Here is a 72,089-nt window from a genome sequence, read left to right on the forward strand (position 1 = left end):
ACCTTGGCTATTTTCATTAACCGTCATATACGAAAATTTTCACTGAAAAAAATATCTGTTTTGAGAGGTACGACTTTTCACATGACTACAGCTTAGCTTTGTTTGTAATATAAATTTCATCCCATACATCGAAATGCATCGATGTGTACTGTACAGTACCAATTTATCAAAATCGAAAAAAACATCGATGTTTTGTTTCAAAGTGGACACCCCTAGATGATTCAAATGACACATGATGATTATGTAACTTTGTGAGGTGGTAACTAATTTTTTATTTTTTCCAACAGAGATAAAATGCTTGAAAAAATGAAATCACATTAAAACTGCTGATAGTTCTAATATTTGAACTCAAATTTGATAACAAATAGTTAAGTTACTGCGTAGGCACTGTGTTAAATATTAACTAACTTTCTTGAATGAACCCCCTTAGAATGTTGTTTCAATAGGCCACAATTGCTAGAGGTGAGGGTTATCGGTAAAAATAAAAGCGGTAGGTAAAATAAACTAACTTATTATTAAACTAGCTGTGCCCGCGACTTCGTCCACGTGGACTTAGATTTATCGGTCAGTTATTGTTTTGACTGCCTAGCAGCTTACAAAAGATACATGCCATCAAAATGTTCACTTCTTATTCATAGTTACCGAATGAAATACCTGTGAATGTGGACTTATGCAAATAGTTTATCTAGATGAGTGGCTTTTCTACGACTTTAAAAATAATTAAAAAGTTACTTTGTCTCAAGGAGTGAGCAAAATCGCATTTTGCTCACTGATTTTTAATAGTAAAACCTGCCTGTTTGAGCTGCTGAGGTGAAATAGTTATTTTCACACCTCTCCTTCAGAAAAGTAACTTTTCCTCCCTGACGAGAGGGAGCAAAGTGCAACTTTTCTGTTCAAGGCTTTTCTAAGTGTTTTATTGCAAATGCCATTTTTTGAAGTTGATAATTGTAAAGCCTCGCCATTTTCTATGCTGATTGTTCTTTAATAATAGTTAAAAAATATTTTTTTTTCAAGTTTCTTAATGCTCGGTGTGAAAAGTTGTATGGGCCACTCGGGAGCAAAATTATTTTCATCTTGGGCGTTAACACTTGAATCCCTCATTACGCTCAGGATTCTACTTTAGAATCCCTCGCTACGCTCAGGATTCTATTGCAGAATCCTTCTCTACATTCTGGATTCAATGTACGCCCTCGCCGTAAATACACCATTTTGCTCCCTTGTGACACAAATAACTATTGTGTCACAAGGGAGCAAAATGGTGTATTTACGGCGAGGGCGTACATTGAATCCAGAATGTAGCGAAGGATTCTACAATAGAATCGTGCGTGAACGTAGCGAGGGATTCTAAAGTAGAATTGAGCAACTTGAAAAAAATTGCATTTGCAATAAAACGCTTAGAAAAGCCTTGAACAGAAAAGTTACACTTTGCTCCCTCTCGTCAGGGAGGAAAAGTTACTTTTCTGAAGGAGAGGTGTGAAAAAGTCGTTTTATATCCAGTTACGAGCATGATAATTGAACCATTGAATTATTCAAAAATCTTTGAATGCAGAATTGTTTCTAAAATCAAAGTGAAGTCTCCTTTCAGTAAAATTGTCTATCTCCAATATTTAATTAAGATACCTACTTTCCCTCCATGTTAGCATGGTAGTAATATGTAGGTGTGAACAAATATTTCAATGACCTCTACCATTTTTTAAATTTTTTAGATAAGTAATAGATTTTAGGCAATAATAATAAAATAATATAAAATACCTTCAACTTTACTATTTAGTCAGAGGTCGATGACTTTTCTGCGCAGCAGACGTGCGATGTCACGGTCATTGAATTCGGTTAGGTATTTCTAATACCATTATACCTACATAGTTTCTAGCCACCGTAGTTTTAAGAGAGAAAGTGAACTGTTTAAGTAAAAGATAGTTTCATTCAAGCCCTTGCTGCTTAAAATTCTTTCCGTTTATGTAAAAGCGACAGTAATAAATATTCATCTTTCATCAGTCTTTATTTCAGGTTACTATCATAATGATCATAATATAATATAGGTACCTAGCTATATTTGCTCGAGCGGCGGATACCTTGCTCCGATGCACCAAGAACCGAGGTCCAAAAATAGAATAAATAGATCAACATCTAAATGCCATGCGCAAAGGGGAGGCTATCCAGGGGTGTATGCGAGCCTAACGATTCCAGACACCCCCGCATGTACGCCTACAACTATCTAGTACCTACCTACCCAGAGTCCAGACCACTTATTGATTGCTGTAAATTGCGGCCAGACTACAGACGTACTTTCCAAAAATGTATACCTAGAATACATATATGCCTGTAGAGCAATTCGTTTATATATGCCTTTCTCTTATAAGTGCTCTCAATTTTGTCCAACCAATCAATACTTTTTTCTTTCGATTTATTGAGATCATTGTAACAGGGTTGGTATTTTTACTACGAAACCCTTAATATAAGAATCTACTTTCTTAAAAATTGTCAACTAATTTATGGTATCAAGCCTAAAATGAATGCATTTGGAAAAGGATCAAAAGTTAAAATTTCATTTATTTGAAACTCAAGCCAGTTAGATGAAATAATCCAGAACTGTCAAGAAATTTTGTTTATTTGGGTATCATTACTTAAAACAAAAATAAATTATGTATTTGCATCTATTCAAGGTCCACAGAAATGATACAATTCTTTACTGGAGGCTACCTTTATTTCTATGAATTTACACTTCAGATGCTGTCATAACAAAATATCTCAGATATATGTATAACCTTATATAAATTATAAAATAATGTTACAGTATAAGCCTTGTAAAAAATATAGAAAAGGAATGAGTTTGTAGCCCTTCTTTCCTTCTGAACACCTTTCGGTGAATGAAGTATCGCAGTTGGATAAAAAATTGTGCCGTTAACAGCGCTAGCTACTTCTTGCCCTTGGTGGCCTTCTCGGCAGCTTTGGTGACCTTGCCGCCGCCGGCTTCCTTGAAGTTGACAGCCTTAATGACGCCCACGGCGACCGTCTGCCTCATGTCACGCACGGCGAAACGACCGAGAGGGGGGAACTCCTGGAAGGACTCCACGCACAGAGGCTTGGAGGGGACCAGGTTGACGATGGCGGCGTCTCCGGACTTGATGGATTTGGGGTTATCTTCAGTGGATTTGCCAGTACGACGGTCAACCTTCTCTTTGATTTCTGCGAACTTGCAGGCAATGTGAGCTGTGTGGCAATCGAGTACAGGCGTGTAACCGTTTGAAATCTGTCCAGGGTGGTTGAGCACGATGACTTGTGCGGTGAAGTCGGCGGCACCCTTGGGCGGGTTGTTCTTGGAGTCGCCAGCCACGTAGCCACGACGCAGCTCCTTAACGGACACGTTCTTGACGTTGAAACCGACGTTGTCGCCGGGTACGGCCTCCTGCAGGGCTTCGTGATGCATCTCCACGGACTTGACTTCAGTAGTGATGTTAGCGGGTGCGAATACAACAATAGTACCAGGCTTGAGAATACCAGTTTCGACACGGCCTACGGGCACCGTACCAATACCGCCGATTTTGTAGACGTCTTGCAGGGGAAGACGCAGGGCCTTGTCTGTGGGGCGGGCAGGGGGAAGGATGGCATCAAGAGCCTCGATGAGGCACTTGCCTTCAGCCTTGCCCTCTTTGCGCTCAACGTTCCATCCCTTGAACCAAGGCATTTTGGTGGAAGGCTCCAGCATGTTGTCTCCGTGCCAGCCAGAAATGGGAACGAAAGCGACGGCAGCTGGGTTGTAACCGATCTTCTTGATGTAAGAGGAAACTTCCTTCTTGATTTCCTCGAAACGGCCCTCATTGTAGGGGGGCTCGGTGGAGTCCATCTTGTTGACGCCCACGATGAGCTGCTTGACTCCGAGCGTGAAGGCGAGCAGCGCGTGCTCGCGGGTCTGGCCGTTCTTCGAGATACCAGCCTCGAACTCACCAGTACCGGCGGCGACGATCAGCACGGCGCAGTCGGCCTGCGACGTACCAGTGATCATGTTTTTAATGAAATCCCTGTGTCCGGGAGCATCGATGATGGTCACGTAGTACTTGGCAGTCTCGAACTTCCACAGCGCGATATCGATGGTGATACCACGCTCGCGCTCAGCCTTCAGTTTGTCCAACACCCAGGCGTACTTGAAGGAGCCCTTACCCATTTCCTGGGCCTCCTTCTCGAACTTCTCGATGGTACGTTTGTCGATACCACCGCATTTGTAGATCAAGTGGCCGGTGGTGGTGGACTTGCCGGAGTCGACGTGTCCGATCACGACAATGTTAATGTGAATCTTTTCCTTACCCATTTTTGGTTAGTCTAAAACAAACGAAAAGACAACGTTATAATAGTGCAATTATTTCAAAGACAACGAGAGGATGCACACCGGCAAGGTCGATAGTGCCTCATGTACTGATACGCGGCCGGCAATATGGCGGCCGCATGGCCGCCTCGCCCTATCTTGACATCTCACAATGGATGTCAGCCATTACAGTTTTGTATAAGTTATTGATTAAAAGAATTTAGCTGCTCATTACATTTTAAACAAATGATTACACTAAAATAGTATGGTATAAAAAGGGTTTACAGAAAACAAATCTTTTAAGTTTTAAACTACCACGTGGTGCAACGCATGCCGGGTGCGCAAGTGTGACGCGTAAGCAGATTTTAAATTAATAATATCAGATAATTAACGCGCAGAACTGATGAGAAACAATTGAATGTCTATAAAGATTAGAACTGGAAGCGAACAAAAGAACTGTAACTAGTTGAAGTGACAAATCGACAGGTTTTGAATTACACCATACTTGCGCTTTTAAAAGATAAGAAATTGAAGTGACTAGCGATAAAAGTGGGGCTACTACTGAGCAAATATCAAATACTAACACAATTTATCAACTACTGAGATTATTTTCACTTTTCACTGCACTTAACTATTTTCTTCTGACACTCACCACGGATTACTACGTGTAATATCCGAGAAAGACTCCAACAGAATGGCCGAGAAATGATTTTTCCTTCAGCTGGAAGGACGAGAGTCACTTCCGGCCCTCGGTAAAGTGTAGCCATGTGAGAATAAAAATTACCCATTTTCAATTCATTCATTCAAGGTCAAGCTTGGCACTTGGCTGTAGCATCCTATTAGTAACCTCGGAAAAAGAATGACAGGGTCGAAAACCAAAATAGTCCTAGTACTCACGGCAGTAAATAGTTTAGTTTAAGGTAGGGGGTTTTATTTGAAGCTTACGTTCAATATTTAATAGTAATAAGTAAATAATTAATGACAGGGCTTGAGCTGACGTTCCCGGCCCGGACCAAACATGAACTTATCACGGCTTTAAATCGCTTCGCAGATATTTCCCCGCCATGTTTATTATTATTATTATTATTTTCGTTGGATTTCACGGGATAACCGTAAAAGTAACAAATTTGGAGTTGAAATAAAAAAGACTCCCAAAAAAACGTTTTTTTTTCTCAAGGTAAGTATAAAAAGTCCGAATCTTTACGCTAATTGGGTCCGTGAATTTTCTAGAGCTGAAAAACTGCTCTCTAGCGCTTGATATAACATGAAAATTACCGAGGGGAGTCATTTTAGATATTGCAGCTCCCAATAAATTTCATGACAAAATAATAATTAAAAAAAGAAAACATATTTTCCGCATAATGGATAAACAATTTGATAAGTTGCAACACATAGCAAAAGTTTGACGTCACTACCGGCAATCCCAGGTAAAGTAAAATATTTCCGTCCGGAAATTTATAAGAATAGTTAAGATAATTCAATTCTGATCATTAATGACGAGTTTCCTACATAGGCAATATCTACGCATAAACGATAAGTTATTATTCATGAACAGTTTTTTATTTAATATAAGTTATTGTAACGTTCGCTTTACTGACTTCTTAAATTTATTTCACTTATTTCGACGGTTCGATAGGAAAATGGAGATATTTAACCATCATTTATTGAATATTGTAACAAATATTCAATTGAATTGCTGCAAATTATGTAGTTTCTGACAATTGAGCCTCTAAGATATTTTAGGAGTTAAATATTTTTAAGTGATTTCTGGACGAAACCCATCGAAGAAATGTCATCATCGGTCCCCCCCCCCCCCGTTTATCCACCCCACCTCACTCATCTTTCGTACAAAAAAAATCTAATACGAAAATCGTGAAACAAATGAAAAATAATATTTATTTATGAATGGAAACAAAACAAAGTTAACACACTCAATTCAATTAAAATGGCAAATTAGTTAGAATTGCCCTATGTTATTAGAACACGTGTAAAAACCATTAACCGACATGTTCAAAAGTCGGGGCGATATTGTTTATAAATGTACAGTGCGACTTTTAGAAGATACAGAGATATTAGAATGTGAATTTCACGTACGTATGACACAATTAATATAACAAGTTATCAAGGAATACGCTAGAGTCCATAAATTTAATCGAGGGTGTTTACATTGCAGCCTAGTTACAAGGGCAAGTATCTATTGGAACATGTGTGCCAACAACTGAACCTTACCGAAACTGACTATTTCGGGCTGCGTTATGTGGACGCCGGCGGCCAACGGGTGAGCAAACTTTACCCACTCTATGTATTCTAAGTAATATGCTTTGAAAAGTGTTCTTAGATTAATTATTTATTTATATTTTAGCATTGGCTGCATTTGGCGAAATTAATATTAAAGCAAGTTAAAGGTGAGCTATTTCATACTTATTTAGTAGGTTAAGTACAGTCACCAGCACCGATATCTGACACAACAAGCGTGCATAAATATCTGATACTAGAGTCTTATTTCTAGGGCCGGAAGGATGTGTCAGATATTGTTGCACGCTCAACTGTGGCAGATATTAATGCTGGTGACTGTACAGCAAGTTAAGTATAAGCAATCATGCAATCATTTACTCCGGAACTCCATACTATTATCGTCAAAATTATGAACCATTCAAAATCAGTTTTTTGATGTGAATATTTTCCAAACATGAACAATCAGTGTTCCTAACCAATTTGCATTAGATGTGGTCACATTTATAGTAAAGTAACAAAGTATGCAAGCCATTTTTTTGTCATAAGTTTTGCACATACCTACACATAGATCAATGGCTTGGGTTCAAAAGTAAGACCAAATAATTAAATTAAACCAATTAAATTTTGAATTAAGCAGACCATTTGGCAAGTTAGTGGATAGTGAATTTAATAAGATGTCATAAGCTTGTTACTCCAGTATACTCAATCTGTTACCTCAATTTATTGCTATTTATCACCCTATTTTAGTATTAGGCATTAGTTTTAGATACTTGTTAGTTTTTTGAGCATTAGACACTTTGACTTTGAAGGAAAGAAACATTTATGCTGGTTTACATTATCCTAAATTTGTTATTATTGAAGTCATTAATGTAACATCATATCATTATAGGCACCCTGGTTCATAGTAAAAGCCTGTAAATGTAAATGTTTATAAATCCATACTGAAAATAAATGAAAAACTAGTTGAATTTTTTTCAACTTATTCAATATAAAACTACTATGACATTGAGAAATGAAATAGGATCATGAATTTGTAGTTGAAGTACTCTCTAAGTGGTTGAAAAAAATCTGCTCTAGATCATCATGATTCTAAGTAATAAACATACTTTATAGCAGGACAGAAATTGAATTGAAATTGAAACCCTTTATTTAACATTTTTGTCCCATTTACAGATGCTTCGCCAATATTATTTAGTTTCCGCGTGAAGTTCTACCCACCAAATCCTCTGCTCCTCAAAGAGGATGTGACAAGGTTCCAGATATACTTACAGTTGAAGAGAGACCTGCTCCATGGAAGACTGTACTGTACTTCCAATGAGGCGGCAATGCTGGGTGCACTCATTATACAAAGTATGAATAGACTGCATCATTCAATAGGGCTTAAATCCTCAAAGTAATTTGTAGTGCTAACTTCCTGTAAATTGGTTGGACATTGTAAGCTTAGTGAACAAAATGTGTAGTCAGCAAAAAAAACTGGAAGCATTTTCTAGAAACAATTTGGGTTGTCTGAGTCATAATATAATGTTTTGCAATTATGCCTTATTGTGCTATACATCTGATTTCTTTTTTTTTCTTTATGAGCAATTCTTGTAATTATAATCAAAATCTCGGACATGGCTTCAACGATTTCAATGAAATTTGGTATGTGGGGCTTTTCATGGATGACAAATTGATTGAGCTTGGTTTTAATAATAATAATAATTTATTTATTTATCAGGCGAAAAGTCAAAAAGACAAATATACACTTTTATCTCTGAGAAAACGCTTATTATAGATTTTTAGCCCGAGCAAAGCTCTGTCGTCTAAGTACTATTATATCAATCTATAACTCTAATTTGTACATATTCAGTTTAAGTGCAAATTATTTCCATTGCCTATAATGAAAAAGATATGAAACATTTAATTTTTGTAATTTTCCAAAAAATACATTTCACGATTATAAGTCATAAACATACCAAATAGTTTCGAACTTTTTCCGTACCATCGTGAACGCACTCACCTTCGAAAAAGATCTTCCGAAAAGGTCGAAATTAGTCAGATCGTTTCTGACTTGTAATCGTGAGTTGAACCTTCTCATTTTTGAAGAAAAAATAAATAAAATGTATTTGACACAGGTATTTTTCGTAACAGCGTTGTAAACTTTTGTGTTCCAGTTGAGCTTGGTGATTACGACCCTAATATTCACGTCGGGAACTATGTTACGGAAATGAGACTTTTGTTAAGACAAACAGATGCTATTGAAGGACGAATACAGGTGAGACAAACTGAAACCTAACCTCACCCAATCAGCAAGGGTAGCCTTGGCAAATATCACGTATTTTTTGATTTCGCAGTAATAAATTAAAAAGTAAAGTAATACATTAATAATATAGTAACAATGCTTTTCCACTAAAATTTACACTAATACTCAATTACTTTTAAAAATATACGTTTTGTAAATTCGCACGTGAGGTTGGAAGTGGAGGAAGTCGAGCCGAGCAACATCTCACAACATCTCACCAAGATAACTAAAATTGCCTCTCTTAATTTTTGTCGACCGGATGGCCGAGTGGTTAGAGAACCTGACTACGAAGCTTAAGGTCCCGGGTTCGAATCCCGGCCGGGGCAGATATTTGTATGAATAATATGAATGTTTGTTCTCGGGTCTTGGATGTTTAATATGTATTTATGTATGTATTTATCTATATAAGTATGTTTATCCATTGCCTAGTGTCCATAGTACAAGCTTTGCTTAGTTTGGGACTAGGTCAATTGGTGTCAAGTGTCCCATGATATTTATTTTATTTATTTAATTAATGGATGCCTCCTACCATTTTTGTTTTATTTCAAAAAAATTGTCAGTTACGCGGATTGCACTATCCTCTACTGTCTGTTTCTTAGGAGTTGCACCGGGAGCCTGTGGAAGGCACGCCGGGTGGCAGCGGCGGCGTCAAAGGCATGTCCACGCAGGAAGCCGAGAGGACCTTCCTTAAGATAGCGTGCCAACTCGACACCTACGGGGTAGACCCGCATCCTGTTAAGGTAGATTTACTTATTAAAACTGCAACAAGCAACTTACATGGAGGTTGCCCCTTTGTACCATGAAATTGCGACATTGACATGAGATATCTAAAAAAAAAACCCGCCTTGCCTTCTCGCCTAACAAACAACGCATCTTTTAATGCTAAATCTCTACTATCAATTCTGTCAAGCTGTGTCACTATCAAGGGTGGATCCAGGGGGGGGGGGGTCGTAACCTTCCTGGGCCCTGGGCTAGGTCTAGGACAACATTAGATATTTTTCTAAACTCATTCATTTTGATAATAATACATATTATATCAGTATCGTATCAGCTGGAGGTAGATGATTATGATGACTTTATGTACTACCCAGGACCACCGCGGCAACCAGCTGTACCTGGGAATCAACCACAGCGGCATCCTGACCTTCCAGGGGAGCCGCAAGACGCACCACTTCAAGTGGAGCGAAGTCTCCAAGATCAACTTCGAGGGACGCATGTTCATCGTGCACCTGAACTATCCAGAGGTGACGTTTTGGTTTTTTATTTTCTCTTTTTTATTGGGTAAAGGGCACTATGGCCAGACCGTTGGATGGGCTACTCTTTTGTTTTCGCTGTGTAGCGACTCCTAGTGCTATCTAGTGAGCTCACATAGAAACTCCAGCGTCCTGCATCGTGCCATCGAAGTTGTTAAAACTATACCTAAACTTGGATTCTATAAACTATACCTAAACTCTGATTCTGTAGGTACCATCAGCCAAATAAGTGGTCTATAAATTTTTAAACAAGTTCCTATCAAATGAATATGTTGCTAAAGTTGAACTTTCAAGTTGACAGACACGTCTATTGGCATTATTGTTTTATGACATGCAAACGATTATTAACTTTAGGGTGGTAGACTACATATTTTGCTGATGGTACAAAACACTAAATCCTTAGAAAATTAATATTACTTGATTTTTTCGTAATGGCTACGGAAACCTATCTTGGGTTTTTCGCATTTGCATTTTTTTTTCTCTTTTTCATTTTAGCATGAACATGTTTGTACTTGTACTTGTTATTTATGCGAAATAAAGATTTCTTATTCTTATTATGAATGTGATGCCGTCTTTGTTTATTCGGACGTATTCAATTTATCAATGTCTTCAAAAATTCTTATTAGTCCGTCATATTCTTTTTTACAATTATAAAAATATATAAATGCGGAAGTGTGTGTTTGTATGTTTGTCCGTCTTTCATGTCGAAACGGAGCGACGGATCGACTTGATTTTTGGCATAGAGATAGTTTATGGGCCAGAGAGTGACATAAGCTACTTTTTATCCCGGAAAAACGCACAGTACCCGAGGGAACAGCGAGCGATAACCGAATTCCACGCGGACGAAGCCGCGGGCAAAAGCTAGTAATATATATATACGTATATATTACCCAGGAAACTAAATACCCAATTGATTGGTTCCAAATAGCCTCATTCCGTCTATTAAAAGGACTTCCGGATCTGTTACATTTAACAGACTCACTCAACACTGTTAATAAAGCATCTACTGTTATTGCAACACATTTTTAACTGACTTCAAAAAAGGAGGAGGTTACGTAGTCAATTGTGCAATACTTGTTAAAGTAGTAGTGAAATATTATGCATGTGTAGTGAGAATCGTGATTCATTCATTAATCTCATTCATTTCATTATCATTTATCCAAACATGTGATTCACATGTTTGGACAAATTGTTGATGTGTATCTATCTATCTATCTATCTATCTAATACCTTTAAACAAGCAATTCTTGTATATATATTTCGGAGATCTCGGAAACGGCTTCAACGATTTCGATGAAATTTGGTATGTAGGGGTTTTCGGGGATGAAAAATCGATCTAGCTTGGTCTTAACTCTGGGAAAAGCTTGGTACCCAGTTTTAGCCCGAGCGGAGCTCGGTCGCCCAGATATATTTGAAAATAAATCTACATTGCAATAGGTCAGTTTGTGTATATATCAAGGCAAGTCTATTGCGATCAGTTGACTTTTTTGACAAGCTTTTATTTAGTTACACCTCTCCCGTTGTCTGTCTGTCTGCACCTAATCAAATCTTGCAAGTTAAATTCGACCAACTTCCAGTAGTCGGATTGACTTGAAATTTGGCATACTTATGTAAATTGCGTGACAATACAATAATCTGGTAGTGACATCGGTAGGCCCGCCAGGATCGTCGCCGCAGTACAGAACTCTTCAACAGTTAATGGCATCGACTTGAAATTTGGTATGCGAATGTAGTTTGGGTGATAATACACTTAGCAAAAAAAGCTTGTATTAAAGATGAAATTTTTACTAAAAAGTTTTAACTCTTACAATAATTAATTACAATTACAATTGAATCGAATTGATGCTTCATTGCTTACCACTGGATATTTCTGGGAATTTGATGCTTGGCATTCACACAAGTGAATAGATAGCTCTAGCCCGCGAATTCGTTTTATAGAAATCAAAATAAAATGCTTAAACCATGTTGTCAAGAATGTTTCAGATCTCGGATAAAAAAAAAACAAACTCCACAGTACGGTTTAATAATACGAGTAGGTACTTCGGAACATACATTTTATTTTATTTTAAAAATATATTTTATCAATAATAATAATATAATTTGTAATATTACTCAGCATCTCAGTTAGCATGGTCTTAGGGTTTATTTTGACCACAGGCGCTTCCATGGTCTTATAGCGCGTTTTAGCTTTTTTAACTGTATTTATATTATTCATAGAAATTATTATGAAGTAGCTATTAAATTATTTTTGCCAGCTTTTTAATTTGTATTGAACCTTGCGTGACGGCATTTGAGCCGTTTTGTTTTATTTGAGTTGAGGCTAACAAACTTTTTTTTTTATAGAAAAAGCATACAGTGGGATTCAAATGTCCGTGCGGGGCGGCCTGCCGGCACGTGTGGTGTTGCGCTATAGAGCAAATGCTGTTCTTCACGTGAGTTGGTTCATATTTTGAAGATAACTATACTTGGTTTGGATAGGTATTTAACAAAATGTAAACAAACCTCAGCTGCCAGATTTGGTACATTCAAGGATTTTAAACATTTTACTTATCTATCACTGTAATACAAACTAGACTAGTGTATTTCAATTCAGAAATGTAAATGTTTAATAATTTCAATATTTAAGACACCAATTGACTGACGTTATGATAACGTTTACGATGCTGGATCCACCCTTGGACTGAGCTGAATACGAGTAATTCTAGATTCGACTTTTGAGTGTTACAGAAGCCTCGCGCTTTTATTTTGCATATATTATGATTGCATATAGAATCGATCGTCGCATTAACCATGCGGTGACCGCAACCGTGTAAAGAACGCGGTAGTGGGCCGCCTTTGGCGAACGACAAATGCGTGAATGACGAATACAATTATCCAATGGAATGATTAATATGATTATTGTTCTTAGAATAAATTATTAATGGAATAATTTATGATGTGTGTAGATCAAATATTATTCGTGTTGTATATTTGTATGAAATAACAAAATAAACCTACTTAAATAATTTTCGTGAATTTATTCGAATAAAATAACGAATAAATCTTTGGGTAGTGGCCAGGATGAATCCGCAGACAAATTATTCGCGAATGAAAAAATCGTGAAACAAGCGAACGCGGAGTATTGTGATTGCCGCATTATAGTTGTGTGTACGTACGTGTACTTCTGTGTACAGACTGGCGTCGTCGTCGGACGCGTGCGTGTACTCTGGCGGCGGGCTGTTCTCGTGGGGCACCAAGTTCAAGTACTGCGGCCGCACCGAGCGCGAGATACTGGAGCGGGACGGGCTGCTCGCGCCGCGGGACTCGCAGGTAACAGCCTAGCTACCGTGGCCCTGTACAGGGTGATTCGGGAGACTTGAACAGGACTTCATCATCATGAGACGGAAGACGTCAACTGCTGAATACAGAATCCCCCTTAGAATGCCACAATCAACGACAACTCGCCACTTGCATCCACCGGTCAGCGTCACCGGTCACGGAACAGGACTTAGGGCATGCTCACGTCTCCCGAATCACTCATACACATACATAAGCGAAGACCACAATGTGATTTTTGGAAATTTACATATGAACTTAGAAAAATTTGTTACATGATAATCGCTCAACGTATGTCATGTCTCCGGAAATCAATACTGGGGACTTCTCTTATTAGTCTAAATAAATTATGAAATCTCCGTGTAATTTAACACCACTCGAGCGGCGGCTCTCACTATATTGGTCTAAATAAATTAATGAAATATGGTGATAATTTAACAGGAGGACCACTCGAGCGGCGGCAAGCGGAAAGCGTCCAGCGTTCCCGCAACACCGTCGACACCTATGACGGGTGACTTTGGTAAGTGACAGTGATAGCTTGCAAGTCCTGCCAGTTACAAAATGGTCGGGATTTTTGTTACGAGGGAGTGACGTATTAACCCCTAGGTATCCCGTGGTACACACCAAATTTCATGGCTCTAAGCCCAGTGGTTGTTATTTCGAGATTTTATCCCTATCCCGTGGGAATATCGGGATAAAAATTATCCTGTTTTAATCCACGTTATAAACTAACTTTGCGCCAAATTTCATACAAACCCGTCCAGCCGTTTCAGCGTGAAGAAGTAATAAACATACTCACTCACTCACAAACTTTCACATTTATAATATTAGTAGGACTATGCCGACAAAATGGTACAATAAAAATATTCAAAAAAAAAATATTAGGGTACCTCCCATAGACGTAAAGTGGGGGTGATTATTTTTTCTCATCCAACCCTATAGTGTGGGGTATTGTTGGATAGGTCTTTTAAAACCATTAGGGGTTTGCTAAGACGATTTTTCGATTCAGTGATTTGTTTGAGAAATATTCAACTTTAAAGTGCAAATTTTCATGAACCACAGTGTTGCATAGTCCCCGTTTTGTTCGGAAAAAAGGGAGGACAAAGGTTTCCGAAAGACAAAACTGTCTCAAAACACAGATTTCAGATATTGCAAAATATTCACAAATTATTCTAGGAAAATAAACGCGTATCAAAAAAAACTTGGATTTGACATTTCGAAACCTTAGAAAAATATTACTTATTTTATCGTAATGGCTACGGAACCCTATTCTGGGCGTGTCCGACACGCTCTTGGCCGGTTTTTTTATATATGAGGGCGAAAACGAGCATGCGGGTCACCTGATGGGAAGCAATCACCGCCGCTCATAGACACCTGTCAACACGAGGAGTATCACAGGTGCGTTGCCGGCCCTTTGAGAGACTGATAGGCTCGTTGTCTAAAGATCCCTAAGTTGTTGTGTGTTGTTGTTGTGTTTGTCGTCCTCAACGGTTATCTGTTCTTCGAGCGATGTGAGGACTCTTCAACTTGCACATTTTGACAGCTGTATCAATGACTTTAGTTTTAGCACGATATGGTGTCGGTGTTGCAGGGTACAGCAGCCTGCCGCGCTCGACGCACAGCGCGCCGCTGGAGGAGAGCGGCGGGCTGGGCGGCGGAGAGCTGTGCAACGGCGGTTGCCTGCTGGCCGGGCCCGCCGTCGACATCGCGCTCGCGCCGCAGGACTCCCGCCCCGCCGACAAGCCTGGTACGTTCAGAGTATACGTCTCTATGTCCTTGTAGGGACTGGCAAGCCTGGTACCTATGTTCACAACAACAGCGCTATGTTCTTGTAGGGACAGTTCTAGGGTAGAGCGCGTGAAAGCTTTTGACACAACTTGTCACTTGGCGGTATTAGGTAGCAAGTGAAAGAAAGAAAGAAGACTAATGACAAAAAAAATAGAGAAAGAGATAAAAAAAGAAGATAAGTGGACAATTAAATCCCAAAATTTCAACCGCTTGGAATAGATTTGGGTTGCATGCTTGGGGTTTCAAAGAATAATTCGCAAAAATCGAATGTCTTAAGAATTACGCAATAAAAAAGTAATAAAAAATACCGACTTCAAAATTGCAATTTATTTCATTATTAAATAAAAAAGGGAGATATAAAAGCTTTATCTTAAAAAACCTCCACAGTAAACATTCCAATTTTTTTTGAGGTCATCACAGCTCCCCTCAGACTTTCTATATGTAGGTATGTGTTTGATCCAACGTAATCAAGTGACTGTTTAATTGTCCTGTTTAAAATCACAATTGCATTTAATAGAACATTTGCGTTGTCCTTATAGCGGTTACCACCACAATAACAATACAATACAGTTGGATTAAACAAGTTGACGAGGATCAACTGACCTCCGAGCCATGGCTTGAAGTCTCCAGACAGTCTTCTCTTCGCTGATGTTTTTATATTAACTGCGGTGGTAGTAGAAAAAGGGTAATGTGGACCCTTAATGTAAGTATGTATGTATGTTGGCTTTTATGTCCGTTTATCCACTTGTGAGTTATGGTAAATGAGGTGATTGTTGCCTTACTTTTAATTGGTTTCGTTGTGTAATTTACGTAACAACAAAATAAGATGGATTTTTATGTTAGTCGAGTAGGGCTTGGGTTAGTTAATTTTTCTAAAGACATGGGAACTATTTGCTTTACGGGATTCATAATCATAATATATATTTTTTTTACTTTAATTTGTAATTATGACTCATGTCATAATATTTGGTGTAGGAATAAAAAAAGTTAAATTAAAAAGGTATTTTCTTTCCCTTTTCCTGAGAGTGCTAAAAATGTACTTATACAAGTGTGACTTATACATGGTGAGCGAAAAGTTTTAGTATTTGTGTTGTTATTGTGGCGGTGTCCAAAATTATGTGATCCGTGTGTTAGACAAAGGTTTGTTTAGTACTGTGGTACTGTGGTGGTTTTGTTATGTTGGAATGATTTTATAGGAAAAGGTGGTGGGAACATTTTGCATAGTTTACTCTTTAATTATAATGAAATAGGGTTAGCATATGAATTAAAAAAAAAATGTTTTTTTTTGGCGGTAAAGCATACAGTGCTACTACGGTTTTCAAATATTATAATTGGACTTTTTATAAGGGATCATTTAATCCCTTTTCAGCTTAAGGGGTACTTTTGTAACGTGTATAAATCTATACCTTTAATTAAACGATATATAGTTAGAATCTTGGAAACGGCTCCAACGATTTCGATGAAATTTGGTATGTAGGTGTTTTCGGGGATGAAAAATCGATCTAGCTTGGTGTTATCTATGGGAAAACGCTGGTACCGAGTTTCAGCACGCCCAGGTACTTATTATTATTACATTATGGTTATGATGACAACTCAAGGTCCGCGTTAGTAAACACAGAACGCTATTCTAAACTGCTAATTTGTTCTCAACAGTATCGTGCGGGACAACAGAATACGTGGTGCGCGACTCGTGTTCCCCGTCGTCGTCGGAGTCCGGCGGGACGGCGGTGACCACCGCGCCGGGGGAGGAGTGGCGCGCGCCACCCGCCGTCCTTCAACCCGCCCCCCGCCCCTTTTCCCTGCTCCGCGCATTCGTACCTTCCTTCCTCTTCGTATGGCTCTCGTTAGCCCTTGCAGCCCTGGTCTTGTTCGAGACGGACTGGCCCCCCCTCCGCCCCCTCAAACGCAAGCCGGAACTGGTCTCCCTCCGCCACCATTACTACGCGCCGCTCAAAGAGTATCTCAAGAGGAAAGTAGTGGAGTTGTTTTGATTTTGGTACCTTTTTTGTGTCATAAGAGTTGAGCCTGAAGTTCGAGGCGGATCAGGATGGTCTTTGAAAGCAACGCGTGGCTCTTTCAACGAACGTGGCGAACTAACAGACTTATCTTATTAAGAGTTACGGCCCTCACGACTACGAGCGATCAGCGGCTCGGCGAGCGTTCTGTCTCTGTCCTATGCGTGTGGCATCAAGTAACTCGCCGTACCGACGGTAGCGCGTTGTCGTTACGGGCCGTTATAGCGTCCTACTGCTACGAGGTTTCTTTAACTCTATCTCAGTGAGATCTCTAGGTATGCCATTAATTTGGTGATCAAAGGTGATTGTGAAAATAGCACAAAATTATGTAGGAGCTACGTTACAATTATAAAGTTAACTAATTACGTATATCCTGAATTTAAATGATGAAGCTTATCCATAATCAAAAGAAAAAGTAATAAATAATCCATGACAACCATGCTCTCCAATATAACAATTTCTTCTTAAGATAACAATTGGATACTACATTAATCTAAAAGTTAAGCAGTTCAACGATGATTCTCAACCTGTTTATAGTGCGCGACAAGTAAATTGAGTGATAAATTATGTGTCAAAAAGATACGCTACAAGTAACCTGGCGGAACATCATCAAACTGCATTGCTAAAACCAGAGCTTGGAAAGGGTGAGCTATTTTTGTCATTACTGTCATGTGTAGATATTAAGATGGATAATACCCTGAAAATAAACATTAAAACGGAAAAAATACTCATTACGATTAAACTTAAATGTCAATACATTGTAAAACGAGTACTGATTAAGCTTTTAAACTTATTCTAAAGTTTATGTAATGAATGCCTCCGTTTTTTAAATATATTTGAATGCATTTCTTCTTGCGTTTAATAATCCATATAGAGATAGAGAAAGATTATAATGTCCATGTTATGCAAACTCTCAAAATATTTCACCCTTTCCGAGCTTCTTCGACTGTCACAATAAAATTTACATATTAAGCTCCTAATAGTAAATTGGTATGAATGCTTGGAAAGTTAAATGTTTCCTTTCGCGCACTATGTGCCTGTTGAGGCTTCAAGTCTGGTGTAAGGGACTACGATTCCACAGTGTCAAATTTTTCAGACACGTTTTGATAGTTTTCCTAGTACTTAAATAGGCATTAAAGAGACTAAGTTTGTTTCAAATCTTATAATAGACTCGCGAACTTTAGGTTAGGTCACCGCTATACGCTTTTTTACAGTACAACTAATTAATCTTAAACTTAGCACAATTATAACTCTAAGCACAATCTCATAGATGGCAATCTAAGCAGACCCTCAGAAAGATAATAATGCAGTAGTAAATTTTTGCCACATCCCCTATTTTATTGCATCTTCTTCTGTCTGTCGAAAGTTTGTAACGACATTTCTTTTATTTTATAAAATTTGAGACGCTACAGGCATTAGCATTAATTAATTTCAAAGAGTGATTTAGTTGCTGAATTAGTATCTCTAGAAAAGAGCACGTTCTTTTGTAAAATGTTAGAATAAGTGGCTGAAGATGGCTTCAGTCCTTGTCCGACCGAGAAGGAATTGTTAAGTGTGATGGATGAATGATTTTCATTTACGTATCTAATTAAGAGGTTTGTAGTGGCATACAACGCGAATAATGAATGGACAAATAGCGTTTGCTTCATAAGGATTACAATATTTTTGCGTTAAAGTTACTATTATTGTAGATACCGTGATTGTGATACCTACCCATTAGCCGTGATATTGAGTTATGTATTTCTTTTTGAAATGATTACTGAGTAAGTGGTTAAGTTGATTAATGAAAAAATATTTAAAAAATGAACAAAAGTAATGGTAATTTATTATGACAGTTAATGTACCTATATTATAAATTATTATTAACACAATAATAATGTATGGTTTATGAAGCAGAACTCTATCAAGTCTAACTTTCTTCTATGGCTGCGTCGTTCTCTCGGCGCAGTAAGAAGCTGGAGTGGTTACTTTACTTACTATCACGGTCATCTCAAATTATTTTTACACAAACGAATTATGAATCTCAAGTTTCTTTATTTTACATTCCACTTGGTAGGTAATAGTCTTCCAGGTTTATTTATCGAATATTATTTTAACTATAAATATTATTAATATGCAGAGCATTTATTTTATTTTCAGATTAACTATTATTTCGGGAACTAAGATGTCAATGTAAATGTGCCATAAGGAATTCACACCTAGTCATATATAGAATATATTTAAATTGAGCGTAGGTTTAGGTCTGATTTTAAATGTTCCTGATTATTTTTACTTGTTTACCTATTTTATTTACACTTAGCTTGTAAGCTTACTGTATAGGAATTAATCAAGCACAATTTTATGACATTAATTAATTTTACGCGTCTGATGTTCCAAATTAGGATTTGTAAACCTAGTTACTAATGTATCTTATTGTTTAATGTTAATTAGTTGTTTCAGCATTTACAGATTGTTTTAATTGAATCGGGGCATTTTCCAGGCAGCCTCCTCGAGTTGAAAAGTCACATCATTGGTTGGTCCTAGTCCTAACTTTTTTTAACAGATGTACTAAGACCTTGACCTGGGCCACCAGCTTTGTCTCTGTCTCAGCTTTGATTCTTAAAATTATTTACTAAAATATCAATGTGTGCTTTATATAGTACATTCGGGTGTTATTCTTAGGGCGCACGCCTGCGGGTGCTGGTACAGGTAAAATCCGTCGCGTGCAGTTAGCGTTGCTCATTCATACTGTTTTTCATTAGGCGTCCACCCGCTCCGTGCAAACCAGCACCGAACCAGACAGAAACCAGATCCGTGCAATCAGCTAGAGTAGGCCCTAAGTCTCAATTTGTTCTTTATATTCGTATTATACGCGAGGACTAATTAGGTATTAGGTTAAATCGATTGGACGAAAAGGTAACCAATGAAGTGATAGTTCGACCGTGGCCCGGGGTTGTTTTTTATTAAAGTTATCTTCGTTAACGGTAATAATGCCTTATTAGAGTGAGTGTGTTAGAATAAACGATAAGCTGGTCTGCCTTGTCACTCGGTCGTGATTTCTTTCCCGTACGTACAAGGTACTTTTTCCAATGAGATGTCTGTCTATACCTGTCTTGAAAAGACAGGTCACAGGTTTAACGGTTAGTTGTAATACGAGTATACTAGTTTTATTCACACGCAGGGCCGTTACGGCTCGAAGTTAGTTGTTTTATTTCTTTAAACTGTTTTTGTTTACACTAAAAAGCCAATTACCAAATAAGAAACGGTATGTCGTGTCGCGCCAAACTTAATTTATTAAAAATATACCTACTGGTAGGTCTGCTGTTAGAGAAAAAACTAATATTAAAATGTCAATATTAGTAGATGTAGGCTAGGACAAAGATATGTATACATTTTTAATATTTTTATACTTTATTGCAAAGCCGGAGACAGTAGTACAGCTGTTATTGAAAGTAAGTTATATCATCGACCACATTTGGTAGCCGTATTGTCTAAAGCCGAGTATAGACTTGCAAGAAAAATCGTGCAATTTGCATTACATTGCGAGGTAAAGCTAACGAGTTTGTAGTGGTCAATCGAGCGCCGCAATGTAATGCAACTTGCGCGATTTTTCTCTAGCATTCACCTTCTCTTTCTACCCTCATATCGTGTGGCAGAAGGAAGTGGTGAAAACGATTGTGATTTCAAGTGTGTTAAGTAGACCATAAGGCCTCTGATCTTACTATCAGGAGACACGGAAGACAATCGCTGGTCACTTACAATGCTAAAAAAATCAATTAATGGAGGTAAAAAATGTATACATGTCCTGTTTCCTGCCACCAACAACCAAAGTGTACCTGTAACTACTTTTTGCAGGGCATAAACAACATTGTTTTCAATTCAATTGTGTTACGGAAATGATTTTAGGCTTTATTTATATCATTGTCCAAATGTTAATATTTATTTGGATTTGAGAATGCCGTATGGAGCGTATGCTTCAAATAATGTAAAAGCCAAATTCGTTAATGCACGCTTTTATTTCACGTTTTGAATGCTACAATGTGACTGAAAAAGCTTAACTTTGGCTTTGAGACACAAGGACTTAGTCATTGTCATTTAGATAACAGATATAGAGTTTATATCTCTGTAGGACTAGTAGCCAGATTTTGAAATGTCTTTATTTATAGATTTCACGAGACCGACAAAATCCATGACTCACCCGAAGTGAGAATGTACGATTAAAACGAAGTAAATGGATCAAGACAGTTCAAAATCTAATTACTTACTTATGTATTTAATAGTTTTCCGGAGTAGGTTGTTTTTCTCTATGGACCAACATGCTAAAATATTAAGTTGAATGTACTTACTTATACAAAACTTATTTTTATATTGTTATTGCTTTACGCGACCCGCAGCGGGGTCAGCGTCAAACTACATCAGTCGAGTATTTGTAGTTCGACTAAGAAATTAGTTGGTTACTGTTTAAGGTTTTGGAAATCTTAGGTTTTGAATAAAATATCCTGCCGATATGTTTATTTCGTTTTATTATTAAAAATACCTCAAAATAAGCAACAAACAAATAACAATGTAAAAGTACTTGTGGTGTCTGCGTGAGATGGACCACGTGGGAAAGACACGCCGCGCGCTCAACTGACATCTCAAGTGAAAAATCAGTGAGGTTCCGCATCCACAAGAGCTCTGCGAGGTATCTAATTGGCGAGAAACCACCTATTGGAAAACTAATAAGCGAGGCTAGAGAAATGAAGCAATACTATTGGTGACTTCTTCAACTTAGCTACCTCGCACAGATCTGATGGACGTCTACCCTTGCGAGTCGTCTTAAAACGTACGGGGAAAGGAATCGAATTTTTGTTCGTATTCTGGCGCATTTTATCATTCATGTCATATTTTAAAGTAACCGTAATTCCTCTCGAATTTTTTTTGTTCAATTTATGAATTGTAGTTTAGAAGAAACTAGGACTTTCCAAACATTAATGATCAAAGTTCTATTTGAACTTTGCGGTTGTTCCCTTCCTCGCAGAATGTTTTAAACATGAGGCAAACAGATGTTAAATGGTGAGCATGCTTTGGTAGGGCCTAAATATAATCTGATCACATTGACAGTCGGTACCATTTTACTGCTCATAAAAAAAATGCAATTCCTCACCCCGCGGTCAACATGTATTTCATAGTATAATAGGAATCCTTTTTTATATCGTTACTAATACAATACATACTAGCCTGCTCTAATAGCTCCGAGCGTTTTTCATTTGCCCTTGTACAGTCGAATTGATAAACTTGTGAGCAAAAATTTAATCAAAAATATCTGAACACGACTCTGTTGTTAACGGCGTAGAAGCGTGTTCAGATATTTTTGCTCACAAGTTTATGAACTCGACTGTATGTTTCATTCGTATTGAATAGATCTCAATCATTATGGCACTTGTAAAAGTTTTTTTGATTACGTCAAGAGGCCTTAGGTTTTATAATAAAAAAAAATATAGAAAAACCGGCCAAGAGCGTGTCGGACACGCCCAAGATAGGGTTCCGTAGCCATTACGAAAAAAATCAAGTAACATTATGTGCGTTATCACACAATTAAAACACTACAGTCTTAAAATCTATTACCAGAAAAAGAGCGTATCTTTACGGCACTTACGTCCTTTTGTTGAGAAGCGCAGTTTTTCGGCAATAACTCAAAAACGGTATATCCGATCATGTTGAAACCAATTTTCGTTGAAAGTATTTATAAAGCGTTACCTTTCCATATTTTTTTTTGGACAAACGGTTTACAAGATAGAGGGGGGGGGACACAATTTTTGCTACTTTGGGAGCGATTATTTCCGGAAATCTTCACTTAATCAAAAAAGTTTTTGAGAAAACTTACTATCTTTTCAAAAGAGCTGTCGAACTATGTGCCACACGTTGATGGGATTAAAAAAAAAAAAACATTTTTTGTTATGTGACCGACGGACAGACAGACGGACTTGACGAAACTATAAGGGTTCCGTTTTTGCCATTTTGGCTCCGGAACCCTAAAAAATTGTTAGTATTTAAGTTTGTCTTTTGTCTTTATTCGCAGCACCATCGTTACGCTTGTCTCACTCTTATTTTATTGTGCTCGAGTATTTTTTAAACGAACAAATAAAGCGAGAGTGAGACAAAGCGAGTCGTGATACTATTTCAGCTTCGCGCCGAGTGATTATACCGGTCAAAGAGATTTCTTTATCGCATCCATAAAATATCACCAGAAAGTGGTAAAAACCTGTGCATTGCAGCAACAACATAGCCATAATAACATTTCCGATTAGTTAAAAAAATAGAGCTGTAATTTTCTGCTATAATGTTTCGAATTTTAAACAGTTTTCGAGCGATATTTTCTCAGATGTGATTTAAAAAATCGCCCCCCGTTAGTAAGACATTGTGTTTACCAAACAAAGCGAGCAACGGTCACTTGTAGTACTACCGCACTATCGAAGCTACGAATTTGTATGCATGTCAATTTCTGACGCCGCTTCTACATCCAAAAACCGGGCAATGAAAAAAGCGTCGTCAATCATTATTAAAAAGTCATAATTAATATCCCGTAAATATTCTCAGTATAATAATTAGTTATTGTTCAGTTAACTTTCGTGTTTCAATTAATAATATGAAATAAGTAAAATATTCTTTCCATGCACCAATTCACTGCAGGTAGACCTTTTTCTGACGTCTTCAAGCTTATCATGTAGGAAAAGGTTGAAAGACATAAGTATGACGACTTATTAATACTTAATACAAGCAAAACGACAGAAAAACTAAATTTTCCGTATAAAATACGATTACACGAAGCTTTTTAAGATATGCACGAATATTGGGCTACACAGCTAGATGACATCGAAAGATTTATGACACATCTTGTAGATTAACGTCAGTGAGTAATTGTTTACAGAAATTGTTTCTGGACGTTCGCAATTAACTTTCGTGATTATTTTTAACAATATATATATATTCAAATGTTATGCTTTATTGAATCAGGCGTTACTTTGCGTAGGTCCATATAAATGAACTAAAAAAAAATCCTTGCACACCCGCGACCCTACGATAGCTAAGCTTATATAAAATATGCGTGTTCATGCAACATGTCTAACAACTGGTAGCATGGTGTACGGTTGTGTCACTCTGAAGATGAGCTCTGGTTGAGTTCGAAACGCGTCAGTGTAGTGTGGTGGTGGTGATAGATGGGTTTGTGTGATTTGTGTGTGTTCTTACAGTGTGGAGGTGGAGGAACTGCATGAACACGCATATTTTGCATAAGCTTAGCTATCGTAGGGTCGCGGGTGAGCAAGGAAATTCTTTTAGTTCATTGTTATGCTTTAGTCTTTACAGAAATTAATTAAAATATTTTTATAAGTTTGTTTTCCCGACGTTTCGATTCTGTGTAACCCTTTACAATATTACAAGATAAAATCGTCTCCATTCAACATTCGACTACGTATTAAAACACATTCTTGGTTGGCATCTCACTCCAATACAGTCCTCGATACTTCCAATCTCAGTCCATCATCATACAAAAAACACGCGTTCATGAAAATATAATAAATTTAAATTCGACATAAATTTTACATAAAATTTGAGCTATAAACAGTAAAACTAAAAATCCATTATCCACCCATAAAATATGTACTCGTAGCATAAACATAATATAGCGTAAAATTACATCATAGACTAGCGGCGGGCCGCGCGTCGCGCGTACCGACCGAAGCGGGGGACTCGCGCCGTTCCGTCCGGGCCTCGTCGGGGACGCGGCCGATTCATTGTCCACAGGCGGTGCGGCGGCGCGGTCAGTCGACGATGGAGAGCTGCGCGAAGCCGACGAGCCCCTTTTCGTCGGGCGGCGCCGCGGGGTCGGCCGGCGCGTCCAGCGGGAAGGTGGCGCAGCGCGGCGCCGCGGCCGCCCCCCCCACCCACGCGTCCACCAGCAGCTGCAGCTGCCCCGCCACGGCTGCCGCGTCCCGCGCCTCCACCAAGCCGGCCCCCACGAGCTCGGTCGCGATCCCGTCCGCGGAGTCCTTTCCCGGCGCGAACTCAAAGCGGATATCGTTGAGTTCGTTGCGCGCGTTCCGCATACGCAACACCAGGTTGATCTGAGGCGGCTCCTCCGTCGTCCCGAAGCTGCCGATGGTGAAGCCGCCGGCGCCGGGCTGCTCGGTCTCGCTGTCGGAGGAGTCCGCGCGGGCGAGCGTGTTCATGGGGCGGTCGCGCGCGTCGGCGTCGTCGTCGTCGTCGTTGTCGTCGTCGCTCTCCCACACCCACTCGCCGGTCTCCATGCGATGCAGCCGGCCCGAGGCGCCGGGCTGCCGGCGCGACGCCTTGTGCACCCGCGTCTCCATGCTGGGGCCGGTCGACACCAGAGTCTGCACGAGATATTTACGGTCCTTAGCCTTCTTGAAGAAAGCGTGTTTGAGGAGTTCCGGGGCGGAGGGCCGTTTCGCCGGATCCTTTTGGAGGCACTCGGATATCATCTTGCGGAAGGTTTTCCCGTAGGCCTTGTACTGGTCCTTTTCCTCGGCGCCCGTGTCGAGCGTGGGCGGATCGTTCTGGAGCGTCAGCATGAGCACTTTCATCGGCGGGTACTTGTGGTACGGCGCCGTGCCGGTGGCCATCTCTATGGCGGTGATGCCGAACGACCAGATGTCAGCTTTGAAGTCGTAGCCGTGGTTCTGTTCCATGACTTCGGGGGCCATCCAGCACGGCGTGCCGACGAAGGTGTGGCGCACCTTCTGTCGCGAGAGGTCGCGGCCGGTGGCGAGCCAGGCGGAGACTCCGAAGTCGGCGATCTGGACGGCGCCGTCGTCGCCCAGCAGTATGTTCCCGGCTTTGATGTCGCGGTGGATCTGGCCGTTCTGGTGGAAGTACTCCAAGCCGCGCAGCACCTCTTTGAGGACGGTGGCGATGGTGGCCTCGTCGAAGACGCCGTGGCGGCAGTTGGCGGCGCGCACGCGGTGCTTGATGATGTCGAGCAGCGACCCGCCTTCCAGCAGCCGCAGCACCAGCCACAGTTCCTCGCGGACCACGAACGACGTGTAATAGGTGACGACGTTTTCGTGGTTGCACGAGGACATGGCCTGTATCTCTTTGAGCAGTTCGTCCATGGAGGTGTTCCATTTGTCGAGGTTGATACGTTTGATGGCGCACTTCTCCCCCCGCGAGCGGCAGAGCGCGGCGTGGACGACGGCCGTGGCGCCCACGCCTATCACCTCCATCAGCTCATACTCCTCCTGGCTGTTCGGCCACGCTGTTGCACTCATTTTTGCTTAAAACTGAACAAGATTTCAAAAATTGCTCGATTTTTAGAATTCTTATGCGATCACCGGGATGATGCGATCGCCCATATCTATATGATCGGACTTGAAGTTTTTTATGATGAATTGTTTCACTGAGCCGAAGGATTCGTAGCGATGTAGGACTTTGCTGCGTTCTCTGAGCTCTAATACTGTCTCGTCAGCTTTTATAGCACCATTATTGTAATCTACATCTGATGGATAGAGGTCGTCACCTGAAAATAACAGTTTTAAAATAAATTAAAATTCAATTGTATTGCAGTGAAAAAATATTAAATGATTCCATATAACAAATCATATGCTTACTGTAAAAACCATACCACTTAACATGTGAAACTTAACAGTCAATCTAGAGCAGGAATTAAGAGTAAAGCAACACTGCCATCGCGAAAGAACGGTAGATAATGGATGACTCTGACGCGGCTCCCATATCCAGATATTGCAACGTCACTTGGCGTTTTAATGCCGCTTCAGAAGTCAAAACTAATGTAACTAAATTTAGGGATGTTTACCTGGCAGCAAATGCAACTGTCCATCGTTGGCATGCACAATGACGGGGTAGTGCAGCGCGTGCCCTCGTGCGCTGCGGGCGGCGGCGAACCGCAGCAGGGCTTCGCAGTCGGCCGCCACGCTCAGCCGGCTCAGCTCGTAGCTCTGCGGCGGGAACAGCACCAGCGAGCGCGCGCGGCAACGCTCCAGCGTCGACACGGGGCTCGCCCACTGCCCACGGATATTATACGTTACACATAAAGTATATAGAATCATGCTGCTTTCAGGATTTTTTGAAATTTAATTTTGATTATTCAGAAAGTTCAGTTATCCAGGTTTATTTCACTATTTTTTTCTGAAATATCATTTTATAGAATGCAGTTGGTTAGATTAGGTTAAATTGAATAGCAATTCTGAAGAAAATAGTTCTTTCAAAGTGAAATAAATTACTTTATGACAAATGAAAATTATGAAAAACAATACATTATGGCGTATGATATTCGGACAAACGATAGTGAACCTGCCATAAGGATTCAAAGAATAAAGAAACTCCCTTACCTGAACATGTGCCACTTCAGCGTTGAAGTCGAGGCACTCGGGCTTGTCCTCCAATGCTGTGATGAAGAAGGCTGCGTCAAAGCGTTTGGGGAAGTGAGTGGGGGTCAGCCAGTTGCTCCAGTAGTGCAGCGCCCATATATCCGGGTAGCATTGGTATTCTTTGCACAGGTTCAGTAGCTCTGAAGGGTTTTTGCTTATCTGAAAATGTGATGTGATGAAGATTGTTTAGCTGAGTGTGACAAGTAACTATAGAAGCTTGCGGTTTAGAATCATGTTTTCCTTTATTCAATTACCTATGATAGAGATAAATAAGAGTAGCTAGATTAGAATCATCATCATCATCATCAGCCTACAGCAGTCCACTGCTGGACATGGGCCTCTTCCAAGACGCGCTACAACACTCTGTCTTCAGCCCTTGCATCCATCCGCTGCCAGCGAGTCTCTTAAGGTCGTCCGTCCACCATAGATTAGAAGAATTGGTTGATTTAGAAAAATATAAGAGGAACTGCAGTGTGCATTTTTGGTTTAGGTTCTACTATTCCATGGACAAAAACATGCATGTTTGAACTTGTCTGCTGCTTCAGCTGTCTCATGTAGCGTAGTGAATATTAGGTTTAATTTTTTTTTTAATCTTATATTTTAACAAGGCTTTAGTACACTAAATGTGACTGTGCCAGCCTCATGGGGAGGCTCAGATACATGTTACACTCTCCCTCGTGCCGAAACCTAGTCTCTGGATGCAAAGGCCTGTCTAATGAACTTGTAAATCCGCATAGCTTCTTCTGAAAGTGGTTGACTCAAAAAGGTTTAAAATTAAAACAGTTTTAACAATTGAAAATGGAAATGGACCTGCTGCTGCCACTGCTTGACGTCAGCTATGGGCAAGACGCACGCCCATGGACTGCTCCGGTCCTTCTGATGCTGCTTACAGCACAGCAGTAGTCCTAACTCCTCAAAGGTCTCCCGAATTGCAGTAATTCGCAGCGAGATGTGCCTGGAAGCAATTGGTTAGGGTAGAGTAGTACAAACATGGCTTAAGTTGGTGCTGCTGAGTTAAGTTGGAGGAGGAGGACTCTCAAGGAGTGTCATGGGTTCAAGCCTGGGGTTGCGCGTTAAGTTATTCGGAATTTAAATTTTACCGTGTGAACTGCCTGACCTGTGAAATCTTACATACACCTGTAATGAAATTCATTGGTGTGCGGTAAGTTCCCAATCTGTACTGGTCCTGCAAGGAAATTCTGGCCCAGGGCTCATTCTAGACGAGGCATGTGCTCTGCAGTGGGATGTATATAGGTTGGAGATGATGATTTATTCACTTGTACTGTTGCTGTTGTTGTTTATTTTTGTTGCGCTGGCAGCTTCCGCGTAAGCGCAGCATTAGCTATATTCTTGTTCTGTGCTGTATTGTACTATTTTATCTTGTATTGTATATAGTGTTGTCTTGTATTGTTTGTACTGTTGGCAATTAAATATTTTCTTTCTTTCTTTCTTTTAGTTGTAATGTCAAGCTGGTTTAAAAAAAACACATGACAGAGACTTTAGTCTATTTTTAAATAGAAACAAAGACACTTAACTGCACATTAGTTAGACAAGGCTGGCTACACCAGAGCCTAATTGCATAACAAATTACAAGCTACAAAGTAATTAATTAAAAGCTAATTACAATTAGCGATTTTGTATCGAAATTCACTAATACTATTTGCTTTTAATTTGTTATGCAATTGGGCCCAAGTTGTGAAATTTGTTCAACGCCGAGTATAACTCAATTTAATTGGAACCATTAGAGTTTAGACTGTTTTAATCTACTTTTAATTAAAGTAAAAGGTAAATAAAAACTATTTCTAATCAAAGTGTATGACTCACATATAACTTTGTCAAGGTTAATGGATACAATCAATATATTTAGTCACAGCTAAAACTATGTAGTAAATGTTAGTTTCATTATCATTATTTTAAATAATTATAGATACTCTAGTTCTTAAAGCGCATAGTGAAATTAAATAATATCTTTTTACATTCAAATCCCAGTTAATTATAATTATTTCTTGCCATTGTTTCTTTCTGCTGAGGTGAATATAGTTGAAAAATAAGACAGTGAAAATTCAATAAACATCAAGATTACAACATAAGAGAAATCAAATTGATTATTCAAGTTACCTGCCAATAAAAGACTGTTCATATAAACCCTTGAGGAAGGCCTATGTCTAACAATATATGTACCTACTTCTTGTTAATATGACAATGATGAATAAAATTTGCCACTTCAACACTATATAGATGTTTTCAAAATTTCACAAGTTGAGACAAGTCTAGAGAAACTCCTTTAAAATCCACATTATTTTAGTACTTATACCCCTGTTTCACCATCCATTGATTAACCCTTTGACCGCCACGGTCGGTAAAACACGACAGCTGGAAAAAGTGCCATAGTGGCCATGTCAGCATTTCGTGGTGCATATGGAACAATTTCCAGATTTTTTTTGTCGGCAGTGGCTAACCGTGGCGATTAAATGTGCTGCAGTCTCTGCTTGTGTTGTTCGAACAGACGTAGACAGCATCACATTTATCCGTCAAATAAAATTAATCAATGGGTTGTTAAACAGCCCCTACAAGTGCACATTTTATAGTAGACACAACCACTGTAATATTATTAATCTTTCACATGATTAGGGATATATATGCAAAATGTAAGGATATTTCTATTTTAATCAGAAAATTGGTATTATTTGTGACTAAAAAAACAGGAATGCAACAAAGAAATAACCAGTACAGCTCAAGCATTTGCTAAACTATGCAAAACCAAATGGCAACAGCACTGTGTTCAAATAAATCTTAAGCAATCATAGTCTGCATTTGTTGACCCACAGTCAAGAAATATGTTTAATGATCACATGTGTTGCCACAGATGGCAAATAGTTTAGTGTATGTAACTCAGTTCTCAACTATGCACAAAAATATTTGTCTCTACAGCCATTGCCATATAATAACTATATTCAACAGGAAAACATGTTTTTCTCTTACAAATCTTCCTTTTAGCTGAAACTATTTCTTGACATGGTATTGTAATCCACAAGAACCATAAAAATGACAGATAAAGTTGTTTCTCTTTAAGATAATAAATCATTTTAAGATCTTGACTTAGTAACAACAGTGTATTGTGGGTTGCGAAAGAAACTCACAAATCTCGCCTAACTAGAAATTCAACTTGCAACAATATTGTTTACATTACCTTTTGACAGGGTTATCTTGAAATATCGGCGTGGCGGGAGCCCCCGGGCGGTGGAAGGCCTCGAAGTGGCTCTGGTCGAAGCCGAACGCTTTGAAGAGCCGCAGCCAGTCCTCGCTCGCGTCCACAGGCTCGCTCACTCCGCCTGGGAACACCACGCTGTTTGCGAACGAAGCACTCGCTGTACGAGTCTGAAACAAGATGTCGTAGTTTACGCCCTGTCGCGACGCTATCGCTGGCTTCTTCCGACTGAGCACTATTAACGTAGCAGCGTCACGCCAACTGGTTCTAATGACATTTTTCATAATGAGCACTTGATGATAATGCGCCGAAAACTGCATACATACGGGCAGATTACAAGGTCTCATTTGTTAATCAGTTACGTAGTACAGTTACGTTCGGTACTTACACAAATAAAACGCCGTCTTATCTACTACAATCTATCATATGGTTTGTTTCTGAGATGGGATAGCGTAGAGACGGACCATTACAAAAATAGCACAATTGACATTCACTTACATTTTTATAATTCCAGAAACTTTTTATTTGTACAATTTCCTCTTGCTAAAATTAGACAGTAAGTTTATATTTTAATAAACAAAAAAGAATAAAAAATATTTTTTCTGCCCTGGTGATACGGTCCTAATTCAATTGACATATAGCCAGCTACTTAGTACTAAAATTTATAGTATGAGCGTCAAACGGAACGTGTAAGTCTTGCTACAAAGGTAAAGGAAGAGAAGCCCGTCAGCCGTCCATAGGTCGGAATTTTAAAGTTTACATTGTTTTATTTAATTTATCGTTTGGTATGAGGTTTTTTGCTCATAGAGGTTTATTAAAATCGGAAATTTCATATTTATTTTGTAAAAATAAAATGCAGAAATTTTTTAAATTAAGTTTTAAGAAAAAAAAGGGGTTACACACTGGGTACTTGAAATAATATTCCGATTCATATTTTTTTACAAAATCATCATAATTCTGTTTGAATTCGCTTGCAAAAAAGTAGAAAGTAAGATTTTGCTAACTTGCAGCTACGATATGTCTATATAGAGATCACTTTTGATTCTAGGCGAATATGAATAGGTACATCCAGATTCCACGTAAACATCGAAATAAAATTTAAATAAAAGGTACTAAGCCTTCTTAAGGTAGCCTAAGTAGCCTTTGTGTCATTTCGGAGTTCCAGCTATCTACATAATCTACATAGACTGGCCAGCGAAAGACGGCAAATTAAAAAAAAATGAGGCTGACAGCTGACAACACTTGATGTACCTACACCTCCGTTACCTACAATCAAAACAAATGAAGAATAGCTGCGAACTGGGAACAACATTTTAATCATTTTTTTTTAATTTATGGGCTGTTTGACCATCCATTGATTAGTGTTAACCACGGGTGTTAACTGAAGGTTAAATGTGATGCCGTCTCTATTTGTTTTGTTCGAATAGACGGAGTCGGCATCACGTTTAACCGTCAGTTAACACTAATCAATGGATGGTGAAACAGCCCCTTAATCTTTTTAATGCCATCAAAACCGGCCAGATACAAGTAGTACAGCCAAAGAAATTTTATTACAAGTTTATACATACTAAATACGAAATAGTTATTAATAGGGTCACATGAGTGTTTTAAGGCCTAACTACGTTCAGTTGCATTCAATATTTTATCCACATCCATACATCCATATATGTATTAAATCCTCTATCATGAGGTCAAGAATAGGTAGAAGCATCGAATTAAGGAACTGATCTATTTATTAGGTGACAGATCTATTATTTTGGTGATCGAATTTTCATGATCAAACTATAATTTAGGATACAGGTTTACATTTATCTAATGAATCATACTTAGAGACAGATTTGATTAATTTGATGACCAATATATTTCTTAGGGATAGACCAAGGATAGATATAATAATAAGGGTATCACACTGTAGTGACAAACCTAAATTTAAGTGACAGAAAATATAGTTCCCATTTTCTATTAGTTACTGACGCTGGCAAGTTGCATTTCATTTAACTCTACGTTGTCAACACAATTAAAAATCCCCGAGCGTCCATGGTTGATGGTGTGCGCTTACCTACCATTAAATTGTTTGCTCGTTCACGACCCTTTTATCATAAAATAAACAAGATTTTTTATTTAAAGAAATAGATAGGATTTCTAACCACTCTATAAGCGAGTACAAAAGGGATGCATGTTCGAGTTTATCTGCGGTATTACGAAATAATGTGACGGCATTATATAGACTTTGTTTGCTTCAAGAACGTAAAGTTACGTAAAGATACAGTCGTGTTATTTGTTCAGTAGCATCCCGAGACACGATAACATTCAGCAAACTTTCTCTTCTTTTATTGTTGAGCGGAGTGTTGTAGATATTCTTTCTTATAAAAAAAAAACATAAGTAAATGCTCTACGAGTACTACATGCTACGTTTAAAATCGTATACTAAGGGGCTGTTGCACCATCCATTGATTAGTGTTAACAGACGGTTAAATGTGATGTCGTCTCCGTCTATTCGAACAAAACAAATAGAGACGGCATCACACCTAACCGGCAGTTAACACTAATCAATGGATGGTGAAAGAGCCCCTAATTATCATTTTATCCCACAACACGTTAGCATTTTTTTGGTGTTTTTGATAGTTGAGTCTGTGTAATATATGTTTTGATTTATGTGGAAGTAGGGTAGGGCGGTTCCCTGCATGAAAATACATATGTATCGTACATACGTAGATGTTCTGCACGTGTAGTAGCGGAGTAACAAAGTAAAAGGTTCATTGCTATGGGCCTGAAGGCCTACTCTGAAACTCGAAACTCGAAGTTCGTATCGTACCGTCCCTCTCGCTCTCATATTAAATAGTATAAGTGCCAGAGAGACCGCACGACACGAACTTCGAGTTTCAGGTTTCGTAGTAGCCCTGCTGCGCAAAGTAACGCTTGAATTAATTAAATAATAAATACTAGGCAGGTAAGTATTTCCTATTTATTTAGCAATGTTTATTACAGTACAAAATCGTTTAGACGCATAAGTAATGGAAAGCCCAGTAAAGTGTTCTAAGGCGAAACCGATCGTTGCGATTTAAGTTAATAGGTCCGTGAAAGATATTTATTGCATATTGGCCTCGAGGGGGTCCCGAGACCCGTACAGTCGGTACACTGTATTACGCATCTATCGACATTTCCAGCGCTTAATATAACGAAGCGTTCACCTGAAACACGGTGTTATCCACCTCCCTGTACATAACCATAACCAGGCACATTAAAGCCACGTACTAAAGCCATCGCAGAGGCCTCTGAAAAGGTCATCAGCGTATCTAAATTGCCGTTGCGCTTATGGAATCTCGATGCGGTAATATGTCGCAGAGTATACCTACTCGTAGAGATAGCGGGAAAATTCGAGGGAGATCACGAGAGAAAAACTCAGTTTAAAGTTCGATTCTTGTGGGGCTAATTATTGGGAAGGTAGAGATGGTTTTGGTTCATACTAGGTGTTGGTTTGTTTGGAGGTGCGCGCAACAAGTGCGGCGCAGCTGCGCGGGGCGGGGCGGGGGTTTCATTGATCAGGCAGAGCCTGTTGCTCGGGCCGGAGTCAGCCCGCCAGCCCCGTGACCTCCCCCCCTCCCGGAGTAAAAGTATACGTGCGAGCAGAAAGTAATACATGCGGAATGCCTTGTCATATGTCTCCGGTGGCCCTACGTCCGTCCGCCGCTGCTCGCCGATCTACTTAGCAGCTCTGTACTTTGCATACAATGAGGGCTATCGTTTTTTGTCTCACTAGATGGCGCATTGTTGCGTGAGGTTTTTAAGTATGGCTTTCAAGTCTGTTATTATGGGCGTGAAAACAAAGTTTTAAAATCATATTTAATACACTAATAATAATATATTTATAATATATTTTTGAGTGAGTGGCCAAATATAGCTCTGGATAGGGAGATGTGGAAGTCAAGAGGAGAGGCCTTTGCCCAGCAGTGGGACACAGTTATAGGCTAAATATAATAATATAATAATAACAATAATTTAATACACCTTAAAACCGTACCATAAAAATATCGAGCATGCCACAGTGTTGCATTGTCCCCGTTTTGTTCGGAAAAAAGGGAGGTCAAAGGTTTGCGAAAGACAAAACTGTCTCAAAACATAGACATTCATTGCCCCGGAACGCATATTTGCCATAATTAATTTCAGATATTGCAAAATATTCACAAAATTATTCTAATTATAAATAAACCCGCGTAGCTCACCCAAAAACTATGAGATTTGACATTTCGGAGGCCTCACGCTACACTAGCGCCTCTAGTGGCGAGTTCATACGCGATAGCCCTCATTCCGTTTACATTCCCCGCTTCCGCGCTTCGCTAGTTTCGCTACTAAAGTACGCGGAGACAGCGGCTCATCACTGCCGCGCCCCCGCGTGGCTTATCTCCTAACTTTGTTTACACGTGGTTATATAAATATTATGGTAATCGCCTTTCTGATTTTGGGATTGGCAGTTTTTAGGGTTCCGTAGCCAAAATGGCAAAAACGGAACCCTTATAATTTCGCCATGTCTGTCTGCCTGTCTGTCTGGTCGTCCGCGGCTTTGCTCAGCGACTATCAGTGCTAGAAAGCTGTAATTTTGCACGAATATATATGTAAGCAATGCCGACAAAATGACACAATAAAAAATTAATAAAAAAAATTAAGTAGGTACCCATAGACGTAAAGTGGGGGTGTTTTTTTTTTCTCATCGTACCTTATGGTGTAGGGTATCGTTGGATAGGTCTTTTAAAACCATTTTTCGATTCAGTGATTTGTTTGCGAAATATTCAACTTTAAAGTGCAAATTTTCATTAAAATTGAGCGTCCCCCCCTCTAAAATCTAAACCAGTGGGTAGAAAAATTTGAAAAAAAACCTGATGGTAGTAAGTATATCAAACTTTCAAGGAAAACTATAACGGCTAAGTTTGCTTGAGAATTATTAGTAGTTTATGAGTAAGCCTAAGGTATAAAACATACCTAAACTTAGAAGATTCCGTATAAAATACGAAATCCTTAGAAAAATATTACTTAATTTTTTCGTAATGGCTACGAACCCTAATTCGGGCGTGTCCGACACGCTCTTGGCCGTTTTTTTGTTTACTGTGGCACATGCATTTATTTATAATCTTTTCGTTTGTTAACATAGGAGCGTTTTGATTTGATTTGTTTTATTACTGATAGGTTTGTTGGTAATGTGGTCGGGGGTGCTGAATCAGTAGAATATGGAATAAATTGGGGATGGGCAGGGGAAAATTAATTAAATATTTCGGGCAGAACGGCCGTCGGACGCTCTGATAACGAGTCGGAAGGCCCGTCAGTGCGATTGGTTCTTACGTAAAAAGGTCTCCCCATCTTGAAGAGTATTCAAACTTTTAAAAGGTTCTCGTTTTGGATTCATTTCCTGCGTGTAATATTCATTGCCTACTCAAGCTGTCTGCTATGATTTTTAAAACAACCGACTTTTATTTGCGTTGACGCATTAAACCGCCATATTAATCCGCGCGTAAATATTACCTGACGTAACAAGGCGGCCAAAACGCGTCTACCCCCGTGAATAGTAGGCGCCTATTAGCGTGGGTGCTTTCATACAATGGTCGGTTGTCGGCTTGACGTTTTCGCCGGTGGTAATTGATTAGGTGCCAGCCCGGCAGACACGGGCAGATTAATCGCCGGCCGATTAGAGTTGACTTGCCACTGGAGGCGCTACCTATTAATAATAGTCAATTCGCAGCCTCTAATAAGCAGCTGAGTAGTTAAGACGTGGTAGCTTAATGGTTTGACCCATGGGCTCTCGCAAAGGGTCCTGGGTTCGAACCCGGGTTCGCATTTTTAAAATTTTCGGAATATACTTGAGTAATTACATTTGAAATCTACCACTAGCTTTACGGAAAGGAGACCTTGTACATATCTGCGAAGCAATTCAATAGTGTGTCTGAAGTTCTCAATCTGCACTGGGCTCGAGTGAAAACTACAGCCCAAGCCCTTTTATCTGAGAGGAGGCTTATGCCCGAGATGAAATAAGTACGAGTCACACTGAAAGTTTCGGGAATAGATAAAAATATGCTGTTAAATTGGATAAAAGTATTTTTGTTGTTTCTCAAATTATTCGCCCTTATATTTTATGCACTTTTCCATGCGTTCAAACCAGTCTTTAAAGCACTTATTGAACGCTGAAGTAGGGGTCGATAAATGGCCTTTTTAAAGGCCTCCACTGCTTCTTCCGGCGTCTGAAACCGCTGACCACGCAACTTATCCTTGATTTTGGGGAATGTGAAAAAGTCGTTGGGGCTGTATGGAGGATGGTCCAGGAGTTCGACGTTTTCACCGTTCAGATACTCAGTTGTTTTCCAAGCGGTCTGGGAGCTGGTATTGTCGTGGTGAAGGATGATGCGGCGATTAGGGTTATTTTTTCGGAGTTCATCAAAGATACTCGGCAAACAAATAGTAATGTACCAATCGGCATTGACCGTTCTACGATCTTCGAGAGGAATAGTACCTACATGACCCGATTTGGAGACAAACGTGGCCACCATCTTCTCGGCCGTGCTGCGAGAGCGAATAACTATTGTCGGCTTGAGCTCATCTTCGTAGACTGATACTCAAGACTGGTTTTTAAATTCAGCCTATATGCATATATCCACGACTCGTCACCCGATACGACACTAAAAACTGCATTTGAGCCTCCTCCGTTGAATTTATTCAAAGTTTTGCGGCACCAATTGACACGAGTCGCTTTTTGCTCGTCAGATAATAAATGAGGGATCCAGCGGGAAAACAACTTTCGCACGCCCAATTCTTCCCGTAAAATAATTTGTATCTGACTCATTCCAATACCCAAGCACTCTTGAATTTCCCGATATGTCACATCTCAATTGCTGTCTTCTTTTATCATTTAACGCACAGCATCGATGTTTTATTGAGTGACGGCCGATTTTGGTTGACCTTCACGCACGTCGTCCGTGAGTGATACACGGTCGCGTTTAAAATCTGAATACCACCTGTATATTGTAGTCTTTGAAGGTGCTTCATTACTAAAAGCAGCAATCATCCGGTCTCGACTTTGTTATTGTGTTAATCCACTTTTAAAGTCGTAATAAATCATAGCTCCTAAGTTTTCACGGGACAATTCCATTTTCATCAGCGACTCGACGACTTCAAAAAACAATTGAAACCGAACCATTACCTTTTTTTTGTACGAGTATGTGGCCAGCCAGTGTGTTAAGATACTGAAACTTTAGAGATTATAAAAAGGTATAATACCTATGTGCCAAAATTAAGTTTCTAAGTTTCGGATTCCCGAAACTTTCAGTGCAGCCCTCGTAGCACATACTCGGCTTGTTTAATTCTGTGCCCGAGGGGATAGTGGGACGTGCAGTGAATACTTGGCGCGGGAAGAATATGCAGAATGTCGAATGGAAATTGCGAGTCCCACTTCGGATTAGGGCATGTCTCGGAAGAAGTAGGTGATCCTTACAATGGTCTATGCAGAATTAGTTATAACTTTGCTTATACTCCGTTTAATTTAAGGTTTGAATTACCGGTCAAATTGTAACACACGTTTCTCGATATTTCGAACATAAATGGACTAAAAATACCTACATGTACATTTATTAGCGTTATTTATTATGTTTTTATTATAGAAGTTCACCAAATTTTAAATAGTTCCGTTGTTTCATTTAAAAAAGTGTGCAAATTTTACCGTTCAAAATGTTAAAATAAATGAAGTATAGAGTGTCTTAAGTGGCCACGTAGAAAACTCTTAATCAAACGTAGATATACTCGTATAGTGCATAAAGAGAAAGAATATTTAAGAATATAAACTTATAGAAAATACAATCTTAAACCTAAGAGCTAAATACTACTAAATAATAAATCTACTAGCTACCTTAAATAATATTTATATAGTGCATAATATATATTTGTGGACTGATTATTTTCTTTTGGCAACCCAGGGAGTGCAAGAGACGCGAGTTAGGTACATCTTAGGTTAGGATAGAACCCCTCGGAGTCAGTCCACAGAAGCTTTGTGAAACTCGTCATCACTGACGTCATGTAAAATAAGTTTTTGTTACAAATTAAATTTTTAATACAAGCTTTTTTGCTGACTGTACTTTTTGTTGACTGTAGGTGCTTGCATTGTCATCTAAGCTACCTTTCCGTACCAAATTTCAAGTCGATTCCATTAACCGTTGAGGAGCTCCGTTCTGCGGAGACGATGCTAGCTGGTCTGCCAGGATTTCACTACGAGATATTGTGTTGTCACCAGATTTACATAAATATGGCAAATTTGAAGTCAATCGTACCACTGGAAGTGGGTCAAATTTAGCTTCCAAGATTGGACCCAAATATATAAACAAATAAATAAATAAACAAGTTAAAGAAAAGCTTGTCAAAATTGGGCAACTTCTCGGGAATCGAATTGTTACGTCACGCCATTATAAGACAGAATACCTCATGCGTCAGTAATTTTACCGGCTGTCTTGCTTTTCCTTACACCGGACCACAGCTGTAATTAAGTGCTGCTTGGTGAAAGGATTAGCGAGGTAGCGCTTGAGCTCAAACCACCCGGTAGTCCCGGTATTACGAAACTACGCCTGATTGAAGCTTTTTTGCTGACTGTACATTTTGTTGACTGTACTAGCATTGTCATCTAAGCTACATTTCCGTACCAAATTTCAAGTAGATGCCATTAATTGGCTTTATTGTTACATGTTTTGTAATCCACCTGTATTAGTTAATTTAAGCTGTTCGTTTTCCGAATAAAATAAAATAAAATATACTTTTTGAACGGTTAATGTAAAATATACCATTTTTCAGAAGAAATCCAGTGGTAAAATATAAAAGAGTGAGGCTGATTCCCATTACTTCCATAACGTTATGCTCCACCAAGGCAAGCTTCATGAAATTTTAAGACTTTTCTACGCTATATCAGGTAATTTTATGCAGATGAGTTCTTGTGGTAAGCAGGTACCTACTTAATAACCGTAAGGATATGCTATTTTCGTCATTTTTCAAGATATTATTAGACATCTGAGTCGGTTATGGATACCGGTCCTTAGTGTGTTCAAGAAAGCAAAGATTTTGCAAGAGGTTACAGTTTTAGACATGATTTTCGGTACTTCTTATAGAAATGAAAATTACATATTACATTAAGAGGCCGCGTTAGGTATTCGTTTGGGATATTGCTGTCTTTATCCCTCGTGACATAAGCGCTCGCAGCCGTCCCCCCCATGCCTTCTGCAACGACGTCCGTAATTTATATCGAGATAGCTGTAGGCTTTTCAAGATTTGGGCGGTTGAATTTTGGGTTTCGTTGTCCTCATATTATACGAAAAGTATAGAACAGAAATCAATGATATTTTACAATCAAGATATTCATTATATTTTCTATGCCTGTGGTTATTCAATTTTTGTAAAAATGCTTTATTAGTCTGTAATTCTCGTGCAAAGTTAACATCTTTTTTTTGTCGACTTTTGAGCTCCTGTAATTCTGTTATTACACATTTATATGAAAATCTGAAAAGCCACAGGCGTAGATAATTACGTCTAGTCCATATTTACAAAATTTCATCTATTTCTGTTGCCTAATTTTCAAATGAGACCGACACTACGTTTGTATGGAGAATGGAACGAAGAGACTTCTTTTAATAAATTCGTGAACCGAGAAAGAATAGAAAATGTTATGTTCTGATTTTTTTTCCACAATCAATGTTACCAGTTTCTAGTTTAGCCTCTCCCGCTGCCACTCACGGTCACTGCACGTACGTTTTTTAGAGGTTTTTGTAAATTAAGCCGGCCCCACACGCTAGGTTATCCTCCTGACACCCGGCGTCAATTGTTTAATGCATGAATTTAAACTTAAAACTGAACGTGTGTATGACATGACTCCTTGCCTGCGCAAGCAAAGTTTGAAACGTGCAAATTGATATTTTTTGTTATGCCTGCCCAAGTGCCCAAACGAACTGTGCCGGCATAACCATCGGTTATAACCTAGCGTGTGTGGCCGGCTTTATGGTATTCATCAATTAAATGTTATCCCGGTTGACAACCATCGCTGCCATAACAACTTTATTGAGCAGTTATTTTCGTTACAGATTAAGTTGGAGAAATAAACACATGGGTTTTCCGTCGCATTATGAAAACCCAACTGAAAATAAAGATGTTGTAAGTTTGAAGCCAATAATAAAAAAATATAATAATGATTTATTGAATAACAAAAAGCAAGCAATGTTTTACAAATATTTATGCTACACGTTTGCCTGCACTAGGGTTACTAGAGAATCCTGTGTCGCAGGCTAAACGAGGTAACATAATTATATTAAAATTAAAAATAATTATCTATGCTTAACAGTCCAAATAAATACCTATTATGATTATCAAAGAAATCCAAACAAAATAAAAAAGTAAGTACCGTAAACTGCTTCAACATTGCCCTCTGGCCCCAACATTGCCTGATTCGATTTAGAGTCGATAACTTAGCACCCTTTAGGTTTTTAAGCTTTTATCCCCCCGTAATAATAATTCCCTTGTAGGTAAAAGCTTAAAACCTATAAGAGTGCTTAGTTATCGACTCTAAATCGAATCAGGCAATGTTGGGGCCAGAGGGCAAAGTTGAAGCAGTTTACGGTAACTAAAATATGATTATGTCTGAAATGAAATGAAATTCTGTCATCAACAATGTCTGTCTGTCTGTTTGTGACAACGTAGTTTCTAAACGGAGGGACCGTTTTTGTGTGAAAGCGAGTTGTCCTGCGGTGGTTCATAGCTGCGATGAAAATCGGTTCAGCAACTTTGAAATGACGATGAATTTTAGAGATGTGTGAGGATGTTTTGCGAGGAATGTGCTCAGCTCATCATGAACCAATAGAAACGCTTCATTCATCTGTCCTCGCTCCTCTGTGCTCGAGGATAGGTTAAACGTAGCGTTTTTATTGGTACATGAAAAACACATTCCTGGCAACACACCCTCGCACATCTCTGGTGGGAACGCAGCCTATTTGTTTTGTGGTGACACATAAAGCACTACATATAAAGGCACATCATACCTTACTCAGGTATTAAGCTTAACATTATCTCTTAACGCTAAGCATACCGCGACAAATCCTCGACAGTGTTTCTGGCAATTAATCAACCATAATCACTTAAGTGTTAATTGGTGTACTTAAGCTGTTCATAAGAAGCTAGCTATGAGTAGAGCCTTTGTTTCAGGGGTATATCACGTCCGCGCATATCGCCGCTGCGGATCAAACGAGGGGTTGTGTGGTTGCTTCTAAACAATTAATGTTCTGAGAGATTAGAAATACATCCCAAAGCAGTAGTATATAATGTAAAGCAGTAAATTTTGCAACTATTGTCATCTCTTTCTTACCTATACTATAAAGTAGAGGTGCAGGCGCTCGCCAATGCATTCAACATCTCATTCTACCCTCGTCCTAAACCGAGTGATAGAAAGAAGTGGTGAAAAGTCAATGTGACTACGTATCAACCTTATTGTTTTATATCTGATGTACCTAACTGTTAAAAAATTGCAAAGCAATTGTTTGGTCGATATGTTTGGTCGATAATTGCGCCATTTCACGATATGCCTAGGAATTTCTTGATCTGGTGGATTTTACGATCGGCCGCCGACATATATACAGCTGCATCTAGCCATCCTGAAGTAAGATTACTCTGTTTCTATCAAGTTAATTAAACCTATCGCAGCAAGTTAGTTGGATTCGCGCCCAATTCGAGATTACTTTTAATTGAGACTTCACAGATAAAAATGGGAGATTTTTATCTCTAAGACTAGTCACAATAAAACAATACCTACCTAACTTTTACTTGCCTGTTGTATCAAGAGCACTTTACAATATTATAATTTTCAGCATTATTTGCCGCAGCTTAAATTCGTTTTTATTTGATATCTTATAAGCAAACTCGTCAAATTTAACAAATTAATGTGATATCTATTTATAAAAATAAAAACTTAACAAGCTAAACACTATCTAGGAAATACACTTTCAACGCGGGAATGCTGCCTGCGTGATGGGCACCATGCCAAGAGGCCCACCTCTCTTTTTTAATTAAAGTTTTAGTTTTAGTTATTTTAATTTAATAGTAGTTTTAGTCCTAATAGATATTTTGTATTTTCTTAATAAATAATTGTACCTTATCTAGGTATATGTCTGTGAAACGTACGTGCTTCGTAAGCGTTGTAAAAAGGATTCCTTCGTTTGGAAAACGATAGGTATCCAAAAGAAGTATATTACATTTCTGTAAGTAATTCGATAGACACGCGTCCCTTTTGGTACAAAATAGCTGAATTACTGTAGTTCTGGATCCCTCGCAGCCATGCGTCGTACTTTTGGGATGACAATAAAGGGATGGGCATTTTTAGGGATCCGTTTCTCTAGTGATACTGAAATAGAAGAAGGTAATGTACGTAGTGAGGGGCCTGGAAGACCACGCTGCATGGGCTGCTTTCGAGGGCTATTTTGTGCCATCAGTGCTAAGGGCATTTGTGCACTACAAGATCGGACCGGAAAAAAACGGTCCGGAATGGGGAAAAGTGCACCAATTAGTATGTAAATTTATGGCGTTCCATATCGGACGAAAAAAAATCGGACACTTTTATGCACTTTTCAAAGTCAAAGTCACAGTCAAAATATCTTTATTCAATTTAGGCTATAACAAGCACTTATGAATGTCAAAAAAAGTCTACCACCGGTTCGGAAAAACCTCTGTCGAGAAGAATCCGGCAAGAAACTCAACGAGGTATTTTTTTAAAAACAGATTTATAATATTATTAAATGATATCTATACATCACAAGTATATTTAACACAACTTTATTTTTAACAGCTTTTTTTCCCTATTCCGGACCGTTTTTTTCCGGTCCAGTCTTGTCGTGCACAAACGCCCTAACGAAGTATTTTTAATATTTACCGTGTATTTCTTACGATAATTAACCCCTCTCTAGAATCTAGACGATCCTGAAGTATTGAGACTGAACCACTGACTGAGCCATTGACTGAAGTATTGTGTAGTTGGTGATTGATGGCTATGTCTATAAAAAAGGATTTTAATTGAACGTATTATTTTAAAAATAATTTAATTTTTTTACTTCTATTCACGTCTCAAATTGATACGGAACCCAACAGTGGTTACAGCGCAAGGAACGATTCACACTTGACAGCTACTTTTTCTGCTGAAACGCTTACAGTCGGATCCGATTATAACGATGGCGGCCATATTGACCAACTGTTTATTGTGTCGTTTAAGCAGGAGGATTCCACATCAACTTTTATGGAAGGTGGCTCACTTATATTAAAGTCGCTCACTTATTTTTTATTTCTATATAGTTGCCATTAGGTAGTTAAGTACTTAGACGAGCTTTCGTTGTAACGCAAGTTCAAATTTTTATACGGCACATGAGGTCTTAGTCTTCTGAGCTGGTAACTATCTGCAATCCTCCGGTGTTACTGGTGTCTATGAGTGTACTTACTGACCACAGATGACCTACATAAACTTTTGATAGCATGTGTCATAAAAAATAATACTTACACTTATTATTGTCAATGGAGATTACCTCTATAAAGTTTCGATAAAATTTAACACTGTTAGCTACTCTATCTGTATTTACTGTATTTAAAAAGAAAATTACAAGAACATCAACAAAATTGGCACTTTTACAGGTTTTCCTTTTCCAGGACGGAGTATCCTCTATCAGGAGTTTCCATTAATTACCTCCTTCACCCTAATACCTGCCTTACCTTAAGATCGACATGGGGTATTTTTTGTGAAAACGCAAGGTTTTAAGAGAACAAGGAAAAATGTTAATCCTGAGAGAGCCTCGTGTTTAAGCTGGTTTGGGATAAGGCAATGTAAATCATTGCTCTGAATAATATATAATCAAGGATATGCTTGATTTACATACCTACACATAAGGTGTTGCCTATACTTACACATAGAAACAATAAATTGACATGATGATTCCTCAGGCTATATAGATGCAATTATAATTAAAATATCTTGATGTTTCAAATTTCTAAAATTTGGAGGGAATATTCGGCCAGGTTGTCGGGATTTCGTGCATTTTTAGGGTAGGGAAGTCAACTAGCTCGTAAACGATTTAGTATCCTTCGTTGTTATTTGTAATGCGTATATTGTTGCCTATTTACAAGTATGCATGTATCATATTCATAAGCTTGGTCTACAACAGAAGCGTGTATATAGCTTGGTGAAAGTAGAACAATCACATAACAAGACATAATATTATAATTATTCATAAAATTACGCATGCACTACGATCGCTCTGCCTTTGCTGTGCCCTTACAGGGTTCACGTTTGACTCTATGTTGACCTAATCTGAAGAACTATTTACCTACAACGTGAAATGCAATAAAAGATCCAGCGCGGAAATGCAGCCAGCCTTATGGGCACTCTTCCTCAGGGACAAGACTTGGGGGAACTGTATATATAGTTAATTTATTTTTAGGATAGTTTAGTGTAACTTCATAAATTTTTAATTAACAATACCTATAATGCTGAAATGTTTACCTCAGCCAAAATTAGTGTTCCTCGCTCAGCTAACTAAATAATGTGACGCAGTAATCAACTTTTTCTTTTCAACTTATATTTTATACTGGTCATAATTTTATTTTAGTGGTCATTTAGAACGCATTATAGAGGTATGATATTTGTATGGATAAACTAATTTATAGTTAATTAGTCGATTGAGTTGACAATTAACTGAAGTTATATCAAAGCTATTACAATACAAAAATCTATGGGAGAATTTAACGTAATTAAGTGCAACTATCTGGTCATCACCTAAGTATCAATCTAATACCTTTTAACAAGCAATTCTTGTATTTATATATCCCTCGGAAACGGCTCCAACGATTTCGACGAAATTTAGTATGTAGGAGTTTTGGTATGTAAAGCTCGGTCATCCAGGTACTATTTTGTATCAAACACGTTTGTGGTTCGGAGAGCAACAATGTTCATTTTATTTTATTTCACTTCTCTACTGCTGCTCCACCTGAGCAGGCTAGTGAAACAATGTACTTTTAACTAGTCGAAATTTCAAGTAGAAAAGGTTTCGCAACTTTATTTAGAACTGAAATTGTAGGATTTTGAGAACGCTAACTATTGTAACGGAAGTGTCTTTTGGAAGCCGGATCGGCATTTTGAGAATACAATAAAATGTATACCACTGCTTTTTAACGAATTAAATGGTCATGTTTATTTTTAAATGCATTCTTAAAGAGCAAGTAGCAGCTTCAATATTCGTCTCTCTAGTCAGACATTGGGAGAGGAATAGGGTTGTTGACACAATTAAACAATAATTTCAAGACGAAATTCAGCAAACAAATACTTTATTTTAGCCCTGAAAACCAGAACAATTTTCAACTAAATGTCTATTTTTAGTAGATTTGAAACAATGAGGTAGTTAGTTAATTACTAACATAAATGACTTATTAAACCCTTGACAGCTTCAAAAACAAAATATTAAAACTAAAATTTAACAAAAATTCTGTTCGTCCTTATCTGAACTCACGTTCGAGCATTTGTAACGTTCGACTTAGAAAAGTTGCATTTTGTTAGTATAGGCTTTGTAAAGTTGATGAATATTTCACTAGCTTAGCAAATAAGTATGACAACGACAGCTCATCATGAACTCGCCAAATCAGAAAGAATAAACCGCAATTGACAGCAAATAAAAAGTAACTAGACAAAACAAAATATAATTTATAGAAAAAAAACAATATTTCTCAGGTGGTAAGTGGTTGGCTTTGTCGTTCAATAAAAATATACTTTTTAACAGCATACTTACATTTCTCTCACCGCTCTCGGCTTCGTAAACCTTTTGAACCGTATAATATTTAGCATCAACATGTTTCTATTTCCCGCGGAACTCCAAGAGTGAAGTTAGCGGGTGAAGGAAACGATGTTTAATTGCAGTAAAGATCCATTTAACGATAGCCGACTGGCTGTTGGGGGATCGGAATTTGTGCGCTGATTTATTTGCCGTCTCTTTAATCTTCCCCGAACCTGTTGAATTCGTCATCTTGATTGGCTTTTTTAAAAGTAAAGATCAAAGGAAAAAGATTTCCTTTTTTGTCAAAGGAAACAAAGTCGAATTCGCTACGAACTTAAAGTTACGAACGTTTATGCGATTTAATTGGCTGGTGTGTATTTCAGTTGTTTTAGGCGTAATTTATTACTAAAAGTAGATACAAGAAGTAAAGTCGCATTGGCTGTTAGTTATAACGTTTAAATACTTGAGGCGTATTTCCCGATTTTACGACCCCATCTCCTGTCCTATGAGGTTTCATGACATTTGGCTCGCCCCTCCCCTGAGACTCCTGTCAGATTTTTCAAAGTAAAAAAATATGTTTTTATGAGTAAATACGTTAATTGTATGTTATATAAGAATGGCAGGTGTACCTTTACAAATATAAAAAACAATTATACAAAAAAAAATACTCAAAATGTACTATTCAGTTACTACTTAAATACATAGGTACATACGCTCGAAAAACATAACCCTCCTTCGGGGAGTCGGGTAAAAATAACTGTACCACTCCGTACAGTCGAACAAATTAAATCATGACCCAGGGTGGAACCTTTTAATAATCGATTTCACTATGATTCCTAAGACAAAAGTATGAGATGTCAACATGACATTAGTAGCACAAAGGAAGTGGTTTTTAGTTTTGTATCTGTAATTTTGTCTCAAATATTTTTTTTGACTTATTTTCATTAGTTGTGATTTTTAAACTTTACCCCGATCCTGTGGGAATATCGGGATAGTAAGTAGACTATACGTCATTCCAGATGTCCAGTCTTAGGTACATACCAAATTTCGTCCTAATTCATCCAGCGTGAAGGAGTTACAAACACAAACACACCTTCGCTTTGCAATATTTAAGTATTAACTTGCCTTGAATCATTAAATAAAAACTGTAAGCACTCAAAACTTGTTATTTATTGATATAAAAGCAGCAAACAGCGCGTGCCAGAGTCCAAGTCACCAAGTCGCCATCCACTTATTTATTCAGCTGGTCTCCAATTGAAATAAAACTAAGTAGCGCTGCGAAATATGGACGCTGACTGTGAGGAGCAAATGCGTACTTTACAACATTTTTACTCGGTGCTGTGCAGTTTAGGTATTAAAAATTGAAAATGTAAGTATGCAACGTCTGGTGTAAATAAAATGTTGGATTTTGTGACAGCGATGAAACGGCAAGCGTGTTTAGGCTTTTTGAAATTTTGCATTGGTGTACTATCGGACCAACGGAATCGTGTCCCACGTGGAATCTTTTTGCAGAAACAGTCATACCTATTGATATTGCATAGCTTGACAAGATACTTTATTATGACACTTACTATAAGAACGTTCTACGGTGGGTCAGGCAGGATTCAAATGGTTCGACTGTACATGACACGATTTTAAGTTTTTTACTAAACTTGCAAGTGGTAGGATCTTGCACAAGGTCCGGTCGTCGGAAGGTTAGCAATCAACCCGCTAATCCTGCCGCCAAATAGCAGTGCTTGCGCTCCTGTATTCTGGCATGGAGAGCAAAACAGCAGGTGAAATTTATCGCAAACCCGAATTACACGAAGTATTTTATTTCTCCCCTGTTAATAGGCTGGCAACGCGACTGTAATCCTCTCGTGTTGCGATAGCCATGGGTGTCGCTTACAGTCAGGCGCCCCACTTGCTCGTTTGTCACCCCATGAAATACATAAAAAAATTACTACATTGTGAGAAGTTCGAGTAAGAATTTATAATGAAAGAAAAGTCCAGACGTGGATTTAAAATTACAAATTCTTAGTGTCCTACGGAAACATGATTTTTCAGCCAAAACCGAAACCAAATCTTCGGCTCTGGTTCCAGATTAGGCCGAAATGAAAAATAGTTTATTATGCTTTAGATATGGTAAAATTGGTCTTATGAATAGTGCTAATGTAAAGATGGCCTTAGATATATGTAAATATATTTATTTTAGTGTCAATGTGATAGTGGGGTGACTTTGTTTGTATTATTATTGTAAGTGTTTTGTATTTAAAACGTTAACAAAATAACTAGCTGTTGCCCGCGCCTCCGTCCGCATAGAAGTATGAAAAACTGTTTAGGTACGTCCTATTCTCAGACCTACCGAATATACACAATTTATTTTTATAAAAATCGGTTAAGCTGTTTCGGAGGAGTTTGTTACACATACTGTGACACGAAAACTATACGGTACCCGCGACTTCGTGCGCGTAGAATTCGGTTTTCACTATCCCGCGGGAACTATGAGAGTCTCCGAGATAAAAACTATCCTATGTCATTCCCCGGGACGCAAACTATCTGTATACCGAATTTCATCTAAGGGGTTCAGCGTTTTAGACGTGATGAAGTAACAAACAACAAATAAACAAACAGACTTACAAACTTTCGCATATATATTAGTGGAAATAGTGGAAAAGTGGAAATTAGTGGAATAAATAAATAAATAAATTTTAGCATGTTAAAATCTGCTGAATATTTACTGCTGCTGTTAAGCAGTATGTTCAATAGAAATAAATCATGAGAGTGTAACAACATTGTTCTTTATTTATGTTATTTCGTCTTTATCATCATCAGCTAAAAGACGTGCACACGGGCCTCCCCCAACAGGTAAACACGTTATTCACCCGAATGAAACGCAACAAGCCACGAACACATAGTTTCGGCGAAGCAGAGGTTTCGGCCAGCGATTGGCCGAAAACTGAACCTTTGGTCGTTACTATATTCTAGTTCCATGAGCAGTTAATGTGATGGCTGAAGTCTCAAGAAAAGCCTGATTATCCTGTTATTCACAGCTGGGTTTATACGGGCGGCGTGCTGAATGGACCATTATTTGCAGAACTATTTACAAAATCTTCCGCTTCCGATGTCCAAGATTTAAATCCTCAGACAGAAACTTTTTTATTTTTTTTATTCAACTGGATTGCAAACGAGCAAGTGGGTCTCCTGATGGTAAGAGAGCACCACCGCCCATAAACATCTGCAACACCAGGGGTACTGCAGATGCGTTGCCAACCTAGAGGCCTATAGTATACTCCTTGCTTGTTTATATTTATTATTTCACCCTGGCTCGCCCACACACACGCACGCGTCTTGTCCTCGACTCTCCGCTCTACCACAGATAAGCCATAGACTCCTTCTAGTCTCTGCGCGTCATATGTGCCCGAGACAGGTATAAAACCTCACTGTATGTATTAGGCCATTACACACTGACCTACATACACTACAAGGCCTAAGATGGGATAGGTACCTCAAGTGCCAGTAATTTCACCGGCTGTCTTATTCGCCACGCCGCAACACAACAGTGCAAGCACTGCTGCTTCACGGCAGGATTAGGAGCAAGATGGTGGTAGCAATCCGGGTGGACCTTGCACAAGGTCCTACCACCTGCACTCTCACTTCTTTCCCTGCTTTGAAATAAAAATTAGTCATATCAATTGACAGCGGCTTATTCTGACGCCGGCAGTCGACTCGACACCTACCTACTTATTACCGCAAACTTTCTCTAACTAGATTGTAAAGCCACTTATGGCTTTAATTAAATAATGTATGTTTTATACCAATAAATGTTTTTTTCTTATATATTTAAAAACCATCTGCATCTACTACAAATGCTGCCCAGAGGGTCTATTTCGTAACGTTTCGATATTCGCGATCACAATCAAATGACAGTTTTGACGTTACACAATAGACCCTCAGATCGCTGTTATTTATTGGGCAGGGAACCATTAAAGCCGGCTGCGTTTCCTCGTTATATGGTAAAGACAATACGTTGACCGAGAAATAACAGCCCGGTAGTCACCTGTAGATCAGACCAGGATTTTTAAAAATTTAAAGAGATTTTCAGCTTCAGGTCTCTCGGCCCAAGAGACAACAGCAAACGCAGCAAACACGTAGCTGTCCGCCAAATTTGCATATTTACATGTGAAAATGGGGCTGCTTCTTTGTTGTTGTTGTTGCCATAGTAGTAGTGATGGGATACGACGATATTGATGCAACGTCTCAAGCCTACAGCGTAACTGTTGTCTTCCTTAGGGTTGGCATAATTAATAAGAAGGTACGCCTGAAGCTGGTATTCAGACTCATTTTCGGGTGACACTCTTTCCCGGCCCGGATAATACCGGGATGGAAATACCGACCCTATTTTTCGTGTACACGCCCATAGAAGCTCCTGTCAGTTTCTATGGGCGTGTACACAAAAAACAGGGCCGGTATTTCCATGTCGGTGTTATCCGAGCCGGGAAAGAGCTCACCCTCATTTTGTGCTGTCAAGTGGGCCATCTTTATTCACTTTAGCTACATACACACATAGCGGTAATGAATGTGACAGCGGAGGAGCAAAGTAATTTGTAGTTCAACGTTATGAACACAGACTAGTAAAAGATACTTATGAACCTCTATAAAGTAACTTGTGAATAAGTTAATCAATCGTCGTATCAACTGAAAGCCGTCCACTGCTGGACACTTATACACCCCATTTGAAACCGTTTCATAAAATTTATTTGACAAAATATTCATCGAGAGAGTAAAAGCACTTGTGAAGAAGTTAACGGAACAGTATTTTTAGTTTCCAGTAAATTATTTATTATAAATTATTATGCACATCGAGTACATAACAGTTTTTTTCTATTCATCCTTGATTTACTCACGGGGAAAATAGAACAGCGTGAATATGATTAGCAGTCAACAATGCATAGTTCGCAAATGAAACGGAGTGGGCATCGAGGGCTGCCGCGGAAAATTGAAGAGCTCCGGACAATGGAGGCTTCATACAAATAAACGTATTGTTAGCCTGCGGGGCTCTGAACAGCGACAGCTCATTTTTGTATGGGTTATTCTGTTAACAAGCTTTTTCGGTGCGGTTACACTACGATCAATATTTTTTTCGCACCGAGATTGTTTTTATTTTAAAGTATGTATATATACCTTTCGGATGGAACGTCATCTCGACTGATGCCAGGTTTAAGGTCTAATAAAATTGCTTTGTTTTTGAGAGATGTTCGAAATTTGAATGTAACCTTTGGTAAACCTTCGACTTAGATCCAATAATATTTATGCTGATAAGAAATTTGTTCCAACAAAACAGTTTGTCTATAAGCTGGTCATAATTTCCGGTTTCCGTTATGATAATTATGTGTGTAATTAAAGTTTTTTTTTTAAGTTTTAAAGTCCTATTAGTATTTTTTAATTCTTGTTTGTTTGGTGTCTGCGATGCAACTCCATTTATATAAATAGGTATAGCTTCGAACCATCCAAAAGTTCTGTAGAAGTTTCTAGTTACCGCGTACCAGAGCTCTTGCATTTTTTATACAAAACTGTTGCAAATTGAAAGTTCAAAGTACCTGTAAAAGACCGTAACTTCGCCGACGCCATTAAACTTTTACACCAATCTTCGAAATGGCATATCTCTTGTCATATGAAATACCAACGCAAATTCACGATTCAAATGACAAAAACTTTGTTACCCACGCGGCGTTTTGTTGGAGACTTTTCGCTGTAAAAATGACATTGAATTACGTCGCGAAAAAGTTTTGGAGACGAGCAAAATAATTACACTCGAGAATTTCGGCGATTGCCCTAAAGAATTTCGATTAGCTTGTTATGGTTGGAGGTGACAGAGTTATGTTCTTTTAGGAGTATTTTATAGCCTTAGATATTTTTTGGTAAGTATCTACTACGTTGCATACGTAGTGCCTATGTGTATGTATAGGCACCTATTTAAGACATCTTTTAAAATTGCCGTGGAATATTTAGCACATGGTTGAATTAAATATAAATATCATGGCACATTTGACACCAATCGACCTAGTCCCAAACTAAGCAAAGCTTGTACTATGGATACTAGGCAACGGATAAACATACTTATACAGATAAATACATACTTAAATACATATTTAGAATTAGTTTTACTGAACACCCTTTTAAATGCTTTTCATTGGAATTTGACTCAGTGATCATCTAAAATTATTCCACAATGCGAATATTTTTCTTAGGAGACGGTTTCAAATTTGTATAAGACCCTCGATGTGCAAGTCTGATTCGTACTTGACTGGTTTTTTAATAATTGTTAAGCTTGGCATGCAGGTATTTGTTCAATTGTCCAGAATTTCTGTAAGTATTTCTTTTTTCAGATGCTTTGTACTTCTGCAACTTGTGCAGAAAAAAGTATTTTATTTGAATACGTTTCCATATTACAGAAAATATAGGGTGTTAAATAAAAAGAATATCCTTACTTTAAAGGCATCAGTGACAAGTGTTACGAACGGATGCTCTTTAGAAAGCTTTCCTGGTGTTTGCGGCGTTTGCTGAACTCTCGAATTGAGCGAGGTCCAAAAAGCCGCCAATACGAAACATAGACATTCGGCTGAAGCCAAGTAAACTTGCGGATCTAGTTTCTGGAAGTTATCTCGATCTGAATAACACTTTTTTCTTCCATAAGCAAGCTTAAGCGACACTTAAACAATTAGCATTCGGTCAAAATGCTGCAACAAATTAAAGCACCTATTACCTACTTAATTCATATATTTATTTTTCTATCAAAACTTAATGTACTTTTTTCATATTAAGAAAGTTAAGAGAAAGAATATGTGTATGTATTGTGTATGAAAGATACTACAAACGTATGTATTTCATATCTAGAAAACATACTGGTACAAAAACCAATAGAACATTTGGTGCTTTCTTACCCTCTTAAGCTGGGTCAGTAGACTAGTTTTGCCATCACAAAAACGATTCCCAAAACATTGTTTCACTAGATAATTTGAGGTATTTCTATGCAATACAAAACACTAGCAAATTCGACTTTAAAGAAAGAAAATTAAGAAAGAGAAACATTTATTCGTGACATAACATGAAGAAATAAAAATTACTCCTAGTCACGAAATGGTCCCAAATCAGAATTTTTGTTGACATGGCAGAAGATTTTGTTAAAGTTACCAGATTATCTAGTAAAAGTACATGACGTCTATAAAAGAATCTAAAATGTCACCATTAAAATGTCTCGAATAACAAAGACCCACCACCGTTTCAGAAAATCTTCCGCTATAAGTAATATACAACAAGAATTGACAGTAGCGGTAACTGTACTTATACATAATTGGCTATTCTGTTTGCAGGTCTATTGATCCACCACCTCCTATGTATACATTACGAACGGAGCTGAAATTATAATTAGCTTAATATAGCCACGGCGTCGGGTAAACGTTACCCTTCCTCTGAAATGTTTGGAATTGTCAAAGGACTAATGGGTCAGATTCCACTACTCTGTCACACATCACAATGTCGGTAATTTTCGGTTAATTTCCCTTTTTGGGTAAGTACCTAATTGTGCATACATTTGTACAGCCCGCGCTGAAAGTGTCGGTTACGGTCGGGTACTTTGTAGCAATTACACGTTCGATGCTTTTATAGAATTGCTGTAATTAAAAATGCCAGTTTTTCAGGAGAGCTTTATAAAATGTTGTCTTATTTATTTTGGAACTTCCTGCGTATTTATACATTTAATTTTGCTCGGTTCTGGTAGGAAATACAAGGGTTAACGTTTGTGTTCCTCTTATTATTAATTGTGGGGTATAACACGGTTTACTTACCATATTTACAATCCATCTAGAAATAATTAGTAGTTTTTATGATTGTTATGTAATGTGTATTTATTTATATATAGTTACATACACTGCTTTATCTTTGCACATCTATATATATAAAAGAAGAAACTGACTGACTGACTGACTTATAGATCAACGCACAGCCCAAACCGCTGGGGCTAGAAACTTGAAATTTGGAATATATATTCCTTAATAGATGTAGACGCGCACTAAGAAAGGATTTTTCGAAATTCCCACGGGATAGGGAAATATCTAATTTTTTTTCGCTTCTCTGTTTATAGTCGAATCTCCGAAACTATTGAGCCGATTTTAAAAATTCTTTCACCGTTAGTAAGCTACACTATCCTTGATTGACATAGACCACTTTTTTTTCGGAAAATCCAAAATTCCCATGGGATAGAAAAAACTGAATTGAACTTCAGAACTGATTTTTAAAAATTCTTCCACTAATATAAAGCTGCACTATTGCTGATTGGTATAATAGATTACTCTTCTTTGCAAAAAAAGCAAAATTTCCGCAGGATAGGTAGAAGTAAGTAAGACAATCCAAATTCGGAGCTGATTTTAAAAATTCTTTCACTTATAGTAATCTGCAGTATCTCTGATTGACATAGGCTGCTTTTCTACAGAAGAATGCAAAATTCCCGTAGGATCGACATAAGTAAATTCATCATTGGGGTTGATTTAAAAAGATATTTTACCAATTGGGAGCTACATTATCCCTGATTGGCATACGCTACTTTTCTCCGGGAAAACATAAAATTCCCGCGGGATAGCAAAAAGTGAATTCAACTTCAGGATTGATTTATTTATAATTCTATACCTAACTCTACCTGAACTTACCATGACTGGCTGACTGACAGACAACGCATAGCCAAAACTACTGGTGCTAGAGACTTGAAATTGGCATAGATGGACCTAAAGTAATACAGAGGTGCACTAGGGAAAGACCAGCACTTAGGAATAGGAAATATCTCAACTTTGTTTGTTTTTTTGTTTGTTGGGGGTAATCTCTGAAACTACTGAGCTGATTTAAATAATTCTATTACCAATTAAAATATCCCTGATGGACAGACTTCTTTTTTTTTAAATGCAAAATTTCCGCAGAACATAAATACATGTTTCCGGATACCCTAAACTTGGCAAGTTGAGACAAGTGTACTCAATTCAAGGTCTTGAATGTTCAATATGTATTTAAGTATGTATCTATCTATATAATCAATTATATTTTATTTTAGAACTTGGAAGTAATATTCATTCGACTAAATAAGGTATATTATGTACAATAAAATTAAATCCTTCCGCAGAATAAAAATAAGTGAATTCAATTTCGGGGCAGATTTTCAAAATTCTTTCGTTAATAGAAAGCTACAATATGTCTCTCACCGACAATTAAGAACATTAAAATAGATCATAACAGTAATTCATGTCCCGCGGGGACTTTACAATTTCTCGAGATACAATCCTATATCGTGTAGGAAGTCGCCGGCAAAAGAAACGCGTAGTACTTTAACGTCTTTAACGTTTCAGCGAAACAGGGTTTCAGAGTTGGTACGAATTATGAATGATTAATTACGTATGTAGGTTGTCTAAAACAACGTCTTACTGTATTTATATTTCCATGTAATCCTCCGAAAAATCAATCAAAACACGAAAAAAAGGATCGCAAAAAGTAAATGTATGTTAATTGTTACCCCAAATTTAACGCGAGCGAAGCCGCGGGCAAAAGCTAGTGTATAAATATAAATCGAATTAATATTATGTAGCAAATTACGTATTAATATTGTGTTATTTTGTAAGTACATTACGTATTAATCTACTTACAAAGTAAACAAAATTATGACTTCATCTTATTACTTATTTTATTCATCATCATCATCATTATTACGACTTCACAAAAAATGTACAGAAACACTTCTTCTGTGACCTTCTAGTGTCCAATGTTATCCTGAATGGACTATAGTTGCGAAACATTAGTGAACCTTCCTGCCATTGTGTCGCTGTCACCCAATTAATTTAAGTATGTATACAACTTAACTGTACCTTGTAAAGTAATGGAATCACTAACCTAGTTCCATTATACGTCGCGACATGTCCCAGGCGGCACTAACTGACTTGTTGTGTTCCCTTAATTCGCTAATTAGTGTAATTAGTGCTGACTGCTCCGTTGTCGATGTAATTGAGCACTTAGAATGTTAAACGACCGTTATTAATTTGGTTTGCAGTAATAATGTACATGATTAATGTTAATATTGAATAAATGTCGCTGATTTATTTTGTTTTGGGAAAAAATAAAATTAAACGCGAAGCTGTAGGTATTTTGTGGCTGTTGCTGTTACTTATTAATTATGAAATAGATACCGTGGGATTTACGTATTTAAAATGTATCAACAGGATATCGTAATTTATATACTTTTTCTACTCCTATACTGTAATGTGTGATTTACTTAATCATGAACAATAATATAACAGCATACATAACAAGATTCTGGAATAGTACATTACTGAAGAGGCCATGAAGTAAGGGATTGATGGACGAGTTCGGGGTAGACGATAAAACGAGTCTAGCAATCCCTGTTCTGGCCGAGGTTTGTATAGTGCTTTTCTCAAACAATGTGAGGAAATATTTCATCCATCCATCCATCCAGCCATCCGTCCGTCCGTCCGTCCGTCCGTCCCATCCATCCGTCCATCCATCCGTCCATTCATCCGTCCATCCATCCATCCGTCCGTCCATCCATCCGTCCGTCCATCCATCCGTCCGTCCATCCATTCTTCCGTCCATCCATCCGTCCGTCCCTCCATTGGTCCGTCCGTCCGTCCATCCATCCGTCCATCCGTCCGTCCATCCATCCGTCCGTCCATCCATCCGTCCGTCCATCCATCCGTCCGTCCGTCCATCCATCCGTCCGTCCATCCATCCGGCCGTCCGTCCGTCCGTCCGTCCGTCCGTCCGTTCGTCCGTCCGTCCATCCGTCCATCCATCCATCGCATCGCATCGCATCGCATCGCATCGCATCGCATCGCAGTATCGCAAATGCTTACATACAGAGTAGTGGTGGTTGGCTGTTCGTAATTTTTCCTTTGTCAGTTTAATGTTAGTAAGCAAATTTAAAAAGTTAGCGGACAATAATGGATTTTCATACATACTTCATGGCCTAGGCCAAGAAGTTATGTAGGGAGGTGGTAGGGAGCCATAAATGAGAAACTTCATGTCTCTATTTCGTGACATTAACGCATACATTTCCGAGCATGTTTGAGAAAAAGTCTATATATATTGTCTATTCCCCATAACAGCACTGTATCGTAATGTTGCTAAAACGATAACGCAACCACTTAATATTTTTTCTTAATCCGTACGTTCGGACAGGCTCAGGTGCAGCCAGTTACATATTTTATTTTATATGGTTTTTATACAGAATAAAAACTTTTCGAACATAATCCATAGCCTGCCAACATAAGTAACTCGTTTTTTTAACATCTTTACCGGCAAGTAAACGTTAATCAAAAATAAAATTTAACGTAGACAAATTTTGACAATTTCGTATTTCTCACTTGTTTATTGTTGTTTACCTTCTCTTTGCGTTTGCTATACTTTTTTCTTGTTCACTTACAATAAAATATATTTATATGTCTTAATTTTATTTATGTGAGTATATTTGTGTATCATTCCGCGAGTCACAGACGGTTCTGACAGAATATCAGCGCTGCAGGCGTTTAACGCCTCAGCATAATGCTGAGTCAGCGGCCGTTTCACTTTTGCGAGGACACACAAAATCATATATTTTAATTTTTGTATTTTTTTTTTTTGTTTTATTTGTGTTTGCTGTTGTTGTTTTTTAGTTTGGTTGTATTTGTGTGTCTTTGTGAATGTGAATAAATGTCTTCTATTCTATTTTATTCTATTCTACTAAAGTATGAAAAAGTTTGAAGTTTACTATTTCTCCAATTTTGTATTGTAATTGTACCCAGTCGAAGAAAAAGTATTGTATGCAACGTTGTATACCTAAGCAAGTCAAAAAAAGCTCGTGGCGTCTTTTTCTTACGATGTTCGCTAAAGCTCACATCGTAACTCACGCCACTCACCTTTTTTGCACCCTATTATACAACTGTTGCATAAAATACTATAATTCCTGTTTTACCTCGTATATGCTATTTTCGCGTTACTTTTAAGGTCTCTACCCAACACACTATTCATGCCATGACCGTAATACGAAGGTGTCAGGAATGGAATGTCAAGCGATATACATGACACGCGGCGGCGACGGTTGGTTAGGAAACGTGCTAGCGGGTCTCATACTTTTCAATACAAATAATATATTTTTGCCTGAAACTTTGTTATTACGGACATGGTATGATACGTTGTAATAGGCAGAGAACTTTATTCTAATCACCCGCCTTTTAGCATAACTAGTTGGAATGTAAAAAAAGTGAATGACATTGACAGCAAAAAATATCGCTCGATTTCAATGAAAATTCGCACTTTAAGGTTGAATATTTCGCAAACAGATCACTAAATAGAAAAAATGTCTTAGCAACCCCTGAATGGTATCCAACGATACCCCGAAAAAATTTTTTTTACTTTTTTTTACTGTACCACTTTGTCGGCGTGACTGATATGTACTATATTCATGTCAAATGACAGCTTTCTAGTACTAACGGTCTCTGAGCTTACCCGCGGACAGACAGACGGACAGACATGGCGAAACTATAAAGGGTTCCTAGTTGACTACGGAACCCTAAAAACGGGACATTCCATTAAACACCAATGAAATCAATCATTTAACGTGTTTAATTAATACGACTGATCAGCAGTATTCTCCTAATTAAATAATCACTTTATCCCACTGTATTACATTCCAATTACACGTTCATTATCATACCCGGACCAAATGGCTTTGCATGGTGCAAACACGTAAGTATTTGGGGGTAAATTGGCCAGAACAAACAGCTTAGTTGTCTTTATAGAGCTCGATTGAGCGATAACGGGGGTCGACTTCGGAAATGTCACGCATTTCGGGCTCGGCTCGACTATTGACACGCAAAAATTCATTGAATATTCGCACTGAGTCTCCCGTAAGGATAAAATACGTGGTAACAAGGACCATATGGTCCTTGGTGGTAATGTAGATAATTCTGCTGAGAAGTAAACTTATCTAGGGTTACAAATGATTTATAATTTATTGAATCAGGCGTTACTTTGCGGAGGTCCATATCAATGAACTAAAATAATTTCCTTGCTCACCCGCGAACTTACGATAGCTAAGCTTATGCAAAATATGCGTGTTCATGCAGTTCCTCCACCTCCACACTGTAAGAACACACACAAATCACACAAACCCATCTATCACCACCACCACACTACACTGACGCGTTTCGAACTCAACCAGAGCTCATCTTCAGAGTAATACAACCGTACACCATGCTACCAGTTGTTAGACCAACAACTGATCAACTGTTAGTTGCGACGTGGCTATATGAATGTCTTGGGTAAAATGGCTCGTTTTATGCTCTTGTTGTACAATCTACTATTGTTTGATTGACAAAAGAAAAAATACGTGTCCAATATTTTCTGATAATCTAACTGAAGAACTAAATAGCTTGTTTTTATTCAGGATTCTACCCTATTCGTGTCTGTAACCATCTTAACGTCCTCTGCTTTTACTACAAGACCCTTTTGGGCCAAAGTCTTGCTTCTGTGCTGTGTATAGTTGCTAGCCAAATTATACAAGTAAATTTCATTACAGTTGTATTGCATTGAAAAGCTTCCATTTAATTAGTGGCACCGGCGTGCATCTTTGTTAGCGGGGTCATTGAGGAGCTATCGCCGATCGCAATCTGATTACGTCGGATTTACACCTCTGGTGGAGCCTCTAGCTAAAGCGACTTGAATCGGTTTACAATTTAAAAGTAGGACTAGTGTAGTTTTTTTTTATAGGAAAAAAAAAATAAAATGAAAACGAGACTTGAGGTGTTTACAGCCGCTAAAAAACCTTAAAAATACATAATTTAAAAGATAACCTTGTGTTTATACGATCGCTAAAAATATGGCTTATGGTGTCTGAAACCAGGCCATAAAATACAAAAAAATCGCTAAATCTCTAAAATAAAACTATTTGGAATGATTGAAAAGTTCTAAAACTGTATAATGGCGCCTGGCATCTCTTTTTAAGTCTAGCAGAAAAACCAAGTGTTTTATTCTAATAAGTAAACAATGACTCTTAGCAGTATCGTTTATCGTCACTTTATTGTATTCCTTTAACTTAACCCTTGTTCACTTTATTATTTCCAATCCGATTGTTACAGCAATAACGTACTACAGATAAATATTTTTCCAATTGACACAAACGAGGTTTTTTTGTATGAAAAACTCATGCAGTTTATTGTATTTAGGTATCGAGAAAATATAATAATGAAAAATAATGAAATGAGAAACAGTCAACTTTCTCCATTAACTTAGTAGGTACTTCAATGTTTATCGAGAACTAGCAAACCCTAATAAAATTTCTGTCTGCAAATACAGCTTCAAATAGACATAATGAACGTCGGAGTAAGATTCTAATTCATATACTTCTTTGCTGTTTTTTTTGCATCGAATGGGTTGGTTTGGTATGTAGTTTAATCATGTGAATAAATATTACTGGCTTTCCAATACCCTACATTTTGAATAAAACACTCCAAAGTTCATTCTTTACAGTTGGAAGTACAAAGGTAAGTAAGAGTTATTATGAGTTGTGTAAGTACCTTTTTTGTAAAATTAATTCATCGATTCGTTTCTTTTTCTTTGCTTCTTCGTTACTACATTGCGCGCTTTTTAACTTGCTCTGCTGGTTTTGGTAGCGGAGTAGACAATTTTAATGTTTTTAAACGAGCAATTCTTCTATATCAAATTACTAGCTTTTGACCGCGTGGAATTCGGTCGCGCGCTGTTCCCTCGAGAACTGTGCATTTTCCGGGATAAAAAGTAGCCTATGTCACTCTTGGGCCCATAAACTAGTTCTATGCCAAAAATCACGTCGATCCGTCGCTTTGTTTCGACGTGAAAGACGGACAACGGAAAACACACACACTTTCGCATTTATATTAAATGATCTTAGATGAATGATTGGTCTCGCGCGCTCGCTCGACTAGATACCGCGCTAACTAAAAACAAAACGTTCGTGAATGCGGCAACTCAATATTGTAGTGTGCGTAAGAACGGTGTAAGACAATTTGCAAGGATGCTAGTGTGCGTGACGAATTGTGTTGCCAGCTGCTCCACTGTTACCCGAATTATTGGGAAAATAAATTATTCTGTGGTCTATTAAGTTACTGGTTACAAAATGTATCTTGGGAAATACTTAGAAATTAAGAAGTAATTAATAGTGAATGTATTAATATGTTTGTGTATAGGTTAGGCGTAGGTTTCTTCTTTAAAAAAATGGTAGGTATGATGTAGGTATATCAATGATCAGGCCTCACTTTTAATTAAAAATATATATATTTAAGGACATTCAATATTTACAAATTATTACTGAAAATTCATGGACTGAGTCACCAACTAAGAAGTTTTGCGTACTTAACACGTTGCACCTATAGTTAAACCTAATATAATGTACAGGTTAATTAAGAATAAAATAAAAATAATTGTTTACAAAATATACATACATAGGTACATGCATACATACATACTTACATACATAAAACAATTTTTTTTCGTTTCCCGTAATACCTAAGTAAATCAGCTGATCGGGCTTTTGACTGGGAAGACGAAAAACATTTTTAATTTAAAGACACATTCACCCCTTACTTAAATAGTGTTGGGTAACAATTTATACACCTTCAGTGTATAATATCACAAAGATAAACATTAAATAATATAGAACTAGGTTATGTATATATAATAATTACGTTAGATACTTAAATAAAATAAGTTATTAAAATTTATCATCATTTAATGATGATAACAATAAAATTCAATTTATTAAAATCTCAACCACGGGGAATTTGATTCTTGTGTACGCGGCAACACAGAATGGCGTTTAGGGTTCATGTTATTTTATTTTGTAATTACGAAATTATACGATATTAACTGATGGTATGTGATCCCAGTGTCCTTCTTATTTCTTGTAGTATTATTTTTAAACAGTTTCACTGCGAAAACTGGCATTTTACTTCGGTTTATGACCAAAATTTAACAAAAATTCGGGAACTGCACATTACGCACAGTTTGCAACGCGACTGACTCGCCTCGGGCTCAGGTACGCCGATTTCGGCGTACTATTTGTTGCCGCATTTGACAACTACGCCGGCGGTATCTAGTCGAGCGAGCGCGCGAGACCAATCATTCATCTAAGTAAATGATATTGTAACGGATAACTCACGTCTTAAACCGTCAAAAAAATAAAAAAATAAAAATGCGGGTAGTTGTGCGCCGGTGTTAGTTTCGTAGACTTTGGTTTCGTCGGGCAGTCGCGCGAGCAGAGCGGAGGCGCGTAGTGTGCGTGTTGCGGCAGCCGCCGAGTCGCGTGCTCCTCAGAAGAAGGGCTACGAAATAGCCCGAAACATGTCGAGCTAAACTCGGTTTAAGACGTGAGTTATCCGTTACAATATCATTTAATATGAGTGAGTCTCACGGTAGTTTCATGTTCAAAACTTTCGCATTTATAATATTATAGTATGGATTATACTAGATATAGTAGTTAAGCCAAATATAACAACTGGTTCCCCGTGTTACAGGCGAAGCCTAGTGCGGGGACCCCTGGTAATTCTTGTCAACCACTGTATATTTTTAAATAAACACATTTTTATTTTATTTATTTTTTATATACAACGTGTGACTTCCATAACAAATTTACACGCAATTTCGTTAATGTAGAAATAATAAATCTTACAGATAATCTGCATATTATTTGAACTAAGTGGGTAAAACATATGGCAGAAAGGTAAACTTGAAAGTTGGCTACAAATATTTTTACCATCGTGGAGCCGCAATCCGCGAAATTACGGCGAAATGTTGCGAAATTCATGTGAAATTTAACTGTTTCGATGCAATTTTATAAAAAATACGATTTTCACTTGTATTCATGTTTTACTTAATAGTAGTTTTGTATTCAATACTTTTGTGACATTATCATTCATTCATTCAATTTATTTGTGCCAGTTCTTGAGAATCGACTTGTACTATACAGGGCTTTCCTCTCTTAACTTTCTTTGTGCACAATTTGTGTTTGTGTTTCGTTCGTTCCTAAGATATATGCCTCGAACCACCTTATTTCGTTGGCAGCACTTCTATTTATATATCAATTCCCCGTTGTCAGTGGAACCGCTATTGACAGCCCGGAAGCTCCCTCATTCGGAGGCATCTGGGAGCAGGGAGTAGGCACGCGTAAATATACTTTTGGGACACTCAAGAGACTGAATTCTTCGGAGTTTGAATGTTTTAGAAATAAATGAATAAAATGTATAAGACTGTATTTAAATTCAACAAGCATAAGCTGTCTAAGTGTCATGTTTTTGTATCACAGAATGGAATCTTGTCAAAAGTAGGCAATGTTAATATGACAACATTCCATACCCCTCAACAATCAATATAGGCAACTTTGCCTACGTAGTTTACTTATTGCTAAAGTTTGGATGAAACTGATTTCTGTAATTTATTAACTGAAGTCGAATATCACAGTATAATAGTCTAGACGGTGGCATTTGAGCTTTAGTTTAATAAAAAAAAAAAATTGTAAATAAAAGTATCTACAGGATGTGTAATCATCGGTATAACAACATTTAATATTATTTCAAAGGATTATGTTTACCACAGAAAAATTTAATAAATTCTACTTTAATATTTTAATCTTAATTCCGCAGTTTAAGCTTTGCTTATTACTGTCTTATCTAGAGAAACTTTATGCCCTAGCCTGTGCTACCTTATTCTAGCCTTAATTAAAGTAAATTACAAAGTATTATATATTAAAGTAACCACAGAATTATATTTTTACACACTTTATACAATAGATTAGTTAGTTACCGTTTCTCGATATACAAAAACTATTGTAGCCGTAATTCCTAATGAATGGAAAATTTATGGGCATCTTGCCCATGATATCGTTTTGAGTGAAGATTTTGAGTTTACAACATTAGAGTACGTATTCGACTCGGGTAATCTCATCGACATAATTGTTAACTTTCTCATACAAAAAAGTGTCAATTTGGAGTTGAAGCATTTTAACTTTTGTGGTACATACAGGGTGCCGGTGGGAATCCAGTTGTCAGGGCACCACGCGGCTGATACATACCTACTTAGTGAGCAAGCAGTACAGAAGCCCGTAAACAAGTTTACGGCGTCACGGGGACAGTAAAGCTGAACATTAATCACAGTAATAACTTCTGATCTCTTTAGCTCGTAATGGCTTTCGAGTCATATCGTTACTTGTGTATTCGTAATGTGAGTATCATTAAGTAAGCACTGTACTCACATTTTAGAATTAGCAGCATAACCGATGTCAATACAAGGAAGTTATGTTTTTTTTTATGGAATAGGGGGAAAACGAGCAGACGGATCTCCGGATGGTAAGACTTGGCTGTCGTGGAGTCGGCAGCGCGCGCGCCGTTGGCTTCGAGATTAACGCGTAAAGGTACTAGTTTATTGCAATTTAGTTGATGTATGGGGTTACGTATGTATTTATAAGGACAGTTATAGGACGGTAACGGACTGACTTCTGATGTAATATTATTCATTAATGGAATTGTATAAAATAGATATGTAATCGGCGGCCTACTGTGACGAGCGTTTTGTCCACCAACAAAGTTGATAGTGTAAATGTAGCTGTAATAGATCCTGCTCAATTAATTCTGAGTACAGTATGGGAGTGAAATGTATTCTTTTTCATATCTGTGTTTGTGTATTTATGTTATTGGGTTTATGCAATCCATCGAACATTTTGAATTGTAAGTTCAATCGTAGATCGTGCAGCCCTACCCGTTCAAGAGTTGAATATTTTGAGGTCATATTTACTTATTGTTTACGTCTTACAGGTTTATAAACAAATCGTAGTATTTATGACTTATTTTGTAATTCTCTATACCAATATGACTGGTAATTATGTTAAAAATGTTGAACTTTTGATATGTGTGGCTTTTTATTGGTTGCGTAAACCCGACTATATATATATTGTTATACTTTCTTGTATTTTTATTTATTTATTAGTTCATGAGGTTTCAAAAACTGGTCTAGACTAGAAGAGATATTAGACTTTGTAAACATTGATCAATGTTGGATAAATTAGCTTCGCACGCGTAAAGCTCTCAAGAGCTGAGTAGAACTTCCGAGATTTTGCAAAAATAACCATGGTAATTCCTAAAAATTACGTCGTAGATTTCAATAACGGTACACAAACAATATCTGCTCCAAATTTGGTCTCTCTTGTAATTTTCCCTGTCTGTTTGTTGAAGTTGTAATTCCAAACGACCAGCTACAAATTTCATCAAAATCTGTTTTGTCGTTTTAGCGTGAAGCAGTAGGTACACGCATGCACACTTCGAATCTAAAACTTCCTTATTTATGATATTAGTAAGATTAGCTTCACTTTTAGTGACAAACAACAAATTGACAGGAACTTTTTCAGTTTACTTACTGCTGTTATTCATTGATGATTCCTTTTGGCGCATACCAAGCCAGACTATACATGTGTTACATTACAGCAATTGACTATTTTTAATAATTTTATAAATTAAAACTGGACAATGCGTGTTATCGCACAGAAAAACAATTTTTATGCTACCTTTACATTTAACTGAGTTACAAAGGTTTCTTTACATGCAAGCATCGGGAGTATCCCCATACTTGCTGCAGAGAGAAAAGCCTTCTAGAAAGAAACAGATAGACTTTTCAAAAAGTCACTATAAATCCAATTTTAAACCAAATTAATTTTTGTCTTAGCTTAACATTGTATGTATTTCTGTACTAGCCGTTGCCCGCAACTCCGTCCGCGTAGAAGTATGAAACATAGTTAACGTCCTATTCTTAGAACTACTGAATATACAAAAAAAAAAACGGTCAAGCCATTTCGGAGGGGTTTGGTTACAAACACTGTGACATGAAAATGTTATATATTAGATAGATATGGCAAACCCAGGAGTTGTCAAGTGTGGACCCAAATTGCAAAATTGTGAGCAAGGTTCCATTAGCATTTAATTGCTTAGTCGTACTTGAACAATCGGTAACACCCGTACAGAATGCAAATCGATTTTACTGGATGATCGTCTTTCTGGCATGTTGCGGCGTCCCTGACCTTCAGGATGGTCCCACTTCGGTCTAGTTACTTTTTATGAACCTGCTTGAACCAATAAAACATGTTCTTCTTTTTGTATAATTTCTTTAAGTACATTATTATATTTATATACATATATTTGTTATGTTATTATTGATCAGTTCTTCAAGAAAATAAGTACATAACAGTGCCATTTCTATTGTTTGTTTTCAAAAGTGTGCAGATTTCTCCCATTCGCAACATTATTCAGCAGCCGTATAAAATATTATATTTTTCTATGCAAACGATTCTTCGAAGCATGTGATAGCGCTTTTTGAATATAAAAAAGTGAGTATGTTGGTGTCTTAAACCACATTAAATCATATTTATAATGCGGAAAATAGTTATTATCCATTTATAATAAGATGTAGTTATGTACTCGAATAAATATAACTTTTACAAATTAAGTTTTTATTTATACTTACTTTCTAAGCGGGCCGGTCTCGGGAATCTCCATCACGCGATTTGTTGACACTCCTATAAGGTCCACAATGCTATAAATCGTCCACGCTCCTGGTTAGTCCACACGTGTCCGACATGTTTTAGGTAGTGCCACCGTGCCATGGTAAGCTATTATTTTTGTATGAAGGTGTGTTTGTCCGCGTATATCTCAAAAAATATAAGTCAGACTGCAAAACTTTTTTTTTAGTTGAACTAGTAGTCCAACTTAGGAAAAAGTGCAAGTTTAATTAAAATCGGTTATTTAGTTTTTGAGATTAAGAACTATGTCGTTGGTTGGAATAGGTCGAATTACTAGTCACCTTGTATTAGTACTCAATGTGATTGTGTCCAATGATTGGACAATAAGTAAACTTACGAAATTTCACATTTTTATACCTTTGCTTTTACTCCTACATATTTGTTCATACGGTACCTAGGTATGTAAAGAAGAAGAAGAAGAAGTTTATATGTTTGTTTGCATCAGCGTCTTCGATCTGATAAAACAGACCTTTCTAACCAAGTTTGGATATGTTTACGACTATTACTAAAAAATAGTGGCTGAAGTAGGAAAAACACTTCATAAAAATAAGAATTTACTGTGCAAGTTAAACGTTATCGCCATGTTTTCCGATCTAAATAATTCGGAACGTTTTCCTCGTTCCCTTTACTCTTTTGAAGTCGTGTTAACATCCAAACCGAGGTTAATCTTTATCACAAATAACCGTTTTTTCCTGTATCTCGTTAGGTTATTTACGCGGCTGATTATACAGCCGCAGTCCCGACGACTGTACCACTAAACTTCGCATAATGAAGTTTTCTTTGTTGATATTGAACAACGGCTCTCGTCGAAGTATTTTAATTTCGTATTCATCACCGACTGAAATATGGGGTAATGGAAATTTAGATCTCGCTCTCAGACGGACTCGGAATATTTTTATTGGATTGTCTTTGAATTTCGTGCTGTTTTATGATGGAGATCAACTACGGCAGTTTGTTTTCTCAGGATTCTGAAAGGGATTTCTTGCAAAATATGTAGAAACTGCTGAATAGTTTCATATGCTGATGGGTATGTTTATGAGGCGGTCTTTTTACAAAACTACACAAAGAAAGAGTTTGTTGTTTTTGAGGTGCAATCTTATATTATTTTGTAGGTACTTTGTAAAGCTTGTTAAATATCCATTATACAGCTAACTAAATCAGGTTTGAAAATTTTAATGAATAAGGAGTTGGATTTGCATTTTCATATCTACGTGATGTTTTGTTCGTAGACAGTTGAATTGCTCGGAAGCGACATAAGCTTCCTTTGGCTCTTGAAAAATAGGTACATAGTTTCAGTACACTAATGTGGTATATTAAATATAAATACATTTTTCACCTCAGCACCTCAAACAGGCAGCTTTTTCTAGGAGAAATCAGTGAGCAAAATCGCATTTTGCTCACTCCGTGAGACAAAGTAACTTTTTTTTAAAATACTGAGTATAGTGTTGGGTCTACTGACTGAATCCCAAATATTTGAAATTCACTTTGATCTGTCACTTTCACTTCAACACGAAAAAAGTGAGAGAGAGGATCAAATGTGTTGATCTTAAATTAAATTTGTGGTATTTAAAATATATCGATACCTAATAAATTACATAACAACGAAATATTTCCAAAATGTTAATTTTCCCGGTCTTTTTATATATTAGAATTCCGTATACTACCTCTACAGTTGGAATAAATATTTGTCAAATTGAATGAATTTCTAAAAGATCTATTTATGTTTATGTAAAAGAAATCTTAATAAAATCATATTTAAAGGTTTATAATATCTACGTTTATTATTCAACCTTTTTAATGACCCAAAGATGAGACTTTTTTGCAGTATTTACAAGAAGTTAAGGTAAGTTCATCTTAGGCCTCTAGGTTGGCAACGCGTCTGCAATACCCCTGGTGTTGCAGATGTTTATGGGCGGTGGTGATCTCTTACCATCAGGAGACCCACTTGCTCGATTGCCATCCAGTCAAATAAAAATAAAAAATAAAAAAAAAGTTCTAAGTTCCAATTACAATGCATGTTATGAGTACCCTATATAAAAATGTACTCTGTGGTTATGAGTATGAGATTTGTATTGTACCTACTGGACACTTTTTCGTTCCGAATTCAAAACCTCTCTACTTACCGCTTTTCAACAATGTTTGGCATTCTTAACTTTCTGGTGACTAAAGATGTAATCGCGACTTTAAGTACGTATCATTTTTGAGTAAGGGCTTTAAATGTGATTATTATATTTGTTTCTTAATAATCGGATTATATGTAAAAAATTGTGTTTGTTTTGTAAACAGGTTGGTATGTGGTTTTATTCTTATGTTATATTTAAATTATGTTCTCGCTGCTGAGGTGAAAAATTGTATGTGTCACACGAGACCAAAGTTTTTTTGCATGTCGTGTGTTTGAATCTCGTCAAGAGATCAAAGAAGCTTAACCACTGACGACTATTAATAATCTCATTAACAGGGTGTTTTTAAGCACACACCCCTAGACACGAGTACTATCAGCTGTAAAAATATTGGCACCTAATTTGTTAGCACCTTATATTCATTCATACTAATACTAATGATGTATAGAACTAACTTGTGATGTATAGATATCATTTAATAATATTGTAAATCTGTTTAAAAAATATACCTCGTTGAGTTTCTTGTCGGATTCTTCTCAACAGAGGTTTTTCCGAACCGATGCTAGTTTTTTTTGACATACTAAGTGCTGGTTATAGCCTAAATTGAATAAAGATATTTTGACTTTGACTTTGAATGGGCTTATCCTTTAAAGGGATGAGCACGCCTATATACATGTATCTCAAACTTATATACATAAATATGATTTGAAAATGTCACTTAGTTGATTGACACTTCGGGTGCCGTCGTATTCCGATTTCCGACTTTTCCCGATGGAAATACATTATCTTTTTTTTCATACAATAGTTATTACTATTTTTTTATTTTTGATACAAGCTATTTGCAAACTGACATGGACTCGTACGACCAAACAATCACGTTTGTCGTATGAGAGCTCCTCTTAAATAAAAATTTAAAAAATTTAATTCATTTTATTCTGTTTTTAGTATTTGTTGTTATAGCGGCCACAGTAATACATAATCTGTGAAAATTTCAAGTGTCTAACTATTACTACGACTTAAGAGATAGAGCCCTGTGACAGATGGACGGACGGACAGACAGACAGACAGCGGAATCTCAGTAACAGGGTTCCGTTGGAACCCTTTGGATACGGAACCCTAAAAATATCAGATGCCACAGATAGTTTTAACTTGGATTCAACAGCGCGGGTTAAACCTCCCACAATCGAACGCCGGATTTGGTGCGCGGTAACCAAAGGACAGTTGAATAGGTTTTTTTAACTGCAGTTGCAGGGTACTGGCCTGTGGTTCCGTGTTCCGGGTGGTGGGGGCACCCCTTTCCTGCAGCATTATTCGGAAGCACCCGGGTCGGAGGGGCGCGGGGCGGGCCAGTGTGGCCAGCGCTTGAATCTACCCGGTTACAGGTTTTTGGGGAGATTCGCTTGTGCGGGGATGTACTGTTTAAGTATCACATACGACTGTTTTTAAAACGCGTTGGAAGTCTACTGAATACTAACTATTTGCAAAACTACAAAGCGAGCGAATTGTGTTGAATATTATTACCAAAATTTCAGTGACTAAATTTTAATAAATTTCTAATGAACGACTTAAATAATATGATGCTTGCCCCTAAGCTTCCATTAAACCATTTTTATAAATGTTCGTTAAATTAGCGCTTAAAAATATATTCTAACCATCAAACATTCGTACTAGTTTTCTTTATCCCGAACTTTTCTCTTTGACTCCTAAAGCGGGTAGTTTGCGCATGTCAGTGTCACACCGGGGAGGCGCGAGGCGGCAGGCTCGGCCGGAGCGCGCGTTAGTCCGCGACGCGCCACGCGGCACAGCCCTACCTGTCCACCGGAGACCCGTCCGGCACCGCACCGCCCTCTGGTACGTAACCTACGTAGCCTACGTAACCTTCTAACCGCCACCGTCCCTTTCAACTTGCACTCGCCAGAACGGGACGTGAGACGGAAAGCAAAAATTCCCGTTTTTAAGCGCCACCCTGTTGCGCTGATGCACGCCAATGTTTATGTTGGTGCACTTGAGCGGTAACGCATACTTGATGTAACGAGGCTTCCGTTTCATGTTCGTTCGACGTTCTTTTATTTATTTATTGGGCCTCACGATTCAGTAGCTATTTGGTGAATTAAATTTTACAGAGCGGCTGTTATTTTTTCAAATGCTTTTGTTATTTGATACATAAAAAGCAAAGATTCCTTTAATTAAGAAGCACGTACGCGTTCATTGCGGGTGAACGTGTGTCCCTGAATGTTAATATGTATCGGTGTAATGCGGGTGTTAGAGCGACGCCGCGTAACGATCGCTCCGACCAGCATCATTGCAATAACCGCACATCTAACGTGATATAGTAGATCTATTATTGACCAAGCCTGCCGCTTCCAGGCCCTATGAAAAGAATTCACTCAAGCCCGATATTGAACTCAAGCACTTGATCACTAAAAAACTTGATTTAACAACCTTATTTTTCTCGAGCGCTGAGAGCTTTAATATGGGCTTTAGTTTGTTTGATATCGGCTCGAATCAAATTGATTTTGTGGATTACTTTGATAAAAAAGTGAAAGTAGAAAAGAGACAAGTAGGGCGGCTAGTTGGTTTCATTGTAGATATTTTCTAAGCAATAGAATAAATGAAATTATTCTTCACTTAAGATAGCTTTGAGGCAAAATTGTTGTCACGTCGTTATAGTGCTATACCAAACCACCTACTAATTAATCGCAATTAGACAAGCGGTTCGAGGGGTTGATTGCTTCGACAATTACTTGCTTTGAAGTGGTTTCACGGCATCCTATATAGGCATGAGTGACACTGTTCTGT

The 72,089-nt window shown here is 37.9% G+C and overlaps 4 protein-coding genes across 7 annotated transcripts; 1 reads left to right on the forward strand and 3 right to left on the reverse strand.

The window, feature by feature from the left end:
- Window positions 1–2,590: 2,590 nt before the first annotated feature.
- Window positions 2,591–5,057, reverse strand: LOC141437736 (elongation factor 1-alpha). Of its 2 annotated transcripts, none has more exons than XM_074101225.1 (2): window positions 4,953–5,057; window positions 2,591–4,317 (listed from the first exon to the last, which is right to left on the reverse strand). In XM_074101225.1, exon 2 carries the CDS (start codon window positions 4,304–4,306, stop codon window positions 2,915–2,917), a length of 1,392 nt encoding a protein of 463 aa, XP_073957326.1. In that variant the 5' UTR covers window positions 4,307–4,317; window positions 4,953–5,057; the 3' UTR covers window positions 2,591–2,914. The 2 variants fall into 2 exon arrangements, with proteins under 2 accessions (XP_073957326.1, XP_073957327.1); XM_074101226.1 differs by having other exon boundaries at window positions 4,885–4,996.
- A 1,062-nt stretch (window positions 5,058–6,119) lies between these two features.
- Window positions 6,120–21,678, forward strand: Frmd5 (FERM domain containing). Of its 2 annotated transcripts, none has more exons than XM_074102051.1 (12): window positions 6,120–6,390; window positions 6,474–6,578; window positions 6,663–6,705; window positions 7,709–7,885; window positions 8,689–8,789; window positions 9,416–9,556; window positions 9,908–10,060; window positions 12,413–12,501; window positions 13,243–13,378; window positions 13,826–13,904; window positions 14,976–15,131; window positions 16,826–21,678. In XM_074102051.1, exons 1-12 carry the CDS (start codon window positions 6,307–6,309, stop codon window positions 17,161–17,163), a joined length of 1,602 nt encoding a protein of 533 aa, XP_073958152.1. In that variant the 5' UTR covers window positions 6,120–6,306; the 3' UTR covers window positions 17,164–21,678. The 2 variants fall into 2 exon arrangements, with proteins under 2 accessions (XP_073958152.1, XP_073958153.1); XM_074102052.1 differs by lacking the exon at window positions 16,826–21,678 and adding an exon at window positions 15,712–16,088.
- On the reverse strand, window positions 21,673–26,435 carry fray (oxidative stress responsive kinase frayed). The gene has a single exon (XM_074102053.1). The coding sequence runs from the start codon at window positions 26,433–26,435 to the stop codon at window positions 24,969–24,971; it is 1,467 nt and encodes a 488-aa protein (XP_073958154.1). The 3' UTR covers window positions 21,673–24,968.
- Window positions 26,436–26,486: 51 nt separating this feature from the next.
- Window positions 26,487–31,149, reverse strand: LOC141438259 (acyl-coenzyme A diphosphatase NUDT19). 2 transcript variants are annotated; one of them, XM_074102055.1, is made up of 6 exons: window positions 31,089–31,149; window positions 30,745–30,932; window positions 28,365–28,509; window positions 27,516–27,713; window positions 26,981–27,188; window positions 26,487–26,683 (listed from the first exon to the last, which is right to left on the reverse strand). In XM_074102055.1, exons 1-6 carry the CDS (start codon window positions 31,107–31,109, stop codon window positions 26,487–26,489), a joined length of 957 nt encoding a protein of 318 aa, XP_073958156.1. In that variant the 5' UTR covers window positions 31,110–31,149. The 2 variants fall into 2 exon arrangements, with proteins under 2 accessions (XP_073958156.1, XP_073958155.1); XM_074102054.1 differs by lacking the exon at window positions 31,089–31,149 and having other exon boundaries at window positions 30,745–31,081.
- Window positions 31,150–72,089: the final 40,940 nt, after the last annotated feature.

The sequence above is a fragment of the Choristoneura fumiferana genome, chromosome 18, assembly GCF_025370935.1.
Source record: "Choristoneura fumiferana chromosome 18, NRCan_CFum_1, whole genome shotgun sequence".
In the NCBI taxonomy this organism is placed as follows: domain Eukaryota; kingdom Metazoa; phylum Arthropoda; class Insecta; order Lepidoptera; family Tortricidae; genus Choristoneura; species Choristoneura fumiferana.

Bases quoted from the DNA above. Each gene is read 5' to 3' on its own strand.
- LOC141438259 (XM_074102054.1), bottom strand. From the start codon at position 31,046: ATGAAAAATGTCATTAGAACCAGTTGGCGTGACGCTGCTACGTTAATA. The intron at 28,510-30,744 runs GTAATGTAAACA...AATTGCTTCCAG, and splicing joins CAAGATAACCCTGTCAAAAG to GCACATCTCGCTGCGAATTA. The intron at 26,684-26,980 runs GTAAACATCCCT...TGTTATTTTCAG, and splicing joins ACAGTTGCATTTGCTGCCAG to GTGACGACCTCTATCCATCA.
- LOC141437736 (XM_074101225.1), bottom strand. From the start codon at position 4,306: ATGGGTAAGGAAAAGATTCACATTAACATTGTCGTGATCGGACACGTC.
- Frmd5 (XM_074102051.1), top strand. From the start codon at position 6,307: ATGTTCAAAAGTCGGGGCGATATTGTTTATAAATGTACAGTGCGACTT. The intron at 13,905-14,975 runs GTAAGTGACAGT...TCGGTGTTGCAG, and splicing joins ACCTATGACGGGTGACTTTG to GGTACAGCAGCCTGCCGCGC. The intron at 15,132-16,825 runs GTACGTTCAGAG...TGTTCTCAACAG, and splicing joins CCGCCCCGCCGACAAGCCTG to TATCGTGCGGGACAACAGAA.
- fray (XM_074102053.1), bottom strand. From the start codon at position 26,435: ATGAGTGCAACAGCGTGGCCGAACAGCCAGGAGGAGTATGAGCTGATG.